At 36.4% G+C, this 60,948-nt stretch overlaps 1 protein-coding gene across 1 annotated transcript; it reads left to right on the top strand.

Moving 5' to 3' along the window:
* Positions 1–968: 968 nt before the first annotated feature.
* LOC121375939 (tyrosine-protein kinase SRK2-like) lies at positions 969–55,084 on the top strand. Its single transcript, XM_041503664.1, has 11 exons — positions 969–1,082; positions 31,186–31,391; positions 32,800–32,896; positions 33,484–33,588; positions 35,541–35,632; positions 36,219–36,377; positions 39,883–40,029; positions 41,810–42,069; positions 44,134–44,290; positions 45,525–45,656; positions 53,572–55,084. The coding sequence occupies exons 2-11, from the start codon at positions 31,214–31,216 to the stop codon at positions 53,787–53,789; spliced, it is 1,545 nt and encodes a 514-aa protein (XP_041359598.1). The 5' UTR covers positions 969–1,082; positions 31,186–31,213; the 3' UTR covers positions 53,790–55,084.
* The last annotated feature ends 5,864 nt before the right edge of the window (positions 55,085–60,948 follow it).

Raw genomic sequence — 60,948 nt, 5'->3', positions numbered from 1 at the left:
CACTGAGCTACGTCCCTCCCTTAGGTCCAGTGTGGGATAGTTTTGTATAAAAAGATTCCTTACTGCTCAATGAAAAATGTTGCAGGTTTCCTCTGAAGACCATCAAAAACACAAACTTCTATAGCTAATGATTAATTAATTGTAAGCAAAATTCTTAGAGATGTCATTAAACAACACAAACTTCACATCAGTTGCCAAACAACTTTAAATCTGGTATATGTCACAGACCTAATTCACTAAACTCTCACAGATATTGAGAGAGGAAACCTGCTGTCGCCACTTCTTGGGCTTCTTTTCGATTGGCAGAAAGGGATCTATTATATGCACCATCCCACAGACAGGATAGCACATCCCACAGACAGGATAGCACATACCACAGCCTTTCACGTACCAGTCATGGTGCACTGGCTGGAGCGAGAAATAGCCCAATGGGCCCACTGACATGGATTGATCTTAAACCCACCGTGCATCACATCTGGATGGGGTCTTGCTATCCACTGAACAAGACATTCAAGGACAACAAGCATAATCTCAGATAACTAAGTTTGTTTTATGTTTTACTTGGGGTGTGTGTGTGTGTGTGTGTGGTCTTCAATACCTTCTTTCTTTATGGGGTGGGGTTGGGTCTTTTTAGGGTTGTGTATAATATTAGGCATTACTTAACCTAAATAAGAAGGTGACTAAATATATATAGTCTTCTCCAGCCAGACAAAGTGGCACTTTTTGTTTGTTTGTTTTAACAAGCATACAAAGTAATATACTTATGCTCAACATAATGATACGTTTACAAGTACATTAACAATATACATGAGTGAACACTGTACTGGGCCCTAAAATAGCAGTAAACCCTTGGGCTACTGACGTCAGCACATTTGAGTCCGAAGTTTGCCGAATGTCCACGCACCTGTTCGGAAAAAACAAGGTAGCAGTGTTCGGAAGGTAGTTGATCAAGCGAAGCGACACGCCAACACAAATCTCGCGAGATTGAAATGGGTGCAAGAAGTTGGAAAATTTTACTTCCTCATTGAAATGTTGGCGACATTTTTGGCCCAAACGTTTTCCGAACTTGAAAATAATATTAGGTGAGTATATTTTTCGACATAGTGTGTCATTATCTCTATTCTCTGTAGTTTTTGGAGGTATTGTTTTAACGTGTGTGGTTTAAACCGGCGGGTTAAACCATAAGCCCGTGTGACACTGTCGAAGTGTCGCGTATGTACTGTGTAAAAGGCCTACGGCCATGTCATTGTCTAACGTCGGTCGTTTACTAAACCAAATGTCAAAACTTCTGATTATAATCTGTTGAAACAAGCAGTCATTTCTCACTGGAAGGTTTTGTACAAATGCAGTGTGTATTTACGTGAGTTTGAAACAGGTTAAAGCCAGAGGTAATTGTATCACCTGGGCGTGAATATCCTAATTATTAATTAAACGTCGATCAGTGTGTTACTAGGCCAAATCAAATTAAAATGTTGTTTTTGTTGCAGTTTTTACATTGCCACATTTATGGTGGAAAATAGTGATTTAGTTTTTTTCTAATTACATCATTTAATAAAAAGTCTCTCTCTCTCTCTCTCTCTCTCTCTCTCTCTCTCTCTCTCTCTCTCTCTCTCTCTCTCTCTCTCTCTCTCTGTCTACCTATCTCTGTATATATCTTTCTCAGTATTTTACAAATAAAAAAAATTGGATACTAGTTAAAATTACTGCACGATAAATATGATAAATTAACACATACAAGGCCATACTCTTATCTTCTTTCGGGGGAAAAAACAACAGTGACTTTATTCTGTCTTTGATGTCCTATTCAGAATGTTGAGTGTACACAGAAGAAGAATACACTGAAATTGAAACTAAATTTGCAATTTGAGTTCATGGTGTCTGACAGGGTTTGACAAATCCACTAGCTCTTGGTCCTGGCTATTAAATATTATCTGGGCTAGCGGAAATTATCAACTATTTCACATAGGGCACTAGTCAAAGCTTCTTTGAGGGCTAGTGATTTTCTCACTTGTACTTGTTTATATAACTTGAAGGATATGTGTCACAGTAAGTTCACTTAAGACTGATAAATGTAGATTGTAGGGAAAAGCTTCAAGATATGACCCACTCAAGTGCTTGATTTGCTGTGCATGCTTCATACTACTATATATAAAAAGAAATTAATTAAAATTATCCTAATAATGCCCTATAAAATAATTGACTTTGTGTTTCAGATGTAAGAAAATTGTCTTTCAATTCATATAATTCACAAGGTTAAAAAAAAACCTCCAAACTAATCTTTAAGAGCACTATTTGAAAATAGATAATTTTGCAAATCAGATGTCAGGAATTATATGGGTTATAATATTAACGACAGATGTAAAATAATCCTTAAAATAGTTTAAAAAATTGGGTAATTTTGCAATTTAGATGCCAGGAAAGCACATTTTAGGCTATTTTAATTTAAATGGATTTGATTAGCCAATACAATTTTGCAATTCTGTGCAGAGTGAATTAGAATAATTTAATAATTTAACTTGATTCTTTCAATTTCCCGAATAATTTGTGGCTAAATATAGTATGGCCTCCAGCTTTGTTTCTTTTGTCAGTTGACCACAAAGAATTCTGGTTAAACTTTAAAGGGACATTCCCGAGTTTGCAGCATTGTAAGATGTTTCCGGCTAATAAAATATTTCTACGATTAAACTTACATATTAAATATATTTTCTTGTTTAGAATATCAATGTCTGTATATTAAATGTGTTTCTGGTCGTCTTAATATTTGTAAGAAGCCCAAACTGGATTTTGTCTTCAAATAATTTCGTACGTATGAAAAAAATTACATTTTAGGAAATAAAATTAAATTTAACCTCGTATAAATATTAGAACGATCAGAAACACGTTTAATATGCAGCCACTAATATTTTATGCAGACAAATATATTTGATATGTAATTACACTTGTTAAAAAGTCTCTGTTAGTCGATAATATCTTAAAAATTGCAGCAAACTCAGGAATGTCCCTTTAAATTAATAAATATTTTTGGTCGGAACCACCATTATTGCAACTTTGAACAAATTTAGTTTGAAGATCAGCCTTATTTTCTAGCATTGTTCTACACATTACATATTAGTTCATCATTGATTTTCATCTTATAATACATTGTACTCAAGTTGTAGGAAAGCATTTATTCATTAGTCCAACATTGTTTTAATTTTTATAAAATATACATTGTACTCAGGTTTGTAGGAACACATTACTCATTAGTTCAACATTGTTTTTATCTTACAATACATTGTACTCAGGTGTGTAGGGACAGGTTACTTATTAGTTCAACATTGTTTTTATTTTATAATATATTGTACTCAGGTTTGTAGGAACAATAAGTGAAGGGGCAATGCAAAATTAGATTTGGATGAGCCAGTGCAAATTAAACAATAATTCTTGAAATATTCACAGGTCTGGATTAGATGCCAGTGTTATCAAATCTAGACAAATCTTATATACTGAAATATAGGGCAGGCCTCGGATCTGGTAAATTAGAGGGCAAGACCATTTGGCGAAGACTGATGGACATTTTGGGTTGGGATTAAGGCCAGAAGGCAGGGCAACAAGGTAGACTCCAACAAGTGTCTTAATATCTACAATACAACAGCATACATTCAAAATAATGAAGTGGGAATAGTGTTACATGTTGTTTTTGTAATAAAACAACTTATTGAAATTCAAGAGTCCCCTTCAAATATGATGACCAATTACTAACAAGTAAAATATGTCATGGCCAGTTTGGCTGTAAGACTGTGTTTAAATTTCTGGGCAATGAAGCATATCACTAGCAGTGGTTGCAAAATGAAGTACTAGTAGGCGTTGGAACGGACAGAGTAGGAGTTGGGGGTTTATCAAGAGCTACAGACACTCAGTAATGGGGGCACAGGGAAGTGGGGGGGGGGGGGGGGGCGGGCTCTATGGGCCGGAGTCTGTTACCACAGAAGTGTGCAATGTAGTCCACTTGTAATGCATATAGTTTTCCTAAAGAAATTAACCCATAGAAGCCGAGCTATACATTCAGACAAGAACCAAGAAAATATGAACTGGAATCTGAGCAACTGTGGCGAAAATAGACGACGGAAATGAGGGTAGTAAATGTCGCATGCAGCACGTGACGCCTTGTTTTGCAACCACTGACAAGGATATTGCAGCAATTTTCCACATGGTACATGTAGTTGTTAAATTTGCACCCTGTCAGTGAGATTGGACTAGCACTGATAAGTCACTGACACTAATATTGATAAGGCCATTAGACCGATAAGTTGAACAAAATAGAACACTATCGTGGGTAGTGTCTACCTAGCATAATGTTATGGAGCACTCCAATCATTTCAAATGAATGATAGAAGAAGTCAGTTATTTGCAGTCAATGTGATGTTAAGTGTATTTAACCATTGTCTTATACAGGGGGTATATACTCACCAAAATTAATTAAAAGGCCTAATGTGCATTTCAGCAGTTTTCATAAATGTACCAAAAAAACAAAACAAAAAAACATACAAGATTTTTTAAGGTATCTCAGATTAGAGTTTACTCAAACAAACTTTAGAAATCACCTGTGATCAAAACATGTTTAAATAATGTGACACTAGCAAAGAATTATCAAAATGTCTACTGGCCCAGTACAAAACTGGTTCTGCAAGTAAATGAAATTACTTTGTTGTACTTTGTAAGTGTGTTAATTTTTTGTTTAATTGGCAGAAAACTGTTACTATGCAATTTTGAAAGAGCCCATCTACACATGCATGCACGCACGCACACACACACACCATCCATGAATGTGACCCATGGTCCAGTCATTTAAAATTTAAATGTCAAGTCATAGTATACTGCCCCTTCTTTCCCCTCCCCCCATCTCCACTGAGTGGGATGTAGCTGAGTGACAAAGCACTTGTCTAAGGTGTGATGGATCGCATAATTGACTGCCTTTTCTGTAGCATGCCATAGATGGCCTGGGTATTCCACCCACAGAAACTCCTTCTTACAGGTACAGCTCTGCTCTGTTGATGTCTACATGTATGGTACATGGTCCTTTTATGTTAATCCTATAGGTCTGCTTTGTCCATGGACTAAAGTTAAATCTTATTCCTACAGGCTAGCTTCTTCCATTTTACACAGCCTTTAATGTTATTCCTGTAGGCCTTCTTGGTCCATCTGTACATGGCCTGTAGGCCTTCTTGGTCCATCTGTACATGACCTTTAATATTATTCCTATAGGCCTGTTTTGTCTATCTGTACATGGCCTTTAATATTATTCCTATAGGCCTGCTTTGTCCCTCTTTATATGACCTTTAATGCTATTCCTATAGGCCTGCTTTGTCCATCTGTACATGACCTTTAATTTTATTCCTGTAGGCCAGCTTTGTCCATCTGTACATGGCATTTAATAGTAGTCCTATAGGCCTGCTTTGTTCATCTGTACGTTACCTTTAATTTTATTCCTGTAGGCCAGCTTTGTCCATCTGTACATGACCGTTAATAATATTCCTATAGACCTGCTTTGTCCCTCTTTATATGACCTTTAATGCTATTCCTATAGGCCTGCTTTGTCCATCTGTACATGACCTTTAATTTTATTCCTGTGGGCCTGCTTTGTCCATCTGTACATGATCTTTAATTTTATTCCTGTAGGCCTGCTTTGTCCATCTTTATATGACCTTTAATGCTATTCCTATAAGCCTGCTTTGTCCATCTGTACATGACCTTTAATGTTATTCCTGTAGGCCTGCTTTGTCCATCTGTGCATGGCATTTAATATTATTCCTACAGGCCTGCTTTGTCCATCTGTGCATGGCATTTAATATTATTCCTACAGGCCTGCTTTGTCCATCTGTGCATGGCATTTAATATTATTCCTGTTGGCCTGCTTTGTCCATCTGTGCATGGCATTTCATATTATTCCTGTAGGCCTGCTTTGTCCATCTGTATGTTACCTTTAATATTATTCCTATAGGCCTGCTTTGTCCATCTGTACATGACATTTTATGTAATTCATACAAGCCTGCTTTGTCCATTCTGTACAGCCTTTAATGCTATTCCTATGACTGCTTTGTCCATTCTGTACAGCCTTTAATGCTATTCCTATGACTGCTTTGTCCATTCTGTACAGCCTTTAATGCTATTCCTATGACTGCTTTGTCCATTCTGTACAGCCTTTAATGCTATTCCTATGACTGCTTTGTCCATTCTGTACAGCCTTTAATGCTATTCCTATGACTGCTTTGTCCATTCTGTACAGCCTTTAATGCTATTCCTATGACTGCTTTGTCCATTCTGTACAGCCTTTAATGCTATTCCTATGACTGCTTTGTCCATTCTGTACAGCCTTTAATGCTATTCCTATGACTGCTTTGTCCATCTCAATATGACCTTAAATACCAGTGGTTACCATTGGTAACGCATCAAACATTTTTATACTCCTCGACTGAAAATAGCTCATCTGATTGTTCCAACAAATGCATCTGGCTGTGTGTAAACAAATATTTCCCCAGTGACAGAATGTGATCTGAGCTTCATCACTCTTTGTATTGACAAGACAAACAGTCGCGTAGTCGGCAGCAGGTTGCTTCTGTGGGCCCCGGATCTCGCCAGTGTTCAATATGACAGGTAATGCAAGCTGGTTGTCCGGACAGTACTGTCGTACTCGACTGTTTATTTTTCAATTTTTTTTGTTAATGTTCCCAAACAAATGTTGTTGAAGTTTGTCTCTATTTTTAATGGCAGAATTCATTGTCTACTTTAGTATATTTTATTTTAAAAATATATACATGATTAGTGTGTTACTAGTATACAAACAAAACATTGAAAGTTCTACTAACACTTTATAAAATATTAATTCTGAAATAGGACGGTACTATAGGATTGTCGATAATACGTTGTCAAGATCAAACCGGTTTTAACGAAAGACTTTAATACCGTATCCTCAACCGAACGTTCTTCGTACAGTGCAATATTTCTCTTTTAATTTTTTGAGACGAACCCTACAATTTGAAATCGGCAAACACACATGTTAACTGAAACTGACAACGGGTTGTCGTTTGTGCTTTGCCGAGCTATGGCGGCACAGACGACGAATCAAGCATATACTTTTGACGATCTCTGTTCATAGCGAACACACAAGTTTTTTAAAAGTACATTTGAGCTTGTATTTCATATTTGTACATGATGTTATAATATGGTAACCAGAGAATGTAACTTTAAGACATGGTAAGTAATTGGATTACCTCCGCTAACTAGTTTATAGACCCATTGGAATGCTGACCCATTACAACCAACAAAGGTAAATACATTAGACCCATTGGGTTAGCTTCCCACCTCCACTAACTGTAGCTAATTGACCTGTTGTATTGCCTTCCCATCTTCACTAACCATTGTGAATTGATCTGTTGGATTACCACCTTCATTAACCACAGTGAATTGACCTGTTGGATTCCCTTCCCACCTCTACTAATTATAGTGAATTGACCTGTTGGATTCCCTTCCCACCTCTACTAATTATAGTGAATTGACCTGTTCGATTCCCTTCCCACCTCTACTAATTATAGTGAATTGACCGACTGGATTCCCTTCCCACCTCTACTAATTATAGTGAATTGACCGACTGGATTCCCTTCCCACCTGTACTAATTATAGTGAATTGACCGATTGGATTCCCTTCCCACCTCTACTAATTGTAGTGAATTGATCTATTGGATTCCCTTCCCACCGCTACTAATTGTAGTGAATTGACCTATTGGATTCTCTTCCCACCTCTACTAATTATAGCGAATTAACCTATTGGATTCCCTTCACACCTCTACTAATTATAGTGAATTGACCTATTGGGTTCCCTTCCCACTTTCACCAACCATAATGTATAGATCAATTGGATTGCCTTCTCACCTAGGCTAATTATAGTGAATTGACCTTGTTGGATTGCTTTCCCACCTCTAGTAATTGACATGTTGGATAGCCTTTTCACCTCCAAACAATATAGATATGTATTTAAAAGACACTTTGCTATCTTTTCGTAAGAATGACTCATGTAGAAACAGAAGGTTTCCTCTCCATGCCAAGTATTGTCATGGTTTAAACAAGTATCATTAACAAATATTGCTTGTATTAGTCCCCTACCGGTCCAACCGGAGTGACTAAAGGTTTCATCTCTGTCCCACTGTCTGTCCATCTGTCCCACAATGCCTTGAGATATTAAGCTAACATTTTGTGTATAGCTTTATCATGTACTGTTACAGATCAAGTTTGACTTTCATTGCAATTTACCCATTTTTATACACCCATCTATGATGGGTCATATTATGGTATGGCATTGTCCATCTGTACGTCCGTCTGTTAAATTTTTCTTGTCCGGACAATATTTTGCATACAGATGCATACAGGACCATCAAACCTCAAATGTAGGAAAAACTTGGGATGGTGGTGTGTTGCATACTATTACTAGGTCACTGTGATCTACTTTTCACAGTCTATACTGCACATAACAATAAATCCCTGTCTGGACCATATCTTGCATGTAGATGCATACAGGACCATCAAACCTCACATGTAGGAACAACTTGGGATGGCAGTGTGTCGCGTACTATTACAAGGTCACTGTGACTGTACATAACAGTATATCCTTGTCCGGACCATACCTGTATCTTGCATACAGATGCATACAGGACCATCAAACCTCACATGTTGGAACAATTATGGATGGCGGTGTGTCCAAAACAAACTGTTCATCCATGATCATCCCATCATCATCAGGGTTCCAGCTGGAAAATTTTCATTAATAGCCAAAGTTGTAGCCAAATGTTTACTTTTATAGCCACGATATAAATTTTATAGCCAAAAGAGCGGATTGAAAATTTTAATATTTATATTAGTGTAATTTATTCTCAAATTCATGTGGTGTATTTGTCCTAATGAGCAATACATTTATTTGTACCTGAGATTTCAAATCGCGATCCCGTTTGTACTTGGTTGGTCGCGGCATTGTGTTGTAATCATTGGCGGTCCCGCAACGCTTAGCGTCACCACGTGATAACTGTGATTAAAGATCGCATTTGAATGAGCGTTTGATTTACTAGAACAATGTTTTAAAATGAAACCTAAACAATGATACAAAATGCAAATTATCTTGGTAGATAAAACATAAGAATATAATTCGGTGTGAAACTTAAATAAAAAATTGTGGACCCACATATCTGGCGTTTTAATAGGTTATACCGAGCTTACGCAAACTGAAATAAATATATTCATACAAATGAAGTACTCGATCGAACAGAGCCCTGTATGTAGATTTTATTCGTGAGGAATCGTTAACGATTTGATTGGTTCACGATTCACTGCATCCACATTTTATTTTATTAAGGGCAAGGGTTTCGCGTGTATATTTTCTTTGGAATGGCGGCGACATTAAATATATATATATATATATATTAGGAAAATAAGATAATCCGAATTTCGGGAAACATTGGTTGAAAAAAATAAATCGCCATTTTGTATCGCCTGATTGACCAGATTATAGCCAAATTTGTGATAATTCGCCAATTGGCGACAATGGCGAACGGCAGCTGGAACCCTGATCATGATCATCACATAATTAAGACTTGAATCATTGTTAACAGAGTTATGGGATTTGAACTTGAGACATACAGCAGAACAAAATTTAAGACTTTTTCTGTGCAATGCCTTGAGATACTGAGCTGAAAGTTTGTGTATAGCTTTATCATGTACTGTTACAGATCAAGTTTGACTTTCATGACAATTTACCCATTTTTAATAGAGTTGTGGCCCTTGAACTTAGGAGAAATGTTTGTTGGATCCGATAAGTTACATGTATTGTTTTAGCAGTACTCTCAGAATGCTGGTTTCCTGTTGTCCTGTTTATGGAACATTTTATATAAAGATATTTTGATTTTTAATCCAGATACCGACTCCAAACCCTGAGTGAGTGCTCCACAAGGCTCAATGGGTAGGTGTAAACCACTTGCACCGACCAGTGATCCATAACTGGTTCAACAAAGGCCATGGTTTGTGCTATCCTGCCTGTGGGAAGTGCAAATAAAAGATCCCTTGCTGCTAATCGGAAAGAGTAGCCCATGTAGTGGCGACAGCGGGTTTCCTCTCAAAATCTGTGTGGTCCTTAACCATATGTCTGATGCCATATAACTGTAAATAAAATGTGTTGAGTGCGTCGTTAAATAAAACATTTCCTTCTTTCTCTGATGACTATGAGTCAGAATTACCAAATGTTTGACATCCAATAGCTGATTATTAATAAATCAATGTGCTCTAGTGGTGTGTGTTTGGTAGTGTGTGTGTGTGGCATTAGCTCGCATCCTCCACATTTGGAGAAAAAATAGACCTTAGGCTTATCAATAATTTAGGTCTTCGTATGTGCCAGATGAATATATGTATTTGTGTGTACAATAGGGGCGGGACATAACCCAGTGGTAAATCGCTCACTTGATGTGCAGTCGATGGGCCCATTGGGCTATTTTTCATTCCAACCAGTCCACCATATATCAAAGGCCATGGTATGTACTATCCTGTCTATGAGATGATAAAAGATAAATTAAAAATATATATCACTTGCTACTAATGCGGGTTTCCTCACACTAGCACAGGGTATATAATTAACTGTTGAACAATGTGTTAAAATATTGTTATGCAGACATTCTGTTCCTTTGTTGTAAATTGTACATTAAGTGCTCCTGTTACGTGTACGTTACTGCAGGTGTTTGCCTGTTGCTATGAACTGTAACTGGAGTGTTCATTAATAACACTGTCTGACACACCTTGTGGCCATGTTTTTGTTTATAACTGATTGTTTTCTCTGCTAGTTATCTCTTTGACATTTTCTGCCTACTCAAATTGCCAAATTCCTGTGTCGGAATATTACATTGTAGTTTAAAATAATACTGTGGCTACAGTTCCAACCTGATGGGACTATAGGTTTCATCTCCATCCTTCTGTCTGTCCATCTGTCAGTCTTACAAATAGTTTTCCCCGGATGTTTCTTTTTTAGAATGCCTTGATATATTGAGCTGAAATATTTTGTATAGCTTTATCATGTACTGTTACAGATCAAGTTTGACTTTTGTGGTGATTTATCCATTTTGGACAGAGTTATAGCCCTTGAACTTCGGAGATATGAACAAAACATTCTGAACTTTGTTTTCAGAAAGCCTTGAGATATTAACCTGAAATTTTGTGTATAACTTTATCATGTACTGTTACATATCAAGTTTGACTTTCATGCCAATTTACCTATTTTGGATGGAGTTATTGCCCTTGAACTTAGGAGATATGAAATTTAGTTTTCCAGACTTTTCTTTCAGAAGGTGTTGACCTCAAATTTTGTGTATAGCTTTGTCATGCACTGTTACAGATCAAGTTTGACTTCTATGGTGATTTACCACTTTTCACAGAAGTATGGACCTTGAATTTAGGAGATATGAAAAATTGTTGGGTTCGGTATTAACAGAGTATGACAAATCTTTTGAAAAGTCACTAGTCACAGGGCTAGTGGGTTTGTGAAAACCACTAGCCCACCAAGATAAAGCACTAGCCCAAATTCCTGATCAGTTATAATTGGATTTTTTTAAAATATATAATTGTGGCAAAAAATGTCTATGTTATTTTGTCGTATGTTTGGTTGTTTATCAAGTGTGATCCATCGTCATTGCCCTCGCCCCGGGGAAAAATAATTGAGCAAACTCATGGTTGGTATCTAAACCCACTATCAAAATAATCAAATTGAAATGAGGGTACGACAGTGTGACACACAGTAATAGATGATAGTGGATTATACATTTAGGGCCTACTATTTATGTCACCAGGAACGGCGATACCAATTTGCTCAAATACAGGGCATTTTCCTGTGTCAGACCGATATCAAAAGAATAGAACAGTGACATCTAATCCATTGTTAATTGATAAACAAAAAAGGTATTTCTTGTATCAGCAGCCGTGAAGCACTATCCAAATATCTACACACATCGAGTCATTGCATGTGCGGTTACCATTAAAGTAAATGGTTTTCCTGATTGCCAATAACCACATGTAAGCAAAGTGTGAAATTAGAAAACAATAGGTAAATAAAACAAACACTGAAATTCAAAGCATGACTGGGGTTTACGTGATTGAGATTAACCTGTCATCGCGATTGGTGATTTCCGAGTTCTTAGTCCAAAACATATGTGCGAGATTAACTACCACGTGACATGAAAGGGAAAAGTAATCAATGCATGCTGTAACTGTAGCGATGTAGAGATAGCATGTTACTGCGGTTTGCAGAGCTAGTTCAAGTGGATTATTATTATATACTGATTGCATTGTTGATATTATTCGATGACAAACGTCACAATCAAATTTATTAAACAAAATTTCAGCCAAAAGAAAAAGGAAAAAACCACGATCGAGTGATAAGGGGAGGGGAAAAAACCACTAGCCCTTTGTGCTAGTGGTTTTGCATTTCTTACTAGTCCGAACTTGAAAACCACTAGCCACGGGCGTTGGACTAGCGGATTTGTCGAACTCTGTATTAATTGCTTTAAATAGCAGTACTCTCAGATTACTTTATTTAAGAATGTTTTATTTAAGTATATAATTATATGTGTATATATGTGTATGTGTATGTGTATGTGTATGTGTATGTGTATGTGTATGTGTATGTGTATGTGTATGTGTGTATACCCACACACAAAGCTTAGTGGTAAAGCACTCGCTTGATGTACAGTAGGTCTTGGATTAATCCACTTCAATGGGCCCATTGGGATATTTCTAGTTCCTGTTAGTGCTCCACAACTTCTGTAACAAAGGTCATGGTATGTACTATCCTGTCTGGAATAGTGCATATACAAAATACTTTTTTCAAAACAGTGTTGGTACCGGGTTTCCTCTCGTTAACTGTTTTGCCATAAAACTGAAAATAAAAATGTGTTGGGTACATCATTAAACTAATGTTTTAATTCTTTCGTTTCATTTCAGTACAGCAGTATATAAAGTTGGCTAATATTAAAATTATTATGGCTATGTGCTGAATTTGATGATAAATCAGTAGTTAAATTGAAGTTTCAATTAGCCAAACAAAATATACTAATGAAATACAAACAAGGGATCACACCAACAATGACATTTACAGTAAATAGTACCAGAAACCCAAACAAAATATACTAATGAAATACAAACAAGGGATCACACCAACAATGACATTTACAGTAAATAGTACCAGAAACCCAAACTCTTATCAAAAGTGTCAGGAAGTTAAGCCTATTACTTTCCTTTCCTTTAAACTTATTTCCATGCTTATATCCAATTAAGGTTCAAGCATACTATCCTGGGCACACACCAGCTATCTGAGTTGTCTGTCCAGGACAGTGGGTTAGCTGTTAGTGGTTAGTGAGAGAGAAGATGATGTAGTGGTCTTACACTTGCCCACGGTGTTGTTAAAACTCGCTCTGGGTGGAAGCCGGTACTGGGCTGCGATCCCTGTACCTACCAGCTTTATGTCCGATGGCTTAACCACGACACCACCAAGCCTGACATTCAGTATTGCATTACATATTTGTATTTTATTCAAACATTATACAGCTAATAGTGAATTAAATTTTCTCTTCAATACCCAGTGTTCCCTTATTTATTTTTTTCAGTATACAACAAAATGAAGGTTCCTTAAATAATTGTATTTATTTGATTTTTGAATTTGATTATTTTGCAGATGAACTGTGTTGTGTTCCCTAAATTATTTTGTGTAGTATGTTTCAGAGTCTTCCTTGTTTGACTGATAAAAGTGTTAAATGATATGTCAGTGTCTAGATAGTAATAAACAAACAGGGACAGTGGGACAAGGGTTGTGTTAATTATAAACTACTGAAGTGCCAGATCACGATCCTGTTATCAGAGTACGGAGCATTAAAATAAGTTTATTTTTATTGACACATGCAGCGATATAGATTAAAGTTTTTGTTTAATGACACCACTGGAGCACATTTAATAATCATTGGCTTTTGGATGTCAAACATTTGGTATTTTGACATTTTGACATAGTCTTATCTTAGAGAGGAAACTGTCTACATTTTTCCATTGGTGGTAAGTGATCTTTTATAAGGATAGCATATACCACAGCCTTTGATATACTAGTTGTGCAACTTGAGCTGGATCAAGAAATAGCTCAATGGGATATACTAGACTGACCGTGCATCAGGCGAGCGGTTTACCACTGGGCTATGTCCCATTTCCATAAATCACAGATGCAATCATCTTAATGTAGAAAAGAAAATAACAGATATTAAGCAGTCACCTGTCTTGAGAGGTCACCGTAAGTGGGTCAGGAAGAGTCTTGTTATGTGTATGTAGTAATATTAAAGCTCAGGTAATTCACAAAGCTCTCTTAGGCTCTGCTAGACAGCATCCTCTTTGCAACTCTTTTAGCATTGTACTATGATATCGCTAAGTTGCGAGAGTTTAGTGAATTAGGCCCCTGGCTTCTAAAATTGCGAGAACGATCCTTTAATTTTTGCATCACTGCACAAGTTTAATTTTGTGTAATCCAGATTTCGTTCATGCATTAAATGTAAGATATCATTTAGATGGTCATGATGGGTTATTCAAAAACAAAATGAGTTACTTAAATTTGTTTTTGCATAATATATAAAAGGTTTGAAGTTTTCAGAGGCCCGAAAGGCAAGATTGTATGGTAACGACTTACTAAATCATACATGTAAATGGCTCTGTATGGTAACGACTTACTAAATCATACATGTAAATGGCTGTATATGGTAACGACTTACTATATCATACATGTAAATGGCTCTGTATGGTAACAACTTACTAAATCATACATGTAAATGGCTCTGTATGGTAACAACTTAATAAATCATACATGTAAATGGCTCTGTATGGTAACGACTTACTATATCATACATGTAAATGGCTGTATATGGTAATGACTTACCCAAATACGGTACTAAATCATACATGTAAATTGCTCTTTAAAATATTTAATTTGTTCTGAAATGCACTTTATTCTTTTTCTTCGTTCAAGCTATAGTTTGATCATGCTTTAGATTTGGAATCTGGTTGTGGTGATAAAAAAGTTTTCTTTGGAAGCCCAAAGTTTAACAGCCAGTGTTGCTCCATTTGGCCAGTGCTTTATCCTGGCTTCATCGTGTGTGTGTGTGTGTGTGTGGGGGGGGGGGGGGGGGGGGGGGGGGGGGGGGGGTGTTACTTTATTCAAACAAATACACTCATGTAGTCATCATATCCCAAGCTGAGCTAATAGAAAAATGTCCACTATCTACTGCCAGCATTATACCAACACTACTACATACATATAAAAGATCCCTTGCTGCTAATCTGCAGTGGGTTTCGATCATATCTCATTATCTGTGTGGTCCTTAACCATATGTCTGATGCCAGAAAACTAATTGAAATATGTTGAGTGTGTCATTTCCTCTCACTATCTAGACCAAGTTAATTCAGCTTTATGGTAAAAAAGTTTGTTTTGTTTAATGACACAACTGGAGCACATTGATTAATTAATCATCGGCTATTGGATGTCAAACATTTGGTAATTCTGATTTGTACTCGTCAGAGGAAATACACAAAAACAATTTCTAATGCAGCAAGGGATCTTTTACATGCACTTTTCCACAGACAGGAAAGCACATACCATGGCCTTTGTCCAGTGGTGGTGCACTGGTTGGAACGGGGAAAAACCCAGTCAGCTGAATGGATCCACCAAGATGGTTTGATCCTGTGACGCAAGCACCTCAAGCGAGCAATCAACCGACTGAGCTAAATTCCACCCTGCTTTATGGTAGACTCCAGTTTTTAAAATGTACAGAGGTGTCATTAAATGCATATATCATGAAGGATTTATCCACAATTTATTGGCAGGGTCCAGTGTCTGATGGGATTGGGGAAATTAGTGCAATTTAATCTAAGTTGGGATGTTTTTTTGAGGCCATTGAAGGATGCAATATACCATTATTAAATTATTTTTTTCACAAAATATTTACACATCATACATATATTGGGAAGTTTTGGTGCTACTTGCTTTTGGGATGGGGCCCATATGTTTGGTATCATAGAAATCCTGCATACATGCCTGGTCAGTGGCTTTCTTTTCCATTTAGATTCAGTTAGGTCGTTAACTCATGTGACAAAAAAAAAAAAAGACAATGAAATATAATGTTTCATCATGGATCATGCTGCTGTCTGATGGACAGATGAGCAGATAGTGTATACATGTACCACACCTTGACATCTGACAGCTGATAACATGAGACTCATAACATCATTAACTAGATGAAGCTAACTTAACAGTTGAATGTTTTTACGTCATTAACTAGATGAAGCTAACTTAACAGTTGAATGCTTTTATGTCATTAACTAGATGAAGCTAACTTAACAGTTGAATGCTTTTACGTCATTAACTAGATGAAGCTAACTTAACAGTTGAATGCTTTTACATCATTAACTAGATGAAGCTAACTTAACAGTTGAATGCTTTTACAGTGACCATGATAATATTTTAAAGGGACAGTCCTGAGTTTGCAGATAAAAGATAAAAATAACAGAGCCTTTTTGGCATCTAAAATTACATACTAAATAAATGTTCTTGTTTACATTACCAGTGATATTATCCAGTGTGTTTGCTATCATGTACTAATGTTTGCAGCAGTCATTGTTCATTTTATTTCATAATATATAATTCTTTGTACATACAAAATTTATGGAAGGTAAAGTCTGGTTTGAGCAACTACAAACACCTTTATTATACAGATACTGATATTCTAAACAAAAAAATGTCTTTAATATGTAATTTTAGTCATCAAAACCTATCTGTTAGCCATAAACATATTACAATGGCATCAAATGGCAGGACAGTCCCGTAAAAACTGTAAATTAAACAAAAACAAAGCATCCATGACTTAGTTTTGCACGGTTGTTGAAGAAACTCACAGGCACACATAGAGAATACACAGGTGTGTTTTTTGTGGGTTAATTCAACAAGTCTTAATGCTCAAATTATGTTTAATTGAACTCATTCTTCTATTGTAGCAGAATAAATAATGACCTGTCATGTGCTAAACTGAATTATGTATGGAGGATAACTGACCATCTGGCCAAGTAAATGGTAAATTTTATAGCACATATTGCACTCTCTGATTTGGACATCCCTGACATATGCCTCCCTGTCTCCCCCTCCCCTGAAATTTGCCCCCCCCCCACCCCCCAACAAATGCCTCACCTTCTATTTTGATGATCGGTGGTTTAAACATTATAAATGTGTGTAATTACACATGTGTAAGACATAAACAGGCTTTGTAAATTGGGCCCGATATGAATACTAGAAGCAACAAAAATGACCCCTAACATTTCAATATCAGCGTTCGATTGGTTGTATTATATCCTTTGTCCCATTTGAGTCACAAAAAGGGCTATCAGGCGTAGATCTTTTGCAGAGCCCCACAGCTTGGCATCCATCATAGTACTCACCATGGAAGGGGGTTAGTTTTCCAGCCAAGCCCCATTTGTATCCTGCTTTTTATATTTTCGAGATCAGCTTCAGTTATACACTAACATTACACACAGTTCATAAAAAATATTACCATATCCTACATTTTATGTACCTCTCAGTGCTAGTCATTGCAAGACTAGCGTGAAATGTATTGATGATTTTATGATGAAACTCCTAGTAGCCGATGATTAATTAATCAATGTGCTCTAGTGGTGTCGTTAAACAAAACAATTTTTTTTATGATGAAACAATTTATAACAATTATTATTTTGTTCATCCCATATCCCATCCTATGGTAAAAATGGAGGACTTTAGCATTTATATACATGTGTAAAATTGCAACCAATTATTAATCTCACTAATACTAAATAAAAGTATAGAAACAGGTTGTATTAGTTTTGATAAATAAATAATGTTTCTATATTTGGGTGATATGTAGCCCAGTAGTACAGTGCTCGCTCGATGCACGGTTGGTCTGGGATCGATCCCCGTTGGTGGGGCCATTGGGCTATTTCTCGTTCCTGCCAGTGCACCATGACTGGTATATCAAAGGCTGTGGTATGTACTACCCTGTTTATGGGATGGTGCATATAAAAGATCGCTTGCTGCTAATCATAAAGAGTAGCCTATGAAGTGGCAACAGCTGGTTTCCTCTCTCAATATCTGTGTGGCCCCTAATTATATGTCCGATGCCATATAACCGTAAATAAAATGTGTTGGATGCGTTGTTAAATAAAACATTTATTTTTTTCTTTTGTTTCTATAGTGGTTTTGACCTGCTCAATTTTTTTTTCAAAAACTGTTGCACAATTTTTAAAGTAATTAGCAAATTAATGTTGCTAATAAAAAATCTTCATTTGTTTCCTAACTACAGTAAAACATGACGAGGCTCAAAATAGGACGTAAAATATGGCCTGCTGTTTTATTTTTTTAAATAGCAGGTCCAAAAACATATGGCCTGCTAAGAAAAAATATGGCCTGCCTGAAATAAGACAGCACAAGGTGAGTGGAGGGTTGTGGACAGTGTGCGGAAAATTATTAGTCTCCTACCAGTCCAATCAGAGGGGACTATAGGTTTCATCTTCGTCCATCTGTCTGTCTGTCTGTCCATCCGTCTGTCCCACATATGTTTTCTGGATGTTCTTTTCAGAAGGCTTTGAGATATTGAGCTGAAATTTTGTGTATAGCTTCATCGTTTACCGTTACAGATCAAATTTGACAGAGTTAATGACCCTTGAACTTAGGAGATGTGAAAAAACTATTCTGGATTTTTGCAATGCCTGGAGATATCGAAGATGAAATTTTGTATATAGCTTTATCATTTGTATATAACTTTACAGATCCAAGTTGAAGTTTCATGGTGATTTACCCACTTTTCAGAGTTATGGCCCTTGAATTTAGGGAAAAATTGTTGGGCCCAGTAGGGGACATATGTATTGCTTTAGCAGTACTCGCAAAATGCTTGTTATCTCTAAGATGTATTTTAGATCATTATAAAATTAAAATATAACAGAATCACAAGCTCAGCCTAAGCTAAACAAGATGAGATGATCATACTATCAGTTACGCAGGTTTTTGACAGGGCGTACGGGATTGTACGCCCTGTCAAAATCTGTGTACATATTTTGGAGGGGCGTACAATCCCGTACGCCCTGTCAAAAACCAGCATAACAAATTTATTACCTTTTAGATCTGTTTTTATAAGTAAACAAAAATTACACCAAAATCAAACTATTAAACAAAATGCACACACATTTTGAGTTTGAGTTTAATAAGACAACATAACATCAAATTCTTCAAAATATATTGGATTTTTTTGTTAACAAATAACTACGCAAGGTATTACTGGGGTGGGATTTTTGGGGTGGGTTTTTTGTTAGCTGTTTGGATATTAAGAGTGTCAACAAGGATTTCGGGTGGTTTTACCCTAAAAATATTTCGAAGCCTGTTTCACAAAGGGAGACAACTCATAGCACCTTATGATCTTGCGTCTGTTAAACGTTTATGATTATGTTGTAATCATATTGGGAAAACAAAATTGAACACCCGCAGCCAAACAAAAATATTTGTCGTGTTGTACTAACTTACAGAACCTGTAAAAAAAAGCATGTCGAGTTATTACTTAAAATATGTTCGTGATAATTAGCCCAAGTTCTAACACGGTAACTGATTACGCCATGCTATATTCTAGCATTAGATTTTAATACGCGAAAAGCTAGAATCTAGTACATTTTTTGGCCAAACATGCTCAAGAAATCTTCAAATAAACAGTAAAAATAAAATTTACCAATATTAGGTATTCCCATTTATAATGAATTCAAGTCTTTTAACAAATTTAATCAGTGAGATGTGTTGGAGAAAATGTTGTCAGTCTCTGTCTCGTCAGCGGTTTGTATTTTCGTACAACCAGTCGAGCAAGTCACATGACATTTTGTACACCCCGGCAAATTCTGTATTTTCCCGCAAATCAGACGGTGTACTTGTGGTATGCGTTGGCTATTGACCAATCAAAATGCATGGAATTTATCTGAAAGGTAATAATTTGTACATATATTCTGTCTCCTTAAAAATGACCTACATTTTTTTGGGGTTGATAATTTTAGCAGGTGAATTTTTATTTCACCTGCCAGCTAGGTCTAAAAAACATGGACTGCTTTTCTCAGACCGCTATTTCAAGCCCTGTATCAAAATCTCAACCTTTTTTAATTTATCAGCCCGAGCTATCTCAAGGTGTACAAATTGTCCCAACACATAACTTTCACTAACAGCTATTATGGGAGATAACTTATCGATGCAGCGATATGTCAGGCTGTTTGATTCCATTTATTGTGCGTTAAACCAGCTTGGTGTGCATTAAAAGAAGCATATACATGTATACATGTAGCTGATTGTGTTCATGTGTGACCAAAAATAAATTGCTGTGGTCTAGTCAAACACGATTCTGACCTACATTTACATATAGAGGCATTGTCAAGACATGTATGTAGCATGTTTTAAAACTGCATGCATGAATAAGCAAGTCTTCTGAACTGTCATTCTTCTGTGTCTAGGCTTCTGGTACATCCAGGATATGTTTTTATCAGTTAAACGAGGAAGTGAGTTACATTGGAATGATTTTTTTCTTCACAATTGTTTTTCAAATTATGGTGCACTTGAAGAAAAAAGGTGATGTAAAAAAAATATGAGATAACAGATGAGATCATTGTACTTAACCATGTTTCTTGAAAAATGTCCTGTGCTTTTAGCCGGTGAATTTGCATTTTACCTGCTACAAATGTACGTCTACAACATGGACAGCGTTTCGCAAATTCAAACTGTGACTTCATTCATTAACCTGTTGGTCATCTTTATCAGATTTTGCAATATAATTAATTGATATATTAATATATATATATATAATATATATTTATATATATTTTTTTTAATAACACCACTAGAGCACATTGATTTATTAATCATTGGTTATTGGATATCAAACATTTGATCATTTTGACATAGTCTTAGAGTGGAAACCCACTGCATTTTTTTATTAGTAGCAAGGTATCTTTTATATGCATCATCCCACAGACAGGAAAGCACATACCATGGTCATGGTGCTCTGGCTGGAAAGAAAAATAGCCCAATGGGCCCACCAATGGGGAACAATCCTAGACAGACCATGCATCAAGCAAGCGATTTACCACTGGACTGCTATATAAATCATAAATCAATTTGTACATAAAATTATTTGGATTAAATTTGTAATGAGCATGCAGGGATTTATCCAGGTGTTCCCAAAAGCAAGTGGCACTGAAAATTCTCAATTTGACTTGGAAATATTCATGTAATCATGTCTTAGTTGATAACTTAATTTAACATTGATGCATTGTATCATTCAGTTGCCTAAAAGAAAGTCACAATTATGATTTACTCATGCTAATTTTCCCAATCCCATCAGCCATGGGACTGTGCTGAAAAATCCTGGATCAATCCCTGGTATGTAATTCAAAGTATTATTTCACATTTCACAAGAATAACGTATAAATATTTTGAGTCATTATGAACCATAGTAATGCCCCTTTCAGTTCATATTCACATCCTGAAACCGAATTCACATCCTAGATACTTTTTTACAAGCAGAATTACAGTTCAATAAATAAATGAATAATGTTTACTGCCTATGTAACTGAAACCCAATTCGCATCGTAGATATTTTTTTTATTAAAGCAAAATACAAGCAGAATTAGTTTCAATAAATTTGTAAAGCTGTTTACACATAAGCCAGCAGACAGGAAGTAAATTCAAAACATACTTGCTAATAATAACACTAATAGTTCATATTTTATTTTGAATTTAAAAATGTTTTCTAAACAATAACACTTTAATAAAGTAACATCATCAGATATGACAAACGTTATTTTTACGTTCATGAAGTAAAAACTCACATTGAGACAGATGACCTTAATTTGTAATGAATGTAACAGAAATTTAATTATTCTTTAATGCTCAAAATATTTTCAAATAAATTTATTGCATTTTTAAAAAGTTAAAAATTTTTTTTTTTACAAAATTTCTGTTATTCTATTGTCATGTGCAACTAACACAATTGTCGAATTGGTGGGATGCATCATACACAAAGTTAATGACTCATGCGGAAATATCTGGTTTGAAAACAAAGCATTATGATATCTGGAACAGCTAGACAGTAAAATAGACAAAAGAACCATGAGATCATAAAAATTAAATGGGTTCAAGAGATAATAAATATTTACAAGTCATACAAATGTATACACAATGTATATGTGTGTATGATGTAGATATGAAAATGTTAACTGCCAGCCAGGATGACAAAAGAAATGAATCTGGTATCCTGTTTATTAGTTGTTTATATTTATTACTATCTCATGAATTATTTTTAATGGTGATATTAACATCTTTGAAGTTGAAATGGTTATAGTGTTTATAGGTTTTATTACAGCATACAAATGTAGCTGGCATGTTTTTGTTAATTCCAAACAAGGGTCTAGATCATCTTTAGTTTAACATTTTGTAGAAAATGTAATGTACTCAGCATTAAAAACAAATCTATTTAGAGACCTTACAAAAGACATAAATTGAACTTTGGGATATTTTTGGGATACACTGGTCAATTAAAGGCTGTGGTATGTACTGTCAAACCCCTTCTCTGATGGTTTTTTCTCATCACAACCAGTGGTATATTAGCGTACACTTGTATGCTAATATACCACTGGTTGTGATGAGAAAAAACCCTGTCAGAGAAGGGGTTTGACAGTCCTTTATGTTTGAAACTATCAGGCCACTGATAATTAAATCACTGACCTCATAAGCTTCAATATGATATGATTCCATGGAAAAATCTTGAGTAAAGCTTGCACATGTTGACACAAAGAAGTTTTGTATAGCTCACATTGATCTATCACTGAATCAGTTTAGCTATATTCAAATACTGGGAACAGCAGGAGTTTCAAATAACCAGCCACCAGCATGTTGTTACCATATTTTTAAGTGGACAATAAAAAATGCTTCTGAGATAAAATTAACTTGCCCCTGTGCACACAAATGCAATCATGCACCTCGAATGTGAAGGACTGAGCTTTGATTCTAAGACTAAAGAACCTCATGCAAACACTCTAACCTCATGCAAACACTACTGAGCTAGATGTAGCTCCCACCCCATACACATTCTCTGAGATCTGAGATAGTTATATAATGGTTACTCTTACCAGGTGGCAACAATTCTTAGAGGTCTGAGATAGTTATATAATGGTTACTCTTACCAGGTGGCAACAATTCTTAGAGGTCTGAGATAGTTATATAATGGTTACTCTTACCAGGTGGTAACAATTCTCGGAGATCTGAGATAGTGATATAATCGGTAATCTTATGAGGTGGTAACAATTCTCAAGGGTCTGGGATAGTTATATAATGGTTACCCTTACCAGAAGGCAACAATTTTCAAGAGTCTGGGATAGTTATATAATGGTTAGTCTTACCAGGTGGCAACCAATCTCAGAGGTCTGAGATACATATAATGGTTACTCTTACCAGGTGGTATGAATTCTCAGGGTTTTGAGATAGTTACATAATGGTTACTTTTACATTATGGTTACTTTTACATTAACCAATCATCAGTGTCTGTTGAAAGTAAAAAATAAGTTCAGTAAGCATTTATAAATATCATATTTTTTCTATTCTTTATCAGGTTTTTTCTTTTAGTTGGCTTTTTGAATATAACACTAACAATTATGCATAGATATTGTTGTTCACATTTTGTTCTTATTTTAATTTGGTTCTTTTCTTGGTGTAACATTGTATTGTATATAATTAAGGCAACCAAACAAATTTTTTATTGATACATTCTAAAATGAAAATGTTTAAATACATTTTAAAGATTCATTCATTGTTTTATTGACTTTCATTAATTCATATACCTTTGTCCAACACCCACTAGCTGATTTTATTTTGTACTGGGGTATCGTTAAAGGAGACCGGACACCAAAAGACATGTAGTGTGTAATGGATTAAGTTAGCGTCAAAGACCGCATTACTCTAACGCTGCGTCTTAGGTTTGGGGTAAAAACAGAAGTGGGCAGGATTATGCATAGATCTGAACGAAAGCGAGGCAATACATCATCGGTGAGAGTTACCAAGCAATACTGGTACACGTGTTGATTCTTTGGTTTCTTCTGTTTTTTGTCTCCAGGTTTATCGGAAATTTAATTTACAAGATAATTAGTGTTATTATATATTGTCGACGTAATTATATGATGGTTAACTGTGCAGTGTTTAACTGCAACAGTAACAGCAATGCATCCCAAGAAACGGCCAACATCATGGTTTCGATTTCCAAAAAAACGAAAGGTGTTTTAAAACATGGACAACGGGCTTTACACCAACTAAATACAGCAGGTTATGGTACATTTACAATGTGAAAATTAAAACAAGTATGTACTTAAGATATACATTAAATAAAGGTATTGCAATTTGTTCACATACGAATATTTAAACTTCACATTTATATACCTATAATTACCAAATTAATTTTCACCGACAGCCCATAACGACTCCATACTAACGTCTCTTGATCTAGTTGGTTTGTTAACCTTATAACAAAACACCTTCAAAACGTGAATTATTACATTAGTTAACAATGTTTATAGTCAGTTCAGTATATTGTCATTAAAATTAAAATGCTAACACTTTGGCAGGAACAACATACATGTATGTACTGTGGCAAGAAGGAATGATGGTTAATTAGTTTTAAAGCTAATGTCGATTATTAAAGCATAATAAAATTGTACTTTTCAATGCTTTCTGTATGTCATATTAAAAATACTCTACACCAAATAATTATTTTAATACCTACCCTGGGTTTCTGCCAGAGGGTGCGGAGGGTAAACTTACATGTATGTACTAAAAAATCTCAGAAATTAATGTGTGTATATATATATATATAACGTTTTATTTTTTCGATAGATTTGCTGTTTAAAATTTATAAAAGTGCATGAAATAAAATGTTCAATAAAAAAAACATTTCAAACCTATAACCACCCAATATACTCCAATTTAGCTTTTACAGGCCCGCAGGAACGACTTGGGCACTGACGGACCGGGTATAAACTCTACATCAGATTTTGGTTACAATGGCAAAAATTAATGTGATAAAGAAAAGCTCACAAGTGGAGGGCACACACACACACACACACACACACACACACACACACCCCTCCCCAGTTCCTACGGGCCTGTTTTATTACGTACCCTCAAATTATTTTCTGGCAAAAAACCTGGTACCTTTGGCAGAGGTTGAAACAATTGGTCGTCTAATTTTCGACTGTTACCATAAAATAATATAATTAATAACTTTTGGCATCTAGCAATTTAAACCAAAATTAACAATAGTTACCACATGGAATAAGCATCGTATATTATTTTGTTTTACCTGTAATATATTTTCATCAGGACTTCCTTCTTCCTCCATGAATGATTAAAGAAAATAACATCGGATATATTGTAATTATTTTTATTTTATTTCAATATATATAACAAATGTGTTTTATGTCAGTATGTGGAGCAATTACCTGAAACAGTTGGTTTGAAATCATGATTACAAAATCCTAAAGATAAAAGGAACTGGTTCTTAACCTTACCCTCTACATAGTATCTACATTTGTATAGGCCTGTAGGAACGATATTTGAAGTGGGGTGAGGGGGGAGGGGGAATACAGTCTCTAGTGAGGGATACAATCTAGTGAGTGATACAAACTAGATTTTTATCTTTATTTATGCAAAGTAGTGAAAACTTAAAACATACATTTTCTTCCTAAAGTGTGTGATGGAGAACAAGCCCCTAGGCCCGCCCTCCCCAGTTCCTACGGGTCTGTTGTATTTTATATTAATAAATGCAAAGACTACATAATAATATTGTCGATAAGACATATTAGTTGTAAAGTGATTGTCAGTATGTGGCAACAGTATTAATATTTTCCAACATTTCTGTTTCTGTACCCAGCTGTGGACAGTTTCGGCAGACTGGTAACACATTTTCTTAATAATTAAAAATACACGGTTTAACCAAACACATTAAAACTTGGAGGGTACCTAGTTAAGAGAATAAAGTTTTTTGTTAAATTATTATATCTTGCTTTGGTGAGGAGGGGACACTTTTTGCAAATTTGTGAAATCGACCTATGGAATATCCACTGACGTGTCATTTTTACATCTATGCTAGTCTATGACCGTGTGGCTTCCTCGTCTTCGTCGGCAGTTGATTCATCCAAATTTTCGTCTAAGACAACATTTCCAGGATTAGGGACAAAGTCTCTGATAAGTGGTTCAAACTGATATGGTTTGATGCCATTAGCACAAGCTGGACATAATTCTTCGTCACTTGAATCGCTAAGTTCGTCCATGCTGCTTGGTAGTTTCTTCAGTTTTCCTCTCATCGATGACGTCACGGGTCTAGCTCATTAATTGTCGACAGTTTCTGGCAAACATCGGAAATCAGCGGAAAACCCCCCCAACCAAGACTGTCACACTTAACTTAGTCAATAAGGGGAGCGCGGTAGTTGCGTGTTGTGGTTTATGACGGCAAACAATTCATTACGCTGTATATATGGTTTGGTGTCCGGTCTCCTTTAAATATCCATACTTTCTTTTTGTTTAAAAAATATTTTTAGGAAATGTATGAAGCATAACACCTCCCAGCTCTGCATGGCAGCCCTGTTTACATGCACGTATATATTATGAAAATACTATAAATAAGTATAGCTTATGCATTGTATAATATGAAGAGCCACCAGGAACTAAAATGTAACCTTCAAGGAGTGAAATTTAGGTGTGTTGTAATATCACTTTGAATCAAGCCAGCATGTACTTCCTGTCAAGGCAGGGTAACTGTCCAGTTGCTTTTCAGGAATATAGGCCATCCTGTAAAAATAATTTGTTGTAACCCAACAAACTGTCTTTCTTATCTATATATATATATATATATATATATATATATATATATATATAAGATGTATGTATGTATGTATATATATATATATGTATGTATGTATGTATGTATGTATGTATGTATGTATGTATGTATGTATGTGTGTGTGTATATATATATATACATGTATGTGTGTGTGTGTGTATATATAATATGTATGTATGTATGTATGTATGTATAGATAGATAGATAGATAGATAGATAGATGTACATGTAGATATTGATATTGATATTGATATTGATATGATATATGATGATGTGATATTATATTATATTATATTATATTATATATTATATTATATTATATTATATTATATTATATTATATTATATTATATTATATTATATATATATATATATATAACACAACTTGTTTTAATTTACCAAAAGAAACAAATTCTGACTCACCAACCCACTGTTAGTGTTATGTGGTGGACAGTTACATTGGATTGGGTTGGGAATTATTTAACATGCATGTTCATAGGAAGCTGTTGTAGTGCATCCCTGTGTTGGATGTAAGTTCTGGTGATATACAGCAAACTAAACATGTTTAAAGGATGGCTTTATTTTCACATCAGTATAGTTTAAATATATCTCAGTTCGTGGAGATCCATGTCAAATAAAATGGAGAGCATGAGCTCAAGAATGATTGTACAGTGGTATTAGTACATGCACTTTTGACTTCATTTTCTACCACCATGTCAGTCAAGTTCTGAATTTGTCATTGTTTATTCTCTTGACAGATATCAACTCATGTCTACTCAGGTCATTACACGATGGTTGTCAAACATTGAAGTATAGTTAGGTCATTACACGATGGTTGTCAAACATTGAAGTATAATTAGGTGTGTTTGTGTGTGTGTGTGTGTGTGTGTGTCATTTGTGCTAGATATATACTATCTATAAAATAAAACAAAATAATTCTAGTGACTCATCAGTATATAATTGCAGTTCTCCTTTCCTTCATCATCCTCTAAAGATTCTAAAAAAACAACTTTTTACCAATAAATTAAATTATTTGGTTGTAATTTTTATGGGTATTCATCAGTAATAAAGGTATAATTTTATGTTTCAAAGAAAAAGTTGCCAAATAATTTTGATGGGAAGTCGCCATGCAATTTTGAGCTAGCACCTTTAATGGCCACAGGTTTTATAATATTTACAAGTTTATTTATTACATGTAACAGAGGATAATAAACAAGTTAACAGTTATTATCACATTTATGTCCTACAAGTTAACAGTTATTATTAAATTTATGTCCAGAGTGAACTGATTTTCACTTGTCACAAGCTTTAGCGAGTGTCAAATAAAAATTGTTTCACTAGCAACATAAATTTGATAATAACTGGTGCTGAGTTTGTCATTCTGTTTATTACCCCAGCTATTTTTTCCTCTAAAACTAGTAAAAGCCTTTTATTTTTGATATTAATATATGTACATGTATGTATACAAACGATGTAAACCATTTTACACACTGGTCTGAGTACTTACTACTATAACTTAGTATTTTAATCACGTTCACCGATACCGATATGTTTTAATCATTAAAGGGACATACCCTAGTTTCAACTTGTGAAAATTAACACTAAGTTTACTTCATCTACAAACATGTAAAGTTACAATTGAGTGAAACATGAGTCTGTGACTTTGAAATGGTGAAATACCCTCTAAAAATAGACTAAAACTTGACTGCATAACTGTTACTTCTCAGACACACATGCATTTTTAAAAATATGAGAAATTCATTTTGTAATATTAAAAACACCAGGATGACCAAAAACACTTCGAATGTACAGAAATTGATAATCTAAACAATAAAATCTAAGTAAAGTATGATTTAAGTTATCAAAAATGGTTGTAATAGTCAAAAATATGTGTTAGTGTTTAAAAACTAGGGTATGTCCCTTTACATTTTAAAGGTCCACAATCATGGCACATTATTAATACACAGTATATAAAAAAAAATACATAAAGATTACATTAAAAAACAAAAATACCACCCCAATTATTAATAAAGCGACTTTTTGTAAAACGCTCGGGGAAAAAACACTGATCCAGTCGATTTGATCTGCATCTGACCTGTGACGTAGTATCAGGTGAATTCCACTCATTCATCAGTAGGTTAGCATGGCGACAGCATGTAATGATTCTTTGGAAAATAGCTCATTCTTATCGGACGTTAGTTTGGACATTTTGGACTTGTCGCATTTGTCTATTTATTCTAATGCTACCTCGATTGGTGAGGAAGAAAATTTGTTAGGGGTACTTCCCTATCAGTTTGAACCATAGTACACCGACGATGATCCGTCGAGCCAAATGCAGTCAGCCTATTTGCAGCCCCGGTACCCGGACGTCGCCGGGTGACAAAAACAAAGCCCAAATGTTAATGCCGAGGTGTACATTGTTCATATTTGGCACAAAGATACACCTCAACACGATGCATTTATATATGTTAAAAAAATAAATGTAGGAAAAATATTTTTTAGAAAAAATACTAATTAATATTAACTGATGACTGGATAGCATTTAAATAATTAATGTATTGTAATTAAAAACAACAAATACACGTACATATATTAAATATGTTTTAAAAAAAACATCATTAAATATATTAAACAAGGCGCATTCATCGTCAATCTAATCAATACTTGGTTACAGACATCTACGATTGGTACCAGTTTCGTTTACAAAATATGAAAATAGAAGATTTTATTGTTCGAAGTTAATCCTTTAATTGGTTAACTAAAGGCTTATTTGCAAAAGCAATAGGCCTACATGTCTACAGATTTTGCAGACAACGGTAGCTCAGACAGCATGTGACACAGTCGGCTCACTACGAGATCAAGGAATCTAAGTGGTTGTGTGTGTACTGCCAATATGCTACGGTATCTGTGATTATGTAATGTTGTTGTAAAGAGGTATTTTCAGACGTCGGATGCACGTTTGTTCCTAATTTGCTCTGTCGGTGTCGGAAGGTGTGAATTCCATTGTAATGAACAGAATAACACTGATGTACGTTTGTTCCCGACAATTTGTGGTCAGATGGTGTAAATGTCGCAGTAATGACGGTCGTTGTAGTGAGGTCTGACTGTATATGTTAAAACAATAAATGTAGGAAAAATATTTTTTAGAAAAAATCTCATTAATATTCAGTGGGCCTATCTGTTTTTGTCTTCGGGCGATGTTCGGGATATCGTAATGTACAGCCCGAACATGAAAAATGCGATTTAAAAAAAAAAAAAAAAAATTCCTACATTTATTTGTTTAACATATATAAATGCATCGTGTTGAGGTGTATCTTTGTGCCAAATATGAACAATGTACACCTCGGCATTAACATTTGGGCTTTGTTTTTGTCTCCGGGGGCGACGTTCGGGCTCCGGGCTGCAAATAGGCTAAACAGGGGGGATACAGGCTTGGAACAGACAAGTTCTTTAACAAAAGTTTTGGTGCCATTCCCATCGACCATCTTAGATAATTGTCGTAATCCCCAGATGTGAAGAGGTCACTGCAAATCGAATCCCATCTTGACGGTCCTTTTCAATACGCACGTGTTCGGTTTAAGAACTGCTTCTGTGCAAACAATGTCGGTTTGTCTTTCGGGAAAATATGCAAACTTCTTTTGCCTTTAACTGCAGCTTTTATACATCCATACACCGAACAATGGTTCACCATGTTCCACATTTGAAAGATGTCTTCAAAATAATATTCCAAACACAAAATTCAGTTCAATAGAATAACATTTTCGCGTTTTAAAAGTACACGTCTTCCACTTCCATGTAAATGACCGAAAGGCTGCGAATCACCCATTCATGTTATGCCGGTTAGCGCGTCATGGGTCACATGACTTGACTCTTGGAGTTCAGAGGCTTTTTGGCAAGCGATGGGAAAAACGCGATTTTTTATTGCGAATATATTAAAAACGGGTACTTCGTACAACAAAATGTATATACTGTAAAAGGTATACGTAGATACCAAACAATAGTGAATTACGTTTTTGATAAATGTAGACCTTTAAATAATTTAGACAATATAGGTACATGTATGAGATCTGATTTCACTTGCCTTAGTGGGCAAAGGTTTTTCTTCTGTCTATAAAAAAAATAGTATAATTTACAAACCATTGATTGTATGTTACTTTGTCTTTCAGATAGCTTGGATCGTAGTTAGAAGAGAGGATGGGGTGTGTCTTTGGCCATGAACGGGAGAAAGAAATTCCCCAACCGCCCTCACTGGCTGATATCGGCAGAGCTTCTATTTCTGAAGGCATTGCCCTTTCTACTTTACAGCCCACGAGTCCCGTGTCTCACAATGACATCACAATCAGGGACCTGCCACCTGTACCACAACCCAAAGGTAAGTTTGTGTCGTATTTAACTAACACGGTTCCAAAGAATGTGTTATTGGAATGGAGGTAGAGTGTTTATTTCTAGTCATGTGACAATGCATAAATGATAAAGGTATGTCATATAAGAATTGTTTGTGATTTTTGTGTCAATTTATCAATGTATAACTGTTACAAATTGTATAAAATCACATAACGTAGAGAAGTGATTTGATACTAAATAATTTAAATTAAATTCACAAAAATGGCAAACAATTCCTATAATTAGAAACAGCACAACTTATTGCATAAAAAACCCCCAAAACAAACAAGATTTCTGAAGTCTTTTCCAATATCAGTTTTATGTAATGACATCACATTTGATGTAATAACATAATTTTCTGAGGCTTATCGAGGGATAACATTTGGTTTTTAAGCAGTGTCGTCCAATCAGAATAGAGTAAATCATATAAAGGTGGGAAGTTTGTGTAGCCGTTTATTAGATAAGTCGGTGATCACCGGGAAACATCAGGAGTGATTATATACTCACCTCTAGAGACTTCATTTTTGAGTTTATAAAATTCCTGAATTGCAATTTGCACTCCATTAGCTGGAATAGACAATAATCAAACATTAGACTCATTGCCATAGTTTGTAGCCAATCTGTCATTTCACAATACAGTAAAGTACACTTATGACGGAAATGCTTAGAAGGAACTACTGCATAGAACGAAGTGATCGTAAAGTCCCATTTCATCTGCCTATATATCAATGACCAACTTATGCAAATGTGTACAACAAACTACTGTTATAACAAACTAACTATCATGGTCCTTTCCAGTTCATTTATAAGAGTACTTTACTGTATTGCTTTCTTTTCTTTCCACCAATAAATTAATTGAACCATGTATGTTGTATGTACATTGTGAGATTAGGTAGAATGGGTGATAATCATACATTAGACTCATAGCCATAGTTTGCAATGTGCCAAGATGTCATTAAACACATTTTTTTTTTTTTCCACCAATAAATTTGTTGAACCATAGATATTTGTGCTTACATTGTGAAATATTTTGAATTGGTTCCTGTAAATGTCAGGCTTTTATTATTATTTTCATGGACAAAGTAGATACAGGGTGTATAAAAAAGTAACAGAGCTAAATAATGTGAATTAAATATATATCACAGCAAGTGCGTGATTAATTCAACCAGCCAACAAACTTTAACATACAATTTGGGGACATAAATTATAATGCAAGTGTAGTCAGACTGTATTGTTAAGGTTTTGTTTTGATTTGTGTTTTTTTGTTGGTGTGGTGCATTTGTTTTTTTGGTTCCAGACCATTGTGATGGTATAATAAACATAATAGTTTTAGCATTTACATTGACCAAGAGTTAAAAAATGATAATTTCATGTCCTTTCTTTTTCTTATATTTCAGAGGCTATCGTATTTCGTGGAATGTACGACTTTGAAGCCATTAATGATGATGATTTGTCTTTCAAAAAAGGAGATCTTCTAGAAATAGACGAATCTAGGTGATTCCATTTATTCAATCATAATTCATTTGAGTTTAATTTATTTGTACCAATACAGTATTTGGAACAGTGTTTAAAATAACAGAAATACACACAAAATAACACAGATCTAAGACAGTGAACATTTAAAAAAAGAAATCTGCGACAAGCATTTGTTTGCTGTGTTTAAAACACAAGCACATTGTGTATATTGGCAAGATGGCTCTGTCTGTCCTGGGTCGGGCCCCTAGCTATCCAGGGACAGGACCCGGGACAGACATGCTTGAAACCTTAGTGGTATATGAGCATGTAACAATAGTTCAGCTCAGCTCAGCTCCTACCATTTTCATATCACGGAGCTCTAAAACCTTTTGGTAGTTAGTAGATAATAAGCAAACATGAAGTTTTGTCTAAATGTTTTAAAGTGTCTTATATTGATTTTTCTGCTGGATAGCCTAATAAGTGTTATTTCTAAAGAATTCAGTTATCTTTTTAAAAATTGCTGTTTGGTTTAGCGATCTGGTATTTGTATAATTAATGCATGTAATATTTTTTTTAATTGATTATGCAATATTTTTACAGATTAGTTATGAATTGCTATTTTACAGTCAAATTGGTGATTGGTGGGTTGCGACAAATTTAAGGACAGGAATGAAGGGTTATGTTCCAAGCAACTATGTGTGTAAAGATGACAACTCACCTCAAGCACAAGAGTAAGTATCTGATTTAATTTTCACTTTTGAAGCCACCTTTATTTAGCAGCCATCTTTATTACTGAGCTCAATGAGCTCTATAGATAACACATATGAAATGACAACATAAATTCAATACTCTACACTTTTAGAGATAATGAATCCTGCTTTTGAAGCCACCTTTATTTAGCAGCCATCTTTATTACTGAGCTCAATGAGCTCTATAGATCATAAATTCAATACTTTACACAATCTATGAAGATTCATTTTCATGGTAACCAGAAGTCAGTATCAGGTTGTTTTTTATAGTCAGCTAAATATCGCTATCTGTGGCACGGTCAGCTAAATATTGCTGTCTGCAGTTGGTTGCACTTCAATTTGCAAAAAAACGGTGTGGCCTGTCACTTGTCCAAAATGGCTTCGTTTTCATAGTTTCCTTGACATCACCAAGTCGGTTTTGTCTACGTCATCTGCAGCCTACACCAGGGTGCATGTCCATGCTTTCCATTTGTTTATGTTACATTTAACCAAGTTGCCTTGTGAGTGGCAGGAGTTCTGGCTGTCCATTTTATGTTATGTTATGTTATGTTATGTTATGTTATGTTATGTTATGTTATGTTATGTTATTCAATTTAGTTTTGTTTTATTAATTATTTATTATTATTATAATTATTACTAATATTAATATTATTATTATTATTATCTTTTGTGCATTTTGGTATTTACGCCTCTATACATTAGAGTGAAGAACTGACTTTACAATTGTATTATGATATGAAAATACTAATGGTAATTGAGAGTCAATAACACATGGACATGTTTACAGAGTGAAGAACTGACTTTACAATTTTATTATGATATGAAAATACTAATAGTAATTGAGAGTCAATAACACATGGACATGTTTACAGAGCTCGCCTCTTGGTAGTACCTTAAATTCATATTGAGTGATCATCTTCATTAAACAACCATTTTTATTAAGTAGCTGTCTTTATTGGAAAGTAATGGAAAAAAGCTATGGAATGTGCCATTCTGTCATTGGAAAAATTGCATTCAGAAGATTGCTTGCAGCTAATACTGGACAACAGTTTAAAATGTAATGGGATGTCCTATTCTATTACTGAGTTAAATGCATTCAGACGATCCCTTGCAGCTAATACTGGACAACAGTTTAAAATGTAATGGGATGTCCTATTCTATTAATGAGTTAATTGCATTCAGATGATCCCCTTGCAGCTAATACTGGACAACAGTTTAAAATGTAATGGGATGTCCTATTCTATTACTGAGTTAATTGCATTCAGACGATCCCCTTGCAGCTAATACTGGACAACAGTTTAAAATGTAATGGGATGTCCTATTCTATTACTGAGTTAATTGCATTCAGACGATCCCTTGCAGCTAATACTGGACAACAGTTTAAAATGTAATGGGATGTCCTATTCTATTACTGAGTTAATTGCATTCAGACGATCCCCTTGCTGCTAATACTGGACAACAGTTTAAAATGTAATGGGATGTCCTATTCTATTACTGAGTTAATTGCATTCAGATGATCCCCTTGCAGTTAATACTGGACAACAGTTTAAAATGTAATGGGATGTCCTATTCTATTACTGAGTTAATTGCATTCAGACGATCCCCTTGCTGCTAATACTGGACAACAGTTTAAAATGTAATGGGATGTCCTATTCTATTACTGAGTTAATTGCATTCAGACGATCCCCTTGCAGCTAATACTGGACAACAGTTTAAAATGTAATGGGATGTCCTATTCTATTACTGAGTTAATTGCATTCAGACGATCCCCTTGCTGCTAGTAGGTTATGTTTGTGAACAAATAATGCAGAGTTGTTGAAAAATGTGTCAAATTCTGCTTTGATTTAAGATTATTGAAATATGTGTGTAAAAGCAATGTGACAAGTTTAACACTTGTTTTATACTAATATTTGAATACATATTTATTTGTACAGTTGGTGGTTCAACTTTGACAGAAAAGACTCGGATAAAATGCTGTTGTCTCCAGGAAACAAAGTTGGAACATTTCTTGTCAGAGAATCTACTGGTATCTCTTACAATAAAAATAATAATTTAAAATTCAGCATTATAACACTGTTTATTACCCATATGGTTAAAAATAGCTTGGTTTATGTCAAAGTATTATGTCCCACTATGATATAAATTGGGACTTAACACCTCAAAATCATATAATTAGCACACTATGACCTTGCCAGAATGTCGGTCAAGCAAGTTCATTATTAAAATTAAATTTAATTATGGGTAATAATAGGATATTAAACTTGCTACTATTTCATGACAATTGAAAAATATTTCACTAGGGACATAAACATGATACAAAATGAATTTAATATCCTATAATTAGTATGACAAATATATAATATTTGACGAATTACAGTACTTACTGTTTTATATTCATATGTTTGTAAAATATATTTAAATACAAATTTTAGTCAGTAGATTGAAATCAGTTTGTATGCAAATTATTTTCCTTGTTAAAATCAGATATACGGTCCATATCTTCATATGTAAGAGTTTTCTGCATAGTTAATTTTGATGTCTTTGGTTTACATTGTTATAGTTTTATCACAGACGTTGCAATTACTGACTTAAATTAATAATTATTTTAACAGATAAATCGTCCTATGTGTTGTCTGTACGTGATGTGGACAACGCGAAGAATGACCCATGTGTGAAGCATTACCGCGTGAGAACTATGGATCGAGGCGGCTACTACATCAGTCCCAAGAGAACGTTCACCAGTCTAATCAAGCTGATTGAACACTACAAGAGTATGTAGTCTTCAGTAGGGGGGTCACGATACACCTGCTTCACAGTACAATACATATCACGATACAGAACCTGCGGTACAGCATTAATCATGATACCTGATTCACTGGGGGGTCACGATACACCTGCTTCACAGTACAATACGTATCATGATAAAGAACCTGCGGTACAGCATTAATCATGATACCTGATTCACTGTGGTGTCACGATACACCTGCTTCACAGTACAATACGTATCATGATAAAGAACCTGCGGTACAGCATTAATCATGATACCTGATTCACTGGGGGGTCACGATACACCTGCTTCACAGTACAATACGTATCATGATAAAGAACCTGCGGTACAGCATTAATCATGATACCTGATTCACTGGGGGGTCACGATACACCTGCTTCACAGTACAATACGTATCATGATAAAGAACCTGCGGTACAGCATTAATCATGATACCTGATTCACTGGGGGGTCACGATACACCTGCTTCACAGTACAATACGTATCACGATACAGAACCTGCGGTACAGCATTAATCATGATACCTGATTCACTGGGGGGTCACGATACACCTGCTTCACAGTACAATACGTATCATGATAAAGAACCTGCGGTACAGCATTAATCATGATACCTGATTCACTGGGGGGTCACGATACACCTGCTTCACAGTACAATACGTATCATGATAAAGAACCTGCGGTACAGCATTAATCATGATACCTGATTCACTGGGGGGTCACGATACACCTGCTTCACAGTACAATACGTATCATGATAAAGAACCTGCGGTACAGCATTAATCATGATACCTGATTCACTGGGGGGTCACGATACACCTGCTTCACAGTACAATACGTATCATGATAAAGAACCTGCGGTACAGCATTAATCATGATACCTGATTCACTGGGGGGTCACGATACACCTGCTTCACAGTACAATACGTATCATGATAAAGAACCTGCGGTACAGCATTAATCATGATACCTGATTCACTGGGGGGTCACGATACACCTGCTTCACAGTACAATACGTATCACGATACAGAACCTGCGGTACAGCATTAATCATGATACCTGATTCACTGGGGGGTCACGATACACCTGCTTCACAGTACAATACGTATCATGATAAAGAACCTGCGGTACAGCATTAATCATGATACCTGATTCACTGGGGGGTCACGATACACCTGCTTCACAGTACAATACGTATCATGATAAAGAACCTGCGGTACAGCATTAATCATGATACCTGATTCACTGGGGGGTCACGATACACCTGCTTCACAGTACAATACGTATCATGATAAAGAACCTGCGGTACAGCATTAATCATGATACCTGATTCACTGGGGGGTCACGATACACCTGCTTCACAGTACAATACGTATCATGATAAAGAACCTGCGGTACAGCATTAATCATGATACCTGATTCACTGGGGGGTCACGATACACCTGCTTCACAGTACAATACGTATCATGATAAAGAACCTGCGGTACAGCATTAATCATGATACCTGATTCACTGGGGGGTCACGATACACCTGCTTCACAGTACAATACGTATCACGATACAGAACCTGCGGTACAGCATTAATCATGATACCTGATTCACTGGGGGGTCACGATACACCTGCTTCACAGTACAATACGTATCATGATAAAGAACCTGCGGTACAGCATTAATCATGATACCTGATTCACTGGGGGGTCACGATACACCTGCTTCACAGTACAATACGTATCATGATAAAGAACCTGCGGTACAGCATTAATCATGATACCTGATTCACTGGGGGGTCACGATACACCTGCTTCACAGTACAATACGTATCATGATAAAGAACCTGCGGTACAGCATTAATCATGATACCTGATTCACTGGGGGGTCACGATACACCTGCTTCACAGTACAATACGTATCATGATAAAGAACCTGCGGTACAGCATTAATCATGATACCTGATTCACTGGGGGGTCACGATACACCTGCTTCACAGTACAATACGTATCATGATAAAGAACCTGCGGTACAGCATTAATCATGATACCTGATTCACTGGGGGGTCACGATACACCTGCTTCACAGTACAATACGGATCATGATAAAGAACCTGCGGTACAGCATTAATCATGATACCTGATTCACTGGGGGGTCACGATACACCTGCTTCACAGTACAATACGTATCATGATAAAGAACGTGCGGTACAGCATTAATCATGATACCTGATTCACTGTGGTGTTACGATACACCTGCTTCACAGTACAATACGTATCACGATAAAGAACCTGCGGTACAGCATTAATCATGATACCTGATTCACTGCGTTTTCCCAGTATAACAAGAAGTTGAAGCATGGGTGAAATGATTTAACACTAAGAAATAAACATGATAAAAAGGAAACACTGATTAAACACAGTTTTAATGTGGAAACACCACATCATAGACTTAGTGACATAAACAGTTACATGTTATCTGTCCACTTAACTTGACAATAAGTATGTCTCAGTACTAATTGGTGTTGGTAAATCAATACAAAATTAAAATAGGAATCAATACATGGTCAAAATATGAATTGATACATAAGCAAGGGATTCATGTATCATATCTCCAGCTGTAGTATTGTGATGGCCTACATTGGTTTATCATGCCAACCTTAGTCTTCAGTGTTAAACAGGTTTAAGCTGTGCTTACCCTCTTTACATACATTAAAATGTCTGAGAATATTTTCTTGTGATCGTCAATATATTTTTAGCAGATATCAATCATTAAATTAATCCTTTTTTGAAATCCCAGAATTATTTCGGTCCAGTTGGAGGGAACTATAGGTTTTGTCCTATCTGTCTGTCTTGTCTGTCTTGTCTGAAATTTTGCATGTTGCTTTATCATGTACTGTTACAGATCAAGTTTGACTTTTATGGCAATTTACCCATTTTTGACAGAGGTATGGCCCTTGAACTTACATTTAGGAGTACAAACATTTATTGGGCCCTGTAGGGGACATGAATTGCTTAAGCAGTACTCTCAGAATGCTTGTTAAAACTGAGTTAACCATAGTGCAAAAACTATTTTGTTGTTGTAATAAATGTTTAATTTCCAGAGAATCCCGATGGATTATGCTGTCCTCTTGTCGAGGCATGTCCACGTGACCCCCAACATGCTAAATTTCCACCATTTCGTGAGCTCGAAATTAAACGTGATAGAATTCGAATCTCAAGTAGACTTGGCTGCGGCTGTTTTGGCGATGTATACAAAGGTTTGTGCTGCGGTGAAAGGCAAATAAAATTTATGGTGGAAGAAATTATTTTGTTTCCCACTATGTTTCTAAGAGTTTTAAAATGGTGGAAGTTTACATTTTGTTTCGTTTTTATTTCAAGAATGACAGAATTGACATTTTTCACCCCACCCCTTTATTTTAAATATGAGCAGCTTCGCCAGTCAGGTAGCTTATTTTTTGGTTTTATTGGGTTTATTTTGAACTAACATTTGTTCATACAGAAAATTCTGATGGGCTGTGTTGTATGCTGACGGTGCCGTGTCCTCGACAACCGCCCATGTTTCACTTCCGAGAACTGGAAGTCCCTCGCGATAAAGTTAAGGTGCTTACAAAACTCGGTCATGGTTGTTTTGGTGAAGTTTTTAAAGGTTTGTATATTAATAATGTAAAACAGATTATTGAATTTATTAAAGGATTGTATGCTAATAATGTAAAACAGATTATTGAATATATTAAAGGTTTGTATACTAATAATATAAAACAGATTACTCAGTTTATTATAGGTTTGTATACTAATGATTTAAAACAGATTATTGAATTTATTAAAGGTTTGTATAATATACTAATAATTTACTACAGATAAATCAGAAGTTATTAAAGGTTTATATACTAATAATTTAAAACAGATTATTGATTTTATTAAAGGTTTGTATAATATACTAATAATTTACTACAGATAAATCAGAAGTTATTAAAGGTTATATACTAATAATTTAAAACAGATTATTGAATTTATTAAAGGTTTGTATAATATACTAATAATTTACTACAGATAAATCAGAAGTTATTAAAGGTTTATAAATATACTAATAATTTAAAACAGATTATTGAATTTATTAAAGGTTTGTATAATATACTGATAATTTAATACAAATAATTGAAGGTATAAAATATTTGTATACTGATCTTTTTTTTTTTACAGATAAGTGAAATCATTAAAGGTTTATTATACTAAGAATTTAATATAAATTGTCAAGTCACTGAGTTTGGGCACTCTTGTTAGTAACACAGACTTAAGTCGAATACTTGATTAAGTGTAAAGCTAGTGTCTAAGTAAGACTTAAAATTTAAATGACTTGTACTCTGTGCTTGCTATGGAATTTCTTTATAACACCTGCATCACTAAAAATGTTTTTCTTTCAGTGTAGCTATAAATGTCATTAAATCTGTAAAATTTATACACCTATTGTAATTTAGTTTTTATGTTATTTTGAAGGTATGGCATTGTGGTAATATGCCAGTTTTAACAGAAAAATTTAAATTGTCCTTAAAAATGGGCAAATCATTCATTACTAATCATGTCTGCCAAGAGAATGTCATACAGCACTGCTGAAAAACCGATGGATTTTGTTTGTTGTCCAAAAATCATTTGATAGATGAAACCAAGTGAATGTCATTTTTGTACTGAGCATAAATCTCAAGAAAATGATTTTACATAATTACTAACAAGTTTAAAATTCACACAAACACATACTGTTAGCCATGACCACTCATATGATTATATTGTAGTTTCTTACACTGCTGGTTTAAAATACACACAAACACATACTGTTAGCCATGACCACTCATATGATTATATTGTAGTTTCTTACACTGCTGGTTTAAAATACACACAAACACATACTGTTAGCCATGACCACTCGTATGATTATATTGTAGTTTCTTACATTGCTGGTTTAATGGCTAATTCAATGGTTAGGGATATAAATTGTCACAGTCCATTTTTGTGTGCTTTTTATTGGAAGGTATTGATGCTTTTAAACATTTATTTAAATTTATTACAGCCATCACTAATGGCTTCTTTTTTTAATATTTTCTTGTAATGAACACTACCAAGAATTTGTAAAGTACCATAAACTGCCGATTGACAAGTTTACGTTGATGATTACTAAAGATTTTTCCAAGATATTTATTTTTGGTTAAGTATAATTTTTAATATGTATTTTAAAAAGAAAATGTGCATAATTGACTTTAAAATACAGTACCTTTTGCTTCATTTTTAAAACTTAGCCTTTTTGTTCTATTACATCTAAAAACAAATTAAATTAGTCATTTTCTTAAGTCATGTGATAAGATCATTACTTTACATTATTAATACATTTTACGTTTTAACAATTACATATAAATATCTATGTTGTTTTATTGCAGGGAAACTGAGAAATGTAATAGACTGTGCCATTAAGACACTAAAACCCGGTACAATGTCACCCGATGCCTTCCTCGCTGAAGCAAAAATCATGCACAAACTACGGCACAGAAAACTTGTTCAGTTGTTGGCCGTGTGTACAGAGTCTGAGCCCATCTTCATTATAACTGAACTCATGTCAAACGGCGCTTTGTTAGATTACCTCAGGAAGGACGAAGGTCGTGCCTTGACATTCGCCATCATCGTCGATATGGCATCCCAGGTAAATACTAGGCATCCAGTCTTGACTGCCAGCACACACATGCAGTATTGCAGAACAGGGACCAATATATATACAGAACTTCACATACATTGTTTTCGCTTCCTAGTCATTGCACAAGAATATCTACCATGAGACCGCGTAGCAGTCGAGTGGTATGTTCTTGTGCAAAATAAACGTGTGCAATAAATAGGAAACGAAAACGACGTATGTGATGTTTTGTTTTTATTACATACCTTCTTTTATTTTTTTTACAAAAACGTTTTATTTTAATGTCATTACTACACTTTCTTAAATCTATTAATCAATCTTCCTTTCATAGATTTACTTATGTTAAGAATCATACTCTGCAGCAATCTTTATGTAATGTTTCAGTATGATGTGACGTAATTTGTAAATTGGACATGATGTCAGTAATAAAAAGGTGCTAACTCCAGGAAACATAAAAGGGGAATTCCCCATTTACGAGTTCCAGTCCAGATCTCATATATGTGTGATACAAGATAAATTTATTACACATTTTGAAAATGTCTTTATCACAATAGTAAGATTGAATAGGTATGTAATAAAACATTTTCTTCGGATGGGTTTCCTTGTACATCACATGGTTAATTGATTTTTTTTTTTAAGTATTACTATGCATTAGACAGTACTTAAATAATGATGTTGGGGGTTTTCTTTGTATATAATTAATATAACCATCAAATATTAAATGGAACCAAATTAATAACAACATGATATTCAGTCAAAAATTGTTAACTCTTTCACCACTAAGTTTTACAGCCTTGAGCTTCCCTGCACACTGAGTTTAAATAGCAGATTTATGATCATGTTTGTTAAAGGATAAAACTACTTGTTTTATCATTAATTTTAGTTATAGGCTATACATTTCCAGAAAGGTGAATGGACGGCTGTCTAGATAAAAAAATAATACTTTAAAAATGTTAGATTCAACAGGTATAAATCTGGTAATTACAGGTAAACTATGCATATTACTCACCTATTTGAGTAGGTAGGACTGGTAATTTAAAAAAACAACAGTACAAATGTTTTTCTTGTTGGATAATTAATTAATTAACATTCCAGTTATAATTTTAAAAATATATTTACAATGCTTTTGCAAAATTAACAAGCCATAATAAGCTTTCATTTCATCAACAGAAACATCATACCACACACCTTTGTTGTTAGCAGGATCTGTATCACACTTTTTTTTGGCATTCATGTTGGTAAATTCCACAATTTGTCCATACACAGTATTGAAATAAAATAGCGAAAAGTACTCTATGGCGTTTGTGTTGACGTCAAACACTTTTACAGGCCCCGGATTTTTAGTAAACGTTGATCTGCAGGTAACTGAATATGGCTCATGTGTCCAGGTAAACTCAGGCGCGTGGTAAAACAGTGGCAAGTCATCTTGTAACTCGTCATCGGTATCATTTTCTTCTAAATTGCCATGTTGAATGACATTTCGTTCACGATCGCCAATCTCGATTAAATCAAATGCACCAAAGTCCATATTATCCCACATTTCATCATCAGAAAACCCGTCATCTGAATCGCAACCACTGTTTTCAACAGACGAAATTTTGTCACCTCGGTTCGTGTTTAATTAGTCAGAATATCAGTATAAACTTGGAAAAACTCGTTCAAAATTCACTAGAACATGGGTGCAGCCATTAGTGTGTCACATGGCAGCTATGGTCGCGCGAGATTTTGTGTAATTATAATATTGACGCGTCACTCGGCACCAAATATGAACAGGTGTTACAAGCCGCTAAACCGGCCTGTCGTGCTGAGAGGCACTGGATATCGCTAGCCAGTATACCGGCCTGTCGTGGTGAAAGAGTTAACTTAAGTGTTGTAGGGACCAAACCAGATAGCTTGAGACAATGATTGATTGAGACAAACATGGCAGTTCTTGAAGAAAATCATGTCATATGACGATTTCATAGCTTTAATGTAGTTTGGGCTCATGAGATAACCAAGGTTAAAATAATGTTTAACTGTAATTGTGAAAATTGTAAAACATTTATTATTTGTTTTGGTTTTCAATTTTTTTCTCAGATTGCAGACGGCATGGCTTTCCTAGAGTTAGAAAACTTTGTGCATCGTGACTTACGAGCAGCTAATATCTTAGTAGGTGATAATAATGAAGTCAAAGTGGCAGATTTTGGACTGGCCAGGATATTGCAAGAAGAAGATATATATGAGGCCACGGAAAGTAAGTGGTTCACCTTTTTAACACCATTATGATTTGTCCAGGGTCCATCCATCTGCCCATTGGGCTATTTTTCGCTCCAGCCAGTGCACCACGAATAATGGGACATCAAAGGCTGTGGTATGTGCTAACCTGTCTATGGGGTGGTGCATATAAAAGATCCCTTGCTGCTAATTGAAAAGAGTAGCCCATGAAGTGGTGACAGCAGATTTCCTCCCTCAATATCTGTGTGGTCCTTAACCATATGTCCGACGCCATATAACCGTAAATAAAATGTGTTGAGTGTGTCGTTAAATAAAACAGTTCATTCATTCTGTCCATCTGTCAACTTATCCTAGAGGTGAGATTGGATTGTTCTGAAAATTGATCCTCTCTACAAACAAATAGAGAGACAGGGCTTCTAGATTATGGTAGCCCCACTCCCATGGCTAGTGATATTCAATGTTGGGCTAGTAAATAACTACTATTGCCATGCTGATGGCTAGTGAAAAAAAGTGGTCAAATGCTGCATTTAAGTATATTCTGTAAATATGGATACCTGCCACCTCTCAAATCTTAGTGTGTTTAATCTCTATCTCCCTCCTTAGTTGACATTATTACAATTAGTAAAATGGTGTCAACTTAAAAGTAAAGTAGGACTAGTGAATTTTTAATTGTGGCTAGTGGATATTAAAAATAACTAATCCCATGAATTTTATAAAAATTCTAGAAGCCCTGAGAGAGAGATTTCAGAAATTTGAATTTATATATTAAATGTTTAAAAAAATTGAAATGGACATTTTGATAGTCCTATTTTCTCTTAGAGATATCCAATAGCATGCAAATTGCATGATAACTTTATTAAAGTGACATTACTGTATAGTTAAAAACCCCAAGAAATTTAATGTGGTTTGAAATAAATAAAAACGCATTACTGTATATGTGAAATCTGACAAAACGCATACCATATAAGCATGCCATGTAAGTAAACTGCATAAGTTGCTGCATCCATACATATGGAATTCTGACTTAAAAAATAAAATAAAATATCATCTGCATTTACGGTGATAATTATTTTGTAATAAAATGTTTTATGAAAATATTATAATTCGTAATTTTTTTACTTTCTGGTATAGTTTTATAATACACAAAACTGGTGTACATTTTTCAGTTAATAAAAGTGTATGACAGTCACTTCAATTTTGTCTATTCCAGTATTACTTGATATTAAAATAGGACTTGAAATGTATTTTTACAGATACAAAATTTCCCATAAAATGGACTGCTCCAGAAGCAGCGTTGGAGAGAAAGTTTTCAATCAAATCTGACGTCTGGTCTTTTGGAGTCTTGTTGTATGAACTGATCACATTTGGTCGAGTCCCATATCCAGGTCAGTAGCTTTTGCCAGGGGCGGCGCAGACGGTACAACTTTTGTGTGTGTAGGTTATATTTGTTATATCTGTGAAAATGTCCTTATAAGTAATTTGATAGGCGAGTCTGGCAACAACGAGCCGTACCACTATTTTTTACACTGTGCCGCTCCTGGCTTTTGCTTGCTTTTATAATATCTTTCTTGTATACCAGTTGTTCTTAATCTTTTTTGCCCTGAATCCCCCATTCACTCTTTTGCATAGTAAATCCTTAGTCTTATTCAACTTACTGTGCTAGCACAACAAATATGCTATTCAACCTGAGTCATACCTACACACTGCAGAATTCTCTCCCTTGCCGGATATGCGCAATGCTATCCTTGCACGGGCTACCTGTAACTTCATTCTCAATTCTGCAGTCCACCTGTTAACACCTGTTAAGCTTTGGCAAAAAGTTTTCTTTACTTGTAATTTTGTGTTTGTTTTTTGGTTGAACTTGACATACGGTTGGTAGTTGGGAATTCTGTGTTGAATTTACCATGTCCGACGCGAGTTCGTTGACAGCTAGCGCACGGAAAGTTTGGGCGCGAGATGGTTGTCCATTTCTTTTACGACGTAAAGACACACACGTGTTGTGTCCGGACTGTCGGTCTTGTTCTCAAGACCGTCAGTGTGAGATCTGCGCCACGTGGTCTCCTGACCAGTGGGTTCGGTTCGGTTCGCAGACTCAGGTTTCGGGTACCAGCAAAATCTTGTCGTCTGCTTCGGCAGTAGTCGGCAAGTCGGACTTAGTGGGTAGGTCCCATAAGTCTGTAGACACTTCTAAAAGTGTCCGGAAAGGGGGGAAACACAAGGGTGTTTCTTCTTCGGTCCGTGTTACGAGTACAGTTACAGATACTTTGGGAGCGCCCCCCCGGGCTCCTATTGTGACCGTGGTACGTGAGCCGTCTTCGTTAGTGACGGCGCCTTCTTCTGTTTGTGTGGCTTCGTCGCGGGCGTCGCCATCGTCGTTACGGTTACCTTTACAAACAGAAGGGGGGCAGGGTGGAGTCGTCGCGGCACCGGTTTTGACGACTTCATCGGTTACCGAGCACATGCACTCCGTTGTGCATAGGTCCACTGCTTCGTCCGCAGAGCAGGTGGCCCCGACTTTGCCTTCGATTGCTGACAGTCGCTTCGGCACCTCAGCATTCTCAAGGCCCGAGGAGAGTTCTGCCAGTTTGCTTCGAACTGAGCCAGTTGTTCCGATGCCGGGATCCGTCTCTGATGGCATCCCGACCGATGTTTACCGTTGGGTGGAGGACTCATCCCGTTTGGGTCCTCCGTTTGCATATGTTTACCCCCCCCAAGGGTCCGGTGACTTCGGTAGCAACGGACATCTCCTCACAGTTTGCACCGTCTTTGGTCCCTACCTCTTCGACTTTACTCGATAGAGGACGAGGTTCGCGCAGATACCCCTCGGTTGGGGGTACTCTGTGGCCGCAAACTCCGACCGTTCCGCACTTGGCGCAGGAACGACCGTTAGGCTTTCAGGAAACGTTGTTTCGGAGTTTTGTGGAATTTTTGAACGCTTCGCCTCAGTTGGGATCATTGCTTTCGCAGACGGGACCGACGGGTGCGGCTCCCATTCCCCCCCCCCCCCCCCCTGGTTTTCCGCCAAAACCAGCAGAAACTGCGTCTCGACAGCAGTTTGACGATGCAGTTAGGGATTGTCGTTCGGTTCCTATTGTTTCCGTCTCGGGAGACGCTGCCCCAGGGGCGTCTCGATTAGGGGGAGGAGTCCATTTCGATCTTCGGGATCCAGTGGACAGTGACCTGGCTTCAGAGGAAGCGTCGGTTGGACCGGATTCTGTCGCTGACCCAGCTCTCTCTCACTTCGGTTCGGAAGTAGAGGAGGAGTGCGATTATCCGGCGGTTCTGGCTTTTGTCAGGGACCAGGTCCGACAGGTATGCGGGGACGCTATACCTCAGGTTGAGGCCCAGCCTACATTCAAGGGTGTCTCCTTCGGGAACCGTTCTTTGAATTTGGTCACTCCTCGTGAGGAGTCGGGTTTACCACTTGCACAGGAGGCGCACAGTTCACTTTGTGACATTGATGTGTTGATCACTGGCAGTGATCGTATCCTGGGAGTGGGTGTTGATGAGTACCCAACGGCACTGCCTACGGGGAAAATCCTAACGGGAGCGCGCATTTTTCGTGCCGACTCCTATGAGACGTTGGGGGCGGATTTTCTCGAACATCCGGCGGTCGTTCCCGCTAGTGTCCGAGCCGCTTGTTCCCCATCGCCGCATGTGTCATTGCCAATCGCGGATCTGGAATCGTTTTGAACGGCTGGCTAAGTCGATGTTCCAGGTTAATAACCATTTAGGTACGTTCCTATTTGGCTTGGATAAGGCTGTCGAGAGCCTTCCCGCGATGGCGAAAGGCTGTTTGGAGGCTGCGTCAAAAGCCTCTAAGCATATCGCTCAGTTATCTGGCCGATTGTTTGCGAACAGTCTTTTTGTTACGGCGTGACCATTACCTGGCGGGTTTGAGTGCGTCAAACGTTGCGAAGAAGTTTTTTTTTCGTACACGTTCGGTACGGGAAAATTTACTTTTCGGTCCCGATTTTAATATTGTCCTAGACAAGGATTTGTCGCGACCAGTCCCGAACACTCGACCCTCAACCTCTGGTAAACGTCGGTCCACGTTTTCGGGGTTCAAGCCTCCTCCTGTAAAAAAGGCTGCTTTTTTACAGTCGGCTCAGATCCCTAGGGTTCCTGACACTAGGAGGCAACCAGGTAACAACCCGTCTTCCGCTAAGCGAGGACGCAAACGTCGTACTGCGTTCCGTTCTCAGTCCACCAAAGGCGTTGCGCCTACGGGTGGTAAGCGGTTGGGGTGAGGGTACGTGAACGATCGGCAGTTGCTTTCGGAGGTACCGTTAGCAAACATACCCGTGGGGGGCAGGCTCCGCCATTTCCTTTCGAAAATTGGTGCAAGCTGCCTGGTCTCGACCCCTGGGTTCTGTCGGTCGTTCGACACGGTTACAAAATACCCTTTTCTTCGAGCCCCCCTCTTACTTCCACTCCGAGAATGCCGCCGTTACCGTCCGCGGATCGGCGCGTTTTAGTGGAGAGTATGATTGCCGAGTTTCTCGACAAAGGGGCCATCCAGAGAGTCAGTCTGGACACTCCGGGATTTTATTCTCATCTTTTTCTTCGCCCGGAAGAAAAATGGGGAAATGGAGACCAATCCTAAATTTGAAGCCACTGAACGTCTACGTCGATGTTCCTTCCATGAAAATGGAAACGGTTCATTCGGTCCGGAACCTGCTTCAAATTGGGGAGTGGGCTGTGTCGATCGATCTGAAAGACGCATACCTCCATGTCCCGGTGCACAAGGCGTTTTGGAAGTTTCTGCGCTTCCTGTTCGACGGGAAAAGCGTACGAGTTTCGTGTGCTCCCGTTCGGTTTTGGCGACGAGTCCCCATGCTTTTACACGTGTGGTAAAAAGCGGTGGTAGGTCATGTTCATTTGTTAGGGGTTTGAATGCATACCTATCTGGACGATTGGTTGATCCCAGCTTCGTCGCAACAGGAGTGTCAGACCAATGTCGGGTTGGTTTTGGACACGATCCTCCAATTGGGTTTTATTCCCAATTGGGTGAAATCGGAGTTAACGCCGGCTCAGATTTTCACATATCTCGGAGTGGTCTTCGATCTTGTGGTAGCGTCGGTTCGTCCCACCGATGCGCGTATCCACAATTTCCAAACGTCGGCGCGACGTTTGATGGGGGAGCAAAGTACTACGGTACGATCTCTCCACGTGGTGTTGGGCCACCTCGAATCTCTGGCCTCATTGATCGTGCGGTTCAGACGATTCAAACGACCACTCCAGTGGCATTTGTCCCCACGGTGGGACGGTCACAATTGGGACACGATAGTGCCTCTGGGCCCATGGTTCACTCATCCGATACAGGAGTGCCTGTCGGACAAGTGCATGTCCCTATCGGTTCCGTTGCACCCCCCTGCTCCGGATCTGATCCTGTTCACGGATGCGTCGCTGCACGGGTACGGGGCGCATCTGTTGGATCAACACATTTCAGGGGTATGGAATCTCTCCGAGAGGAAGCTTCATATCAACTGTTTGGAGATGGAGGCAGTGCATCGTGCCTGTCTTCATTTCCGGTGTGTTCTTCGACACCGTCGAATTCTGTTGAGATGCGACAATACGTCGGTAGTGGCATATCTCAATCGTTGGGGTGGAACCAAATCGGAGACTTTGGGTCGCAAAGCTCTTGCGATTTTGGAATTCTGCGACCAACTAGGGACCACTCTGTGGGCGAAACACATTCCTTCATCGGTGAATGTGTTAGCAGATGCCCTCAGTCGACATACCCCTGTTCAGACGGAGTGGATGTTGAACAAAGGGGTGGTCGCAGCGGTTCTTCGGGTGTGGGGCAGTCCACAGGTGGACATGTTTGCCACACGGTTTGAACAACCAATTGCCGGTGTTCGTGTCCCCGGGTACCGGACACATTGGCGTTGGAGTACGACGCGTTAAGTATGGATTGGACGGGACTGGATTTTTATGCCTTCCCTCCTCCTGTCTTACTCGGCAAGGTGTTGACCAAAGTGGTCCAAGAACCTTGTCACGTGACGTTGATAGCTCCTCTGTGGGTGGCGCAGCCCTGGTTTCCACAGCTCCTGTCACTGTTAGTGGCAGTCCCATTCCGATTACCAGTGTTGTCCGATCTACTCAGCCAGCGACTGAGTCAGACGGTGTGGCATCCGAAGCCGGAGGTCTTCCGGTTTCACGCGTGGAGGTTATCAGGGCTTCCTTGCGACACAGAGGTTTTTCGACAAGAATTGCGCATCTCGTCTCTTCAGCAAAGCGCAATTCTACCGAGTCGGTTTATCAGTGTCACTGGCGTATGTGGGTTCGTTGGGCGAACGCACGGGATTTCGATCCCTTATCGCCTACTGTCAACGATTTAGCGGAGTACTTTCTGGCGTTGGTCCAAGAAAGGAAACTTAAAGTCACGACAGTGAAAAGTCACAGAGCTGCGATTTTCACTACTCTTAAACAGTGTGGATGTCGTGACTTTTCTACCAACTTGGTGTTGCATGATTTACTTAAATCATTACAATCCACGGTTGAACGACCTTCCATTATTCCGAAATGGAATGTCTTTCTGGTGTTGCATGCTCTTAAGGGTGCGCCTTATGAGCCGTTGAGGTTTGCTAGTCTTCGTGCCTTGACATGGAAGACTCTGTTTCTGGTTTCACTGGCAGCTTGTCGTCGGATCAGTGAGATACATGCTTTTTGCATGATTTGGTTGATTACAATTCGGACGGGTCTGTCACTTTACGTACCAACCCTATCTTTGTTGCTAAAAACCAGTCTCCAGGGGAAGAGTTTCCACCTACTGTCATTCACAGTTTATCTCGTACACTGTCATCTGATAACTCGGATAGACTTCTTTGCCCGGTGAGAGCATTGAAGTATTATTTGCAGCGTACGAAAAACCGGCGGCAGGGTAAAAAGAGATTGTTTATTTCTTATACCATTAGGCCGGGTGATGTCACAAAAAAATGCTTTGTCTCGATGGATAGCAGCTACCATCAAGCTAGCATATGAGATGGCGGGTGATCATGTGTTACGGAATTTCTCTGTTAAAACCACATGAGATCCGAGCCATTTCTGCTTCCCTGAATTTTCATGACTCTTTAGATATTATAAAGGTCATGAATGCAGGGGTTTGGAAAGGACGGCACATTTTTGACCGTTTCTTTCCCGGGATATGGCGGTTGGTCCTGACGGTACGCGTAGGATCCAGACAGTCATTGCGGCTCAACACGTCGTGTCTGTGCGCAGGGCAACGGAAAGGGGTCGACCTCTTTTCCGTCCGACTGCCATCGATTCACGCTTCGGACATGTTTAAACACTCCACCCTTTTCTGAGGGATGGGGTTTTTTGTAGTGTTGTCTACCATTTCCTCTCCCTGGGGAGATGTTTTTCCTCCCTTTCATGGGGATGAGTTTTTCTTTTGGGAAGCCCCTTTTTATTCCCAAAAGTTTTTTGACTCCTTGTTACCGTATGTCGTGGTTCGTCCTATCTCCATGTCATTACTTCAAAGGAGCTTTTTGGGTACGGGTAAGTCCTCTATTTTCTTACCTCCTCCCATTAATGTTGAATTCACGTGCTCTAACGGTGTCATTGCACGTCCGTTATAGCATATTTGTTGTGCTAGCACAGTAAGTTGAATAAGACTATTAGAAAATTTGTTTCTAATTTTCATTATTATTCATACTTACCTAGTGCTAGCACAACAAACTATACCTCCCACCCACCCCTATGAGGCTTTCCCTCGGTGGGTGGACTTTGAACCGAGAATGAAGTTACAGGTAGCCCGTGCAAGGATAGCATTGCGCATATCCGGCAAGGGAGAGAATTCTGCAGTGTGTAGGTATGACTCAGGTTGAATAGCATATTTGTTGTGCTAGCACTAGGTAAGTATGAATAATAATGAAAATTAGAAACACATTTTCTAATTATACTGATAATATATTCCACTGATGCCTCAATCTATCTTGAAATGTTGAGCCTCTCTTTTGCACTTGATCACAAACAACACAGCACATACATTTGACATAATTATATGCCATTCATGGCTGACAGATTTCAAGAGTTGAGAAAAGGAAAAGGATATTTCATTTAACATTGTTATATTAGTTTTAGCTGTAACATTAATTTTTAATTTTTTTTTAAAAGGAATTAAAATGTTTTGACATTCAGGAGAATTAAGATCTGTAATTGTTTTGAATTAGAATAACAAAGATGGTCATATTAATGCTTTAATGTCTAAATATGATATGCTTTATTGCCCTGTTTTATGAAACTGCATTGTGTTCCAGGAATGCACACATATATTAGTCGTCTACCAGTCCAGCTGGTGGAGGGGACTATTGATTTTGTCTCTGTCGGGGGGGGGGGGGGGGGGGGGGGGGGGGGGGGTGTTTTAGGATCGATTCTCATCAGTGGATCCTTTGATGTTATTTCTCATTCCAGCCATTGCACTACATCTGGTATAGCAAAAGCTGTGGTATGTGCTATCCTGTCCTTGGGATGGTGATCCATTGCCACTAATGGAAACATGTAGCAGGTTTCCTCTAAGACTACATGTCAAAATGTTTGACATCCAATAGTCTATGATTAACTAATGTGGTGTCTTTAAACAAAACAAACTTTAACTTTTCGTCGTTGTCCTGTTACTGTCAGGGGCAGGATCAGTCGGTAGAGCAGTTGTGTCGAAGGATCAAACCACCTGCGTGGATCCATTCTCTGATTGGGTTTTTTACCATCCCATCCACAGCGCACCACAATTGGTATATCAAAGGACCTGGTATGTGCTGTCCTGTGTTTTTTCCCATCCCATCCAGTGCACCACAGTTGGTATATCAAAGGTCCTAATATGTGCTGTCCTGTCTGTTGGGGAAGTGCATGTAAAAGAAATATTGTTTCTAATGGAAAAATATAGCAGGTTTCCTTTAAGACTATATAGTAAAACAAATGTTTGAAATCCAGTAGCCGATGATTAATAAATTAGTGTTCTCTAGTGGTGTTGTTAAACAAAACAAACTTTCTTCTAGCTTTTTTTTTTACTGCATTATCTCATATAGAGTTACAGATAAACTTTTATTGGAATTGGCCCATTTTTGACAGTTATGGCCCTTGAACTCTCAGAATGCTTGCTAAGCTCCACTACGTTATGTTCCAAGAATGGACAGCTATATTAATTCCCACTGCATTGTGTTGCAAAATGTTTGACATCCAATAGCTGATGAATAATTAATCAATGTGTTCTAGTGGTGTCATTAAACAAACTTAACTTCATACTTTAGTGCCTTGTGTTGTTTATATAATCAGACCCATCTGTTTGTTTGCTTGCAGGAATGGGTGGTTCAGAAGTCTTGCACAAGGTGGACAAGGGATTCCGAATGCCTAAACCAAGTGGGCCAATTGGTTACGATGATTCTTACTATGAGATCATGCTCAAGTGCTGGCAGAGGAGGCCCGAGGAGCGTCCTACATTTGCCTTCCTCCACGATACATTTGATGATTACAGTAATGCCACCGCTTCCAACTACAGGGAGACTAATGACATGTGATGGCCATGACATACAGTGCCACAGTGGTTGGCCATGGCATTTAGTGCCACAGTGGTTGGCCATGGCATTATATGGACAAGAGTTGAAGAAGCAACTTTAAAACAAAATAGTACTAGTAATAAACTTTCAAAAAGGATACCCAATGAACAATATACAATTGTAACTATACCCAAGCAACATTATACAACTGTGATTGCACCTAATGAATATTATACAATTGTAATTACACCTGCTAAAAACACATGCAATAACGTTATGCAGTTGTAACTACTACATCTAAGGTATGTTGCACAACTGTGGTGACATCTATAGGACATAATGTAGTTGTAGTTAGCCCTAAAGATCATTGTACAGTTATAACCACAGCAGCCTAAAGAACAGTATATAATTGTAGCTACAGTTGAGATTACCTTTCTACAGAACATTAAGCAGTTGCAGCTACCTTGAAAGAACATTATACAATTGTTGCTACCCCTACGGAACATTATACAATTGTTGCTACCCCTATGGAACATTATACAATTGTTGCTACCCCTATGGAACATTATACAGTTGTTGCTAACTCTCTGAGACATAGTTGTTTTACATCCAATAGCCGATGATTAATAAACCAATGTGCTCTAGTGGTGTCATTAAACAAAACAAACTTTAATTTTATATAGTTGTTGCTAACCCTATAGAAAATTATACAGTTGTTTCTACTCTATGGAACATCATACAGTTGTTGCTAGTTCCATGGAACTTTATACAGTTGTTGCTACCATTGTGGAACGGTATACAATTGTTAATCCTATTAAACATTATGCAATTGTTGCTACTCCTACAGAACAATATATATAATTCTTGCTAACCCTATGGACAATTTTACAATTGTTGATACAATTGTAGCTACTTTAGCCCTTTAGATGATCTTAGGGCTAAGATTTTTTCATGGAAAGGAGCCCTGGACTACATTAACTTTCATTTTTTACTTGTTCCATCTGAAATTGAGTTTGTCCCTCCCATGTGTTAAGTATTATATCTTACCATTAACCAGTAAAAACATCCTTTAGATTGAAACAAAACTCTCAATTATATCACAGCATCAGAGTAATAATGAATAATATAAGTTGTAGAAGCATCACGAGGGGTATATGGCTTTTTATGTACCATCTATGTGTTATTTTACCACGAGCTGAAGGCGAGGGGGTAAAAGAGCACACAGAGGGTACATAAAAAGCCATATACCCCGAGAGATGCTTCTACAACGAATTTATCTTGCCGACATGTTAAACCATATAGCCAAATAATCAAAATAATACCAGACAATAATTGTTAACAATTTATTAACGGAGCTGTACCACGCGGACGCGAACGAAACCACTTGCCAGTGACGAAAAATAGTTCCATCGATAAACAAGTTTTTAACTTCAAATGTTTGTAATACGAAATTGTCTGAAACGGATATTAATAAAAAACACAAAAAAAACCTACTTTTTTTATCAGAAATGTATGTAGTAAAAAAATAAAAATATTTTTAAAAAAACCCAAAACCCCCCAACTGTTGCCAATCGCGCATTAATACAATAACACCACGACCGTAATTAGGTAGCCGAGTTCAACATTGCAGCTTTTAAAAGTATTGAAATAGTGTATTTTATAGTAAAAATTAAATTAATTATGTATACTTGATTGATTATCAATGTTATTTATAATCTAATTATTGCTTTAGCATTAACTGGGGTGGCTGGAAACTGTTGGAAATTACAGACGGGGTATAAGATAATTTGGCTCTGCCCACAGGGGTATAAGGGATTTGTCCAACGGCAAACAACCAATGGGATTAAAGAATTTTACATGAAGGTGAGATAATCAATCATTATTGTGATCTTAATTCGACTTGTTCACTATGAAATATTGTTAGAACAGTTTACTTGTCCTAAACCAAAACCCACTTGTGCCTTGCAAGCTGATAAGCCTTAACATATGGTGGCCCTGCTTATTAAGCAACGTTTTATGCTATAATTTATAGGGGGCTGGTCCACCTAGTCACCCCCACACTCCAATTCATCCAGGAGTAGGTGGGACAAAAACTGCAATTGAAATATATAATACCTTGTATACATTTAGTTAGTGTTCCAGTTAAAGTTGTTTGTATTATGTTCCTGCATATTAAATGCCAAATATGTCTAGATGGGGGATGTGTGTTTTACTTAAAACAAATTAATTTGCTGGGTTTAAACAGTACTGTGGTAATATTAAGAAGATAAAATATGTACCATATTCCATTATCTTACGTGGGGGAAGAGGATAGTTTTAGAATATTTGTGAAATGAATGTTACAGTTGTGAAACTGTATCCCCATTTACAGAAAGTGCTTGTGATAAATCAAACTAGCAATCAAGGCTATGCATTGTACAGCAGATTTATTTTTATACATTGTGTTTTTTTCCCCACACACATGTACTTGTATATATGTATATTGCAATAGTAGATGTGTTTTCATGTTATGATAGCATCATATTCATTTTTAAATATTGTTTTATATTTGGATTTTGGCGAAGTTTAGATTTTTGCGAGAAGTATGAGATAATTTTGAGATGTGGTGCTGGTTACTACAACTAAACATTTGCCAACTTATTTTTATGCTTATATCCAGTTAAAGTTCAAGTACTACTAAACACTACTCAGAATATTGTTTTTAAAAATGTTATTGAGAAATCATAAAGATTTGTGAACTTTTGTTGGGAAATCCTTTACAACACAGTTAACCTCCAGAATAATGTTGAATATTAATTAATTTTAGAAATGTAGTTGTAATTTTAGAGCTGTGATGTTCACTATTCATAATCAAAGATGATTTTCTTATCACTAAAGCAGTTTTTTTCCATCAAAATAGTATTCAAAACAGTATTTGTATTAGAACATATCAAAAAGTATGATTTTACTTTATAATTACTTGTTTTTTGCATGTATCAAAATTATATAGTTTATACATAATTTTTAATAATAAAATATAAGTACCAAAAACATTGGATAATCATAATTTATGACATAAATGAGCAATAAACCGGATGCTGTAATCAAATTCTTATCTATGCATGAGACGGAGTCTAAGGGATATTTTTACAGTGTCAGTATGGAAAGGAAGCAATGTGTATAATAGTTTTAGAATGAATATATTTTAATTTCTGTGTGTACAGTTATGAACTACGCAGTAGGTGCTACCTATCAGTCAGTTTGAATCAAACGTCTTGAGTAGTAAGACTTAACAGAGAGATATGTATCACTAAAATAGTTTGATACCTAGCAGCTTCGCTCTTATAATTGATTATATATGTCACACAGTAAGAGCTAGTTGGCTGGGTACTATGGCTAATTGATCAGCATTGTAAACTGCTGTGACTATTTTATGTATATTTTTAATAAATTTAGTCTAGAACAGTTACTAACATTGTGTGATTATTAGCATAGAACTGGCTTTGTCTTGTTTTTTTCTCTCAAGTTTTGTTTTCAAATTACTGTAGTTGCCATAGCAGCTACAAAATGTAAGACCCATGCATTGAAAATATTTTTAATAATATATATGGTACATAAAGTATGAAGACTAAATTGTAAGGAATATTTTAGTTATCTTGACCAAAAACCCACTAGCTGGGAACGAGGGCTAGTGAATTTGTTGAAACACTGCTGTGGATATTGCTTATATTAAAAATACTACACTTTACTAATGATAATAAGATCATACATTTTTATTATGTTAAAGCTGACTAACTGGAGGCCATGAATTTGTCCTTGGACTCGGGTACTACTGATTTTTATTGACTGGTTCACAGATGCGAGATTAACAATAATAGCCATTGGATGTTGAACATATATATTGGTAAGCAAATTTCTGTGAATGTTTTTTTTCAATAACAAATATATATGAAAGATGGCAGCTTTAAGAATAGCTTTTTTTGTGCTTGTGGTGCATTCCAAAATTTCCAAACAGTACATTCCTATTTGTAATTTCCAAACAGTACATTCCTATTTGTAATTTCCAAACAGTACATTCCTATTTGTAATTTCCAAACAGTACATTCCTATTTGTAATGCATGTATTGTCATTCTAGTTCAAATGGATTATACTAATTGTGTTTCACACAATTAGATTTTTCCATCTCCCACCAAATATAGAATTAATGGAAAAAAAATTATGTGTTTAAACATTTTGTCCAGCAAACACAATTTGAAAAGAATTAGTTAATTCAAGTCATTACCACCCATTCCAGTGTTGTAAGTTCTTGAATAACCCTTAGTAATGTAAAAAAAAAAGAAAAGAAAAAAGAATTCATTTCATTTTCGATTTATTTTCATTCCTATATCCATTTAAAGATCAAGCATGCAGTCCTGGGCACACACTTCAGCTGTCTGGGCTCTCTGTCCAGCATGGGGATTAATGTTTAGTTGGTAGTGATTAGTCTATCTCTGCTTGGTCTCTCTCTCTCTATCTCTCTCTCTCTCTATCTCTATCTCTATCTCTATCTCTATCTCTATCTCTCTTTCTCTTTTCAACTGTTTTTTAGTTATTCTTTTCTTCTATTATTCCTTTTTCCCCATTTTTGTTGGGGGGTTTCTCGACATTGGACAATTTTCATCTGCATAATGCATAATTGCAAACATTTTATTTTTATCAGTTTGTAAAATAATGAGATTAATTGGAAGAGATTCATTCTTTGTATTTATAGTAATAGTCTTAAAATTCTGAATGGATTTCAAAGTCCCAAGAATTAAATTTCTAAAAAGAAATGTTTTTCCTAGAAATACATTATTTTACTTTTTAATTAGTGGGGTGATCCTGAAACATCTTGTATTATTATTCTGTTAAATGCTTTATGTCGTTCATTGTGCATAATAAATGAACAAGGTATTGCAGTCTTATTACTGAGACAACATTTCTGAACTTTTTAATCATTTATACGTAGGTTGATTCTCATAATGCAATGTGTAATAGCAATGTGCAGCACATAGACAAGTTATAGTGATGAGTTGTAAAAGTCCGACCAAATGAGCAAGTATAGCATGAATGCTGATCTGGGCTATTGTATCATACACATCATTACTGCAAGTTGCTGCCATTCCACAGACAAGATAGCACATACCACGGTCTTTGAGATACATCATTACTGCAAGTTGCTGCCCCCCCCCCCCCCCCAAAAGAAGAGGAAAAAAGAAACCTTACAATGTGCTTAGTCATTACATTTACAAAGGTGGGTATGGCACATAACTTTATCACATTGTTGCATAATGTACTTGTCTAGTATACAATTTCCAACCTAACAATTTGTGTAAATAGTAATGATAGTAATGATATTGGTGCTTTCATGCTTGTAATATGAACACATTGTGAAAGCATGTAAACTGTACCTGGTGACTGGCAGAGTACAATCTGATTTTATATAGAAGTTTATGTATAATGGTTTATTACCCTCCTGGTGAAGATATAGCGGTGTCGTACAAATTTAGTACGCACCACCAGGTGCGTATTGCAAACTGTATTTGGATTCGTCAAAAGGGAACAGAGTCAATTTCGATTGGTTGGACAGCGACCGTATTAGCATAACGGGACTATTTTTTTCATTCATAATTAATGTCAAGGTCAGTAACATCCCACAACTTTTACTACAAATGTCATTCACCGATTAAGCAATGTCATTCATTAAAAGTTGATGTAAACTGGACCGCGCAATAAATGAAACATATCCAACGTTAATTTTTTTCATATGATATATTTGACAAAAGGTACTTTTTTATTTTTTAAAACTTAAACTTAATATTTTTTGTAGAATTATGAAAAATTTAAATATACCAACCTATAAACAGCGTTGTTTGCTTGTAGAAATTTAACAGGGGTCACAGTAGACCAGTTTTTATTTTAATGTGGCGAAGCATTGTAATATAGCTAATTTTGAATTTGAATGATGTCAGAATTCAAATGACGTCACTTTCTACCTCCTTACAATAACCATAAATTGGGTACATGTCGTTTCCGTTTTAAGAATGCTGGAAAAAATCCAATGCAAAATTCCTATATGATTTTTTTTTTAATTTTGGAACATTACTGAAGCACCTGAATGTGTTTGAAGAAAACTCTGTGATTAAAAAATTGTACTTTTTATGAAATATGGATTTCAAGTGAAATTACGGTAAGATATGCTATATTTATTGTGTACAAAGCCAAAACAAGGGCGCGAAAAGTGACTGTCGTCAACCTTAAAGTTATAACTTTAGTTTTCCCGTGAACTCAGATGCTTTTGCAAGCTACACGTTTTTAACTGCAAAAACAATTGTTATTCTCTTACTGGTTGGATTTTTGGTCAACAAATTGTTATTGTCAGTTGTGATTTGTGAATTCATCATTATTAGCATAACCAGTGGCGTAACGGGAACATTTTGTTTCTTGGGGGCGTTTTGTTAAAATATGGAATTATGCATTAGTTTTATCCATTTTTCACCCAATATGAATATAAACAAATATTTATGCATGTACCTTACAGCTTTCTTTAAATTAAAAAAAAAAGAAACCCGATGGAAATTTATGGGGAAGTACGTCTACACCACTCCCCTGAAAACGTCATTGAGAAGTAGCGGAAGTACAACAAACTATTTCTCAATGCGGCGGTACGTAGTCGTGAACCAGCTAGTTATGCAAATCAGCATCCGGTCAAATGCAAAATTGATTGATTGATTGATTTTTTTATAATTTGCGTGATTTAAAGGAGGGTAATAAGTAAAATACCACACTCGTTTTCGCTAGATATAATTTTTACGAAACTCGTGAATTTCCCAAACATATCTGACCTCACTTTCTGAGGTTTGGGAAGTTCACTCGTTTCGTAAAAATGATATCTAGCGAAAACTCGTATAGTATTATCTATATATATCTTCATACAATCTGATTTTATATAAAAGTTAATTATAATGGTATATCTTTATACAATCCAAGTTTACATAAAAGTTTATGTATAAAGGTATATCTTCATACAATCTGATTTTATATAAAAGTTCATGTATAATGGTATATCTTTATACAATTTGAGTTTATATAAAAGTTCATGTATAATGGTATATCTTTATACAATCCGATTTTATATAAAAGTTTATGTATAATGGTATATCTTCATACAATCTGATTTTA

This window comes from Gigantopelta aegis, chromosome 6, assembly GCF_016097555.1.
Source record: "Gigantopelta aegis isolate Gae_Host chromosome 6, Gae_host_genome, whole genome shotgun sequence".
Classification (NCBI taxonomy): Eukaryota; Metazoa; Mollusca; class Gastropoda; order Neomphalida; family Peltospiridae; genus Gigantopelta; species Gigantopelta aegis.
Note: the sequence above shows the minus strand (reverse complement) of the source record. Positions and strands in the feature narration are given on the sequence as shown.

Bases quoted from the DNA above. Each gene is read 5' to 3' on its own strand.
- LOC121375939 (XM_041503664.1), top strand. From the start codon at position 31,214: ATGGGGTGTGTCTTTGGCCATGAACGGGAGAAAGAAATTCCCCAACCG. The intron at 32,897-33,483 runs GTGATTCCATTT...GCTATTTTACAG, and splicing joins CTAGAAATAGACGAATCTAG to TCAAATTGGTGATTGGTGGG. The intron at 44,291-45,524 runs GTAAGTGGTTCA...GTATTTTTACAG, and splicing joins TATATATGAGGCCACGGAAA to ATACAAAATTTCCCATAAAA.